The 72089-nt window shown below is 44.5% G+C and overlaps 1 protein-coding gene across 3 annotated transcripts; it reads right to left on the bottom strand.

Moving 5' to 3' along the window:
- Positions 1 to 37358: 37358 nt before the first annotated feature.
- Map3k8 (mitogen-activated protein kinase kinase kinase 8) lies at positions 37359 to 61715 on the bottom strand. 3 transcript variants are annotated; one of them, XM_052156832.1, is made up of 8 exons: positions 61615 to 61715; positions 54828 to 55185; positions 48769 to 48936; positions 46293 to 46554; positions 45818 to 45924; positions 40831 to 40983; positions 40044 to 40290; positions 37359 to 38470 (listed from the first exon to the last, which is right to left on the bottom strand). In XM_052156832.1, the coding sequence occupies exons 2-8, from the start codon at positions 55161 to 55163 to the stop codon at positions 38340 to 38342; spliced, it is 1404 nt and encodes a 467-aa protein (XP_052012792.1). In that variant the 5' UTR covers positions 55164 to 55185; positions 61615 to 61715; the 3' UTR covers positions 37359 to 38339. The 3 variants fall into 3 exon arrangements, with proteins under 3 accessions (XP_052012792.1, XP_052012791.1, XP_052012793.1); XM_052156831.1 differs by lacking the exon at positions 61615 to 61715 and adding an exon at positions 58793 to 59098; XM_052156833.1 differs by lacking the exon at positions 61615 to 61715 and adding an exon at positions 58467 to 58699.
- Between the last annotated feature and the right edge of the window lie 10374 nt (positions 61716 to 72089).

Genomic DNA, 72089 nt, shown 5'->3' with positions numbered 1-72089 from the left:
ATAATATTGAATGTGTTTCTGTATTTCTTTGAACCATAAGGTTCAAAAACTTTAAAAATGACTAGAGAGAAAAGGCATCTACAAGTAAATGCAAATAAAGCGAACAGTTGATTTTTTTTTCCAATGGTAGAAGTGGAAACTGGAAAATGGCAAATTAATCACTGTAACCTTGAGACGGTGAAATGGTGACTTTTAATCTGGACTTGCCTGTCCAGAGAAGCCAACTTTCAAGAAAAGAGTGCAAAGTAGAGGCATTTTCAGGGGAAGCTGAAATGATTACCACAAACTGAACCTCCAAAACTCTCAACTCTCAGAAAAAAGGAAATGAGCACTGGAAGCTGTGGGCTCCGGAAGTTGTGCGCTGGAGCACGGTGAAGGCCAGCAGGGTGCAGGAAGAAACACAAGCCTGGGGGGGAGAGGTAACAGTACCCCGTGAAGTTAGAGCTGCTAACCAAAGTTAGACAACAGCCTGTGGAACACGAGTGGACACTGAAGTGAAAACAACTCATGATTCTTTTAATCTGACAAGAGAATGAAATCGCCAACCCGATTTTGTAGAGTATGCGTGTAAGAGCCAGGGCACAGAATAAAGATTGGAAGCATGTTCACACAGTACAATGATGTTTAGTGATGTACAGAACTAAAGATACATAAAATGTTGGTAAAATTGGATTTTATTAAAGGCAGAACAAGTGGTTAATGAAATCAGGCCCATATGCTTGGACAGAAATGTGAGAAGTGGGGGCATTGAGTTATCATGGTTATTTTGAACTTTAAACTGTGTTTACACTTAAATTCGTCTGGAGGCTAGCAAGATGTGCAGAGGATGAAAGCTCTCACTTCCAAGGCTGCCAAGCTAAGTTCGATCCCAGGCCCCACTCAGTAGAAGGAGGGAAGAACTGACTTTTTTCATGCTCCCCCTGCCGCAACCTCCAAATATATTTGCTGCATGTGTGTGTTTCACACTCACACACTGTGAACAAATATACTTTAAATTGTTTTGTTTGCTATTTCTAAGAAAGACACTGCACAAATTCTCAGTGGTTTTAAACAAACACTACCCATACTCACTCCTACAGGGTGAGGCAAAAGTAACTGTGTTTGCAGGGCTGAGATTTGCTGTCTGCTATGTGGCTAAGTTCTTCATGGATGTGGTTGTATTATACACACACCACTTCAATGCACATTCCTCACTTTGTGTTTTTTCCAGAGACTTATAAGAAATAAGTTTATTTTAAGATAATTTACGTTATTTACATTATTTTATGTGTGTGTTGCCTGCAGATAGCATGTATACTGGGTATGTGCAGTGCCAAATAAGTCAGAAGAAGGCTCCCCAGGACATGAAGTTATAGAGTTTGCGATCCACCATGGGGTTGCTGGGAACTGAGCCCAGGTTCTCTGCAGGAGCAGCATGTGCTCCTAAACATGGAGCCATCTCCCTGCCTCTCCATTTATGTTACATTGGTTTCACTATGGAAATAATATCAGTTAACAAACTAATTTGAGCAAATTTCATACCCCAGTTCAAAATGGGTCCTAAAACAGTGGAGACAGTGCTCCTTGTCATCCACACACTTGCCCTAGGAACTGCTCATGGGTGTGCAGTTCAGCATGGCTCAAGACATTCTGCAAGGGTTAGCTCCATGGCGCAATAGTTTAAAGCACTTTATCTTGCAGAGGATCCAACCTCAATTTCAGACATACCATCTGTAACCCACTATCCTCTTCTGGTCTCCTCTGGTACTACACATGCACATGGCACACACACACACACACGTACACACACACACACACATACACACACACACACACACACACATACAGAACACTCAAACACACAAAATAAACAAAATAACTCTTTCAAAAAGAATTTTACCAAAGATGAGAGAACCTGGAGATGATCAGGAAGGTGACAGTGACAGACCGAGAGCAATCACCTTACACGCTGAAAAGTGAAGTTGCCAAGGATCTCAGCATGCATCAGTCATTCCACAGGAGTTCTGGCACGAAGCAAGATATCGAGGCGAAAATACTCAATAAGCGGGTGCTTCATGAGCCAGCCAAAATGTTCAAAGAATCATCATTCTGAACTGTTGTCCTCTCTCAATCTGACAGCAGAGGGTTTGGGCAACCAGAGATGCCAAGCTCGGTGGGTGGATGACGAAGAAACTGCAAAACACTCCCCAAAGTCAAACTTGCATCAAAAATGGTCATAGTAACTGCCAGGTGGCTGGCTAAGGCTCTGACCAGCCACAGCTTTGCAAAACCATTACGTCACATCTGGCAAGTGTGCTCAGCAAACCAATGAGATGCACAGAAAAAAATGCACACACACACACAGACACACACCACCACCACCACCACCACCACCACCACCACCAGACTACAGCAGCACTGGGCAACAGAAAAGGCTAAATGATTCTCCAGGACAACTGTGACTCAATATCCAGAACTCACACTCCTAAAGTTTTCCAGACTATTCACCTGACATTTCCCCAACTAACCAGTTTTAAAAGCAGCTTGACAACATTTTACTAGACGAATTTATAACCCAAGAGATGCAGAACAAAATCTTTCTTAGCAAAAAAAAAAAAAAAAAAAAAAAAAAAAAAAAAAAAACAAAAACATGTTGACTGAAATGGTTCCTGTTTTGGTTAATAAAGAATGTGTTTGATCCTAGTGACAATTATTTATGATCCAAAACCATATTTCCTTTTGGATGAGCCAAACACATTTGCCTATCAACTGGTATTCAGCTTTCCTGCGTGAAGCTTGAGAAAGAACTGAGCTCTGCCAGAGCCGTGGGGTGCTGTGGGCCTGTGCACTGAGGCTTTCCACACAGGTGGCCGGCAGAAGGAAGATGGTGAGAGCAGGGGGGTGGGGGTACGTCGTTTCGTTTCCACCACCACAGCTGATTCCCACCTCCGTCTTCATTCACTGTGTCACCATCTTGGTTATTCTCGGTGGAGCTGCAAGTGGTATTTCTGGAGAGTAGACCTCTTCCCAAGTGTTACAGCTCTGATGATAGAAGCTCTCAGACAATGGAGTGTAGTTCTGTCACACCTTTAATAATAATCTATAGGATTCGGGATAGGGTTTATGTATACAGTTTTGGGGTGATTCAGGGTTTGACAGCAGGTACTTCTCATTGGCTTGAACCAAGAGCTTGGGGAAACCTTATTTACATATGAGAAGGCTTGGTGCTGTTCCTAAGTGACTGATAGCCACACACCTCTCCTGTAGGGGCTATAACTGGGACAGGAGCCAGGGGGCGTGACCAAGAAGCCGCCTACCAGGCCACTGGAGTTCAAGGTTGGTGCTCGACCTGGGACCAGGCTACCTGTATACAGCTCACCTCCCAACAATTCCCCCTTTTTCTTTATATAAGGGAGAGGTGTCGTCAGGATAACTGTCTCCTATGTTGGAAACAGTTTAATACTGAACCTGACTGGTGGTGATTTTTCATCTGCTGCTTTAGAAACTGAATGAGACAGGGTACCAAGAGAAGCAAGAGAAGAATGGCTAGTATGGTGCCAAGCAGGGAAGAACCCAGGCTACCAAGGTGTTAGAATACCAAAGGGAAGGAGTGTTGGGAGTATAGCGTGCCTGGTGGTTTCCCTGGAGTTCTTTGAGCATGTGTATATCTTGTTCTACCTGCCCAGATTCACTGACATAAAAGCAACATTCCTCCCCCAACAAAACACAAGTCCCTCCCTGTTCAGCAATCAGTAAGTCCAGGGCTCTCTGGCTTTGGAGAGCAACTCCTGCTAAGGAGGTTGTCTGGCACTGAAGAGACTTGAGGCTGTCTGTAGTGGAAGCCATTGCCTGATAAAGCTTGTCTTGGAAGCCGCTGGCCAGATGCAGAGCATTAACAGATCAGCAGTGTGTCTGTGGCTAAGGGACAGCTCAGCTATTGCACACTTGCCTAGCATGCATAAAGTCCTATGTCCTATCCATTAAAATAACCATCGCAAGGTGACACGTCACTGTTCTAAAGGGATTATAATTCAATTGTTCAACGCAGTCATCTTCCTTTTTGTCTCATGTGGCAAAATAAGCAAGCAAATTTTCTGTATTGTGGATGTACCTGAGCGGTAGGGTCCGTCTGTACCTGGAGTGTGGAAGAAGGATATAGGAGGAAAAGAGGAAGAGGTAGAAGGGGAGGAGGAGCTGCCATCTGAATGGTTTTAGTTACGCAACTCATTCACATTTTGCAAACATGTTCACCACCCATCTCCTAAACTCATCTTACATCACAATGCTGACTCTCTGACCTTAATACTTAAACATCAATTTCCCCTTCTCCACAGATTTTACTACTCTTACTACTCCAGGTAACTGATTAAGCAGTGTTTATGTTTTTGAGCCAAGCACATTTCTCTTGTGCTATGTTGTCACGGTTCATCCATGGAATAGCATGTGCCACCATTGAAAAACAGTCTCAAATGTTAGCCTTCAGAGCAAGGCGTATGTATATTGGGGTAGCATAGCCTGTCCTCCAGCCAAGGCCACAGCCTCCACTGGGTTGGCTCTAATGAAGCCCTAGTGAAGATCCTACACCTGGTTCCACCCTGCAGTTGGCGTATAGACTGTTAAGTTTGCAGTGGGCCACTGTCATTTCTCTCTTCTCTAGTTTTGGTATTAGGTAGACTGACTACCAAATGTGGTAATGGAGATGATGGGGCAGTTATTCCTACATCCTGCAGTCTTTGAGGATGGCACAGAATACTATTCACCTCATGGTTCCAAAGGCTTTGATTTGTTTGGATTTTTCCTACTATAACTGCTCTTTCTTGAAAATTCAAGAACAATGTGAAGCTCAAGGTGTGTCCGTCTCCAACACACATTTAGGAATGATGGACATGTCTGTAGATGGGTGTGTGCTCTGAATGAATCCATGGACCCAGAAGGAGAGAGAAGACAGTAAAGAGAGGAGGAAGCTGCTCCTGGGCAGGTGAATCACGAACACCTAACCATGAGGGGTAGCCAATTGGAGTGAAGAGCGGCCCAGATGAAAGACGGCAAGTTATAACTCAGGATTATTGAGGAAAGTGATACAAATAAATACAAAAGTTGTGTGTCTTTTATCTGGGAACTGAATGATCAAAGGTGGAGTAGATATCCCCAAATTGAGATTAAATAATTAATACGACAATCTGGTCTTGGCTGAGAGCCAACGTGCAACGTTCGAGCCTCCAGCCTTGAGTCCCTGTGTGGAGAAGTGGGGTTCTGAGGACGGATGCCATCTGGCATCTGACAGCCGAGCTCTCCGCCCCTCCATTACTCTCTCTCAACCAACCAAAGCCTTTTCAGTGTTAAATACACCATTGTGGAGACTGTTCTGTTGATCAAAGTCAGCAGACATCAGGGGGAAGAGAAAGCATTAATACTGTCGATGCAAGCCATGAGACACAGGAGGCCAGGGTAGGGAGGTGATCGGACAGATCACAGCAAAATACCCTAAACCGGAAGCACCTGATACAATAGGCGGTAACTACCAATATAAACACAAAGTCACACGTAGCAGGCAAATGATCAAGACATCCTTTTGAAAACTGAGAAGGTGATGTCCACACAGATCCATCGTGTGTTATTGTCAGGCAGGCTGTCCTGAGCTGTAGATAAGCAAATGAAGGTGACAACTCCCGAGAGAGGCGCAGTCACTACTCACCCGTGTCCTTTCTCATGTGCAGGAGACCTAAGATGACCAGAAGATCAGTGAAACCGGCACATCCCTGAGCTCATTTTATACAAGCTTAACATTGGAATATGAAGCATGTGTCTAACATTAAGAACCAGAAAAATGAAACTAAAATAAATTTTACACAATAAAATGCTTTACGTTGACTAAGAATACAATTTTAAAACATGTGTAAACCCTGTTTGTACAACACAGATGTAGTTCAGAGAAAACCTCTTTTGGCAGAGAAGAAAGTATGCTCAAGGACTGGGACACTTGCTGTCGAGATAAAGATAATTTTTCCAAATTCATCTGTGTAGCAAATATCTTTGAATGGAAATGACAAGGGCTGTCATAAAACGTGGAGTTTAGTCTACAATGTATAGCAATAAGGTCCAAAATATCCAAGACTTAATAGGCTAATGTAAAAATGGAACTTTCATCAAAATTATTCTTTTTGCAGCCATAGTTATAACGTAAATGTGGCATTAGCAGGGTGATTCTCAACCTGTGGGCCGCGACCCCTCTGCAGGTTGAGAGACTCTTTCATGGTGGTTGCATATCAGATACTTACATTATGATTCATTAAAATAGACAAAATTATAGTCATGAAGAAACAATAAAAATAATTTTATAGTTGGGGGTCACATCAACATGAAAAAGTATATGTATTTGAAGGGTCACAGCATTAAGAATTTTGAGATTCACTGTGCTAGCGCATCTTGCCCAATAGAGAAAAGCCCAGACTAACCCAGTAGAAATTTGATAGAAACAAAGATACACTGAGGTGAGGAGGGATGAGTTGTCTGCAACAAGAAACCTGCTGGTTTACATTATGAAAATAAAGGAAATTATACCATCATAAAACTGGCTACAAGTGTATGATAAACTTGACTGTCAGAACCAAAACAGTATTTCTGAGTATTTTATATTAAGAATGCAAAGGGTTTCTTCAACTTCAAGTCACACACACTCATACAAACTGAGAACCTAGAATCCCCCACACTGCACCCATGCACAGATATGATATTCATAGCAGAATTGTTTAAAAAACAAGAAAATCAGAAACATTATAAACACTCACTTCTGAGAGGAGGGCAAGGGAATCACCGTTTTCTTGCACAGGATACTATACATGACCAGGTTAAGCCATGTTAGCAACGACCGTGTACCACATGCTAATACGAAATGAAGCGCTTAAGATTGCTTATGGCATGGCGTCATTTCTACATAGTTTTAAATCAAGCGGCAGGTCTTCCTTAGCCTTGCATCTGGATCTGGAATGTCCCACAACCCTGCATGTTACAGGCAAGCCCTAAAGAGGCCACGGAAGCTTGAGGAGGCAGGGCTTAGTGAGAAGGTTTCGGGTCTTTGGGAATATACACTTGTAGGTAGCTGGGACACCTGGTCAACCCTTGTACTGTTCTTCATACCCTGGTCATTGTGAGAGCTGCTTTTTGCCACAGTAGGTTTCTGCTTGTCAGTAGTAGTGCCTCACTACAGGCCTGGACTGAAACTACCACACCTGTGTGTGAAAACCCACCTTTGCCCTTTGTAAGATGAGTGCCTGGGGTATTTTTTATAGTAACAGAAAGCTGACTAACACACGTGGGGATTCATAAAGACTCAAAAATTCAAGGGAAAGCAGGAAACAATGATTTCATAGTTCAGTTATCTCAGGAGGAACCTCACAGAATGCTGAACAATACTAAACTCGTTAATAATATTCGAGTAGATTTTCCTGCATATCTCACCAGACTCAGTGACAAGAGAGTTATTCAGACAACCATTACGCTGGTTTGCTCTCCTCTCTACCACATTCCTTTCAAAAGCTGTTGATCTTTAAGACATTGGCTTTGATTTCCATGTAGAAGATAGGGGGACCTCAAAATCAGCCCAGCCCAGGCAGGTATGACTGTGAGAAATCTGTTCCATCTTCCTGAGCCTCAGTTTCCTCGACTTGCTAAGTGGGAGAAAGGCTGCAGGAATAAGCAATGGCCAATGACCTTGCAGCATGACTGAATGGAAAGGCTGCTTGCTGTACCATCTGAGAAGGCTGAATCTTCCTTCTTTCTGCCTCTGTAGAAAACAAGGCTCTTCAGTGAGGGTCTTATTGGCATTGAGAGCAAAGGTGATTGTGTAACTGCAGGGCCTTTTCTTTGCCTACCCTTGCTCTGAATAATGGCATGGAGATCTGTATATTTAATAAAAGCTTCAGGGATGGTAGCTAGACAGGTTCTCAGCTACTTCCTGACCACACAGCCCCTCTCCTACCCTCTTAGGTTCCTTCCAGCGTCCCTGTCATCATTTGAGTCCTCGTGGCAGCTCTCCTGGTCCCTGAGTCAGGAGATGGATACTTCCATAATAATGACAATATCAAAGTCCCAACTGCAACCAGATTTCTGAGTACAGAAACCAGCTTTTGAATACAAAGTCGACAAAAGCATCCCCCAGCAGTGGCACTCTGTACCCTGTTCCCCATTCCTAGGGCACAACGTCAAGCTGAGACAGCTTGCATTGGACTTCTGAACTTCTGGTGCTTTCTGTGCCAGTGTCTGTAAACACTGAAGCTTCGACTACTCACGACTGGAGCTTCTCCCATCCCTAGAATGACTGTCACACAGATTAGACTGCATCTTAGGAAGCGTCATCCTCTTTGAAGTTCATAGCTAAGGTGACATCATGCAGAGGCTCCCAGCCAGAGATGAGTATTTTCTGAAGGAAAGTTTTGACCTTTGGAGGAGGGGAGTCGTCTCTCATTACTTCAACCCAACCCTGGGTTCCAGTTTTGACAGTCAATACTCACTATAGTCAGATGTGAAATCTGACTTCAGGAATGATTCACTGAAGCCCAGGACAGCAAATGGAAATACCCTGTTCAAGAAAGACACATCTTGCACCTGCTTGCAGAGGGGATGCAGGACTGGGCTGGAGAGTGAGTCATCCTCTAGCACCCTGGAGAAAGCCTGTGCTGGTTTCTCCTCCCACTCACAGCTAGGGGCTTTCTTGTGTTTGTGATAAACAACCGCGGCTGGGCAGCCCAGGGCTTCAGATGAGGTTTCTTGGGCTCATTTCTAGTGCTGTATGCTGAACTGCTTTGAAGGAACCCCATTGTTTTTAAACAGAATTTCAAACATATAGAAAATTAAAGACTGAGGATACAGATCCGTGGTAGGGGACACACCCTGCATGCATGAGGCTCTGGGTTTGATCTCCAAAAACACAACTAACAACAAAGACAATGAGTAACATGAATACACACACACATATACACACATACGTGTATACATACATATATAGAAAACAAAGAAAATAAATTCATCTTTAGCATTTGTGATTTTCATGGACGGTCTCATGACTTCATACTCTACTGTGTTCTCCCCAGGTGATTTTGAAGTAAATCCCGTAAGGTACATGACTTCTTCAGGAAACCTGGTTGACTCTTAAAACTGGGTTCCCAGCTAACTAAATGGCTAATGCTAACCCAATAGGCTTAAAACCCTCTCATACTCAGAGTCCCAACTAGTCTTCCTTTTCTTGGGTTGTTCTTGTTAGGTACTAAGTCACATGACACAAAAATGACAACCGCAAAACAAAAGTTGTAAAACTGCATTTCCTGTAGTCAGGGAGAGCATCAGCCATGGTTTGGTTCCTCTGCCATTCAGTCTTGAACACAGTTTTGCTACCACAAAGAAGTAAGACGTGATTAGACCTCGTACCACCCTGTGCACCCCTACAAAAACTCACAAAATCCCCCTTTTACCTCAAAGTTGGGGCATCTTGATCTAAATTTGGTTGAAAGCTTACGACTTCTAGGTGTCCAGGGTTCTCGAACACTCTTTTGCACACTGAGAAGCGATGCATATATCAGCTCCCTTAGTTTATTCTCTGTAAACCTTGTATTAATTGCTTGTATTAATGGCAGTGAATCAGTACTATCATGGATTACTTTTACAGGAAGTACTTAGGGGTATTCAGCATCTTTTATATTTTAAAGTGGTAAACATTGTGATGGGTAATAAGCAGCTTATGAGGATTTGAAGTTTGAAGCCCATTTCTGAAATTCAGGCACAGTATGCCAATGAATTTGTTTTTTAAAATAAACTCTCATGTAGTAATGCAAGTTTTGGCTGATTTTTGAAGCAAAGCATTCTAAAGACAAAGTTAAAAAAAAAACAAAAGAAAACAATAACAAAACACATTCAAGGATGAACCAAAGGAGCCTGCATAAACCTCCAGCTCTGTCTAAAATCCCCAAAGAAGGCGAATGAGAACTTTGGTGGGCTGCACCTACTGAGGGCTGTCATATACTCCTCACAGGTCTTTGAGGCTTTGTTACAACCATTATATTAAAGTAGAACAAAAACGAAGAAAGGACAAGAAACTTGCAGACTGTGAGGCTGAAGATGCAACAGGCAGGCTCCCCTGCCACAGACTGAGTCCTCTATTTGCTTCTGTAATGTTAACTGTGTGAATTGCCTTCTCTGTAGCGGCTTGCTGAGCCCTGATGGACAGGATCTCGCTGTATCCTCCTTGCGCTCTGTCTGCCGCTGTCACCACCATTACCCTACCTTACATGTTCTGAGATTCTGAGGACACAAAATTAGGCAGTATGCTGAGTCGGATCTATTTCACTCAGAAAACAAACCAAAAACAATAACAAAAAACCAGTTCTTTTCTTTTTGTAAATTATTTATTTTTATTTTATGTGCAGTGGTGTTTGGCCTGAATAGTTACGGGTGTCAGATCCCCTGGGACTGGAGATACAAACAGTTGTGTGCTGCCATGTGGGTGTTGGGGACTGAACCTGAGTAGATCTGGAAGAGCAGATAGTGCTCTTCACCATTAGCCATATCTCCAACCCTAAAATACAGTTCTTTTTTTTTTTATTCGATATATTTTTTATTTACATTTCAAATGATTTCCCCTTTTCTAGCCCCCCACTCCCCGAAAGTCCCATAAGCCCCCTTCTCTCCCCCTGTCCTCCCACCCACCCCTTCCCACTTCCCCGTTCTGGTTTTGCCGAATACTGCTTCACTGAGTCTTTCCAGAACAAGGGGCCACTCCTCCTTTCTTCTTGTGTCTCATTTGATGTGTGGATTATATTTTGGGTATTCCAGTTTTCTAGGTTAATAACCACTTATTAGTGAGTGCATACCATGATTCACCTTTTGAGTCTGGGTTACCTCACTTAGTATGATGTTCTCTAGCTCCATCCATGAATTCATTTCATGAATTCATTGTTTCTAATGGCTGAATAGTACTCCATTGTGTAGATATACCACATTTTTTGCATCCACTCTTCTGTTGAGGGATACCTGGGTTCTTTCCAGCATCTGGCATAAAATACAGTTCTTAACTAACACATATCTAGTGTGCACACTAGCTTAAGATTCAGGTAATCCAGCATTACACAAGGAAAGGATCTCAGTGGCAGTTTTTTTTTTCTTTTTCATACCTGTTAAGTTCCTCCTTGTAGAAGCCAGAGCTTTCTCAGAATGAAGATAATTGTCCAGCCAAGAAATGGAAGCAGCCTGAGTGTCATCAACAAACAAGTAGATAAGGAAAATTCAGGATTTTGTGTATAAGAAAAGTGGAAGTATGACCTTCTTGGAAAAATGGAGACAGCTAGAAATCATGTGCACTGCGAGCCAGACACAGGAAGACATGTTTTCTCTCATGTGCAGAACCTAAACTTGAAATTGTGTATGTGTGTGTCTATGCGTATGCATATGACCATGTTGATGTGTGCCTCAAAACTAAAATGGGAATCCCAAGAAGTCAGGAAGAGGTCTAAAAGGGGATGGGCAATAGAGAGAATAACAGAATTCATGGGATGAGAAAGAGGGGCAACTCGGAGTAAGGATGGGAGACCCCTGGAGGGGCGAGGACACTGGGGAGGTAGAGAGGAGATGAAAGAAAGAAAGTCTATAATGTCCTCTATCCATGAAAATGCCATGATGGAACCCATTGGTTTTTAAAAAATAACCTTTAAAAATTATGTGTATGTGGGCAAGGTGTGCAATGTGTGTATGTGTGCAAGCACACACGTTTCCACATATTCTTTGTGGCATTCTCTCAAATGAACCCAGAGCTTGTCCACATATCTTGTCGAGCTAGCTACCCAGCTTAATGCAGGTTTCCTAGCCCCTGCCTTTGAGCTCTGGAATTACAGGCAAGCTGCCACTGTATTTGCATGGGTGTTAAGGACCCAAACCTCGGTTCTCACACTTGCATAAGAAGCACTTTATCTATAAGTCATCTAATCGTCCCCTAAATCTTTTGAAGGTAAAATTGCTATGAATATTGGTTGGCTGAGCCAATCATGTGCTGAGTGGTGCTCAGAATGAGGACACTGTGTCCTCGCGGAAGTGTGCACACTGATAGAGGTGAGTCCTGTGCAGTATGGCACAATGGCTTTCCAAGTATGCCACGTATATCCAAGTATATCCTTCCCTGCTGCTATCTCTTTGGTTGTTATGGGTCTACTTAAATTATTTACTTCAATTTGGTTTAAGTGATAGGTCATATATATCAAATTTTTCCATTTCTTTGAGATGTTCCAGTTTAGTAAGACGCACATTTTTGATGTATGCTCCTTTGAGTCTGAGTCTCCTCAGTGTTACTTGTCTGTCTCCATGTTAACCTCTAGTTGTACTAATTTGGGTTGTCTCTTACCTACTTTTGGTTAATATTCTACTAAATGGAGAACAATTTGAATCAGGAACAAGATGAAGATATTCATTCTCCCCATTCCTGTTCAATACGTATTTGAAACCTTGGCTACAGCAGTAAGACAAGAGAAGGATGATGTCAAAATATCATTATTTGTAGATAATGCAATATAAAAGACCCTAAGGCTCTTCCAGAAAACTACCACACCTGATAAATATATTCAGCAAAATAGGAGGATACAAAAATTAACACACAAAAACTAGTATCCTTCCTATGTAACAGCAACAGACATACCAAAAAAAAAAAAAAGAATTAGGGCGTAGAGTCATTCTTTATAAGCTCAAACAATATCTTAAAATAAATCTAACCAAGGTAAGATACTTATGCAATAAAAACGGAAAGATATTGAAGAAAGAAATTGAAGAAGATGCCAGAATATGGGAAGACTTTCCATGTTCATGGATTGGTAGGATTAATAGTGTAAAAATGGCCATCCTACCAAAAGCAATCTACAGGTTGAATGCAATCCCTACCAAAATACTAGTGCAAGTTTTCACAGAAACTGAAAAAAAATTCTCAAAATTTATATGGAAACACAAAAGACTCAGCATCACCAAAACCATCATAAACAATAAAAACACTGCTGGGCGGACCACCAGTCTTGATTTCAAGTCATACTGTAAAGCTACAGTAAATTAAGAATTGGGCATAGAATGAAATAGAGTTCTCAGAAGAAGACATACAAATAAGTGGCTGGGGAATGTTTTAATGATTCAAAATTTCTATCCATCAGGGAAATGGATAAAACTACTTTGAGGTTCCGTGTTACCCCAGTCAAAATGGGTTTAAAAAGGACATGTGATAACATGAGTGTAGAGAAAGGAAAACACTTATTCTCTGCTGGTGGGATGGCACACTGGTACAGCCATTATATATCAGTGTGTCAACCCAACAAAAAGCTATAAATAGATTTGTCGTATGATTGATCTACATCCTTTCTGGACACATTCCCAGAGTACTCTGTTACAGAGATCCCTGTTCATCTGTGCTAATTGCTGTTGTGTTCACAATAACCAGGGAATTGAAACAGCCTAAACCTCTGTATACGATGGGATAGTATTCCTTCAGCTGAATGAAAATTAAATTATAAAGTTCTCAGGGAAGTAGGTTGAGCTAGAAATAATTGTGCCGAGTGAGGAAAGCCAGAACAAGGAAGATAAACACTTGGTTTTTTTTTCTCATATGTAGATGCTAACTTTTTATCTTTAGATGCATGTATTTGAACTAGAGATCCAAGAGAAGGCAGGAACTAGTAAGAAGACATGGGATGAGGCATCTTGCAATCTTACTCTAGCTTTGAACCCCATGGATTTCAATAACAATGGCCTGGCAAGACAAGCACACTAATAAAATAATAGCATGGATAATATAGGAGAAACCAACCACCCTCCCCCCTTTTAAAATTTAATATCTATTCTACAAGATGGAACTCATTCCTAGTACAGTTAATGTTAACTGGGCCAAAAATCTGTAGCTAGCTAGGCCATACTCCCTAGGGGAGAACCTAGTACTATTATCCTATTAATGGATGTCTTAGGGTTTTACGGATGTGAACAGACACCATGACCAATGCAAGTATTATAAAGGACAGCATTTAAATGGGGCTGGCTTACAGGTTCAGAGGTTCAGTCCACTATCTTCAAGACAGGAGCATGGCAACATCCAGGCAGGTATAGTTCAGGCAGAGCTGAGAGTTCTACATCTTCATCTGAAGGCTGTTAGCAGAATATTCCCTTCTGGACAGTTAGGACTAAGATATTAAAGCCCATGCCCACAGTGACACACTTACTCCAACAAGGCCACACCTACTCCAACAAGGCCACATCTCCAAACAGTGCCACTCCTTGGGCCAAGCAAATACAAACCATCATAATGGACATAGTATCAAACATTTCCACAATTCTTATTTTTATGCCCACAGATTAGGATATTTCTCAATACTCATGAGAGAAGCTTATTTTGCAGTAAGTGGCAGACACTAGATCATGCCAGCCTATGTGATCTGGAGGCACATTACTCTGCTCTCTCCTCAGGAAAGACCTCCACAGAAGGAGAGGAATCAGCATTGCTTCTAGCTTCCTTGGCTCTTGGTCCACCACAGCCTTCAGAACATTCTCCAGTGGCAGATGACAGAGCCCCTGACAGGAGCTAGCCAGCCTATGGTGACACAAGTCACAAAGGCCAAGGAGTGAAGGGATATTAGGAACGTGCTCAAGTGACCCAGAAAAGTGCAAAGAGAAAATGAGAACTTTTCATGCCAAGCTGATAGGGAAGAAAAGAACTAAACTTTGACTGTAAAAGCCAGTCTCGCCCATGGGTTTAGAAGAAACTGATGTGAAGCTGGAAGGAACATGGGTCTGCATCCATGCGTCATGCATTTGGGCACAGTGGTACAATGTCCCCACAGATTCACCTGCGCCACTCTGACGTGTTGTTGTTGAGGGCCCATCCTGCCCGTAGGATGCCCTGCAAGCTCTAGAGCAGCCGGCTGTGCAGGGACCACCTGTCACTCTGTGAGTGAGGTCTTTCCAACAACAAAACCACTTCCTAAGTACGAGAAATGAGCTGGTTTTCTCCTCAGGCGAGTCACACTGAACACACAGGCCCTCCCCTCCCACCCCCCCACCCCCACCCCCGGAAAGAAGAGCTTACTGAAGAAGTTTCCAACAAATCGGACAAGAACTGCTTAACTAAAATGCTCTTCCCAACAGCTGGGCATCTTTATGCTCCATCTTAGTCAAACAATGCCCAAACTAGGGCAAGCGTTATGCTTTTACACAGAGGGCAATGGAACTAACTGTATGCAGGCTGTGAATCTTCGGAAGGTTCTGGAGGCATATTCTGCTTCTTGCTTTGATTGCTATTGAGGCTGAAAAACTTGAGATCACCTCAAAAGAAAAATGTCAGCCTTTAATGAATACTAGGCCAGAAAAGTAAAACTGGGACATCAAAATAAATAAATAAATAAATAAAACCACCGAACTGTGGTTTTGACTACACAGGGGATGGTTGACAAAGTTAATCTGCTACTTTCCTGTTTCCGGTCCCTGAGACAATTAGTTCAACAATGTGTTTGAAAACAATAATACAGACAATTTTCTTTTCATTTCATTGCATCTCTATTTTTATCATTCTATTTTTAATGGCCCGAGAATTTAGGAAAAGAAAAGGGATACATCACAAATACGTTCAGCTAAGTAATAAAATATATCTGTTCCAACCAAAGTCATGGGTGGCAAAAAATAAACAATAATTTCAGAAAATGTATGCAAATGTGCAAAGAATCAACTTGATAGAAATATACTTAATGGCTCAGAGCATCCCAAAGCACCGTCCAAAGGAGGCTGGGCGGCTGGGCAGAGTGCAGCCGCCCCAGGGAGGAAGCTGTCACTGGCTGGACTATGTTAGCAGCCAATGCTCAGCTCCCTACTTGGATTGTCTGGTGTCTGCTGAGTGACACTACCCTGCATCTCTGACGTTTCTCCTTCATCCTTCAAGAGTGACAATTTTTGATGAGAACATCCAGTTAATCTAGTTTGGCTCAATAGTTCACGCTCTTGGCTCCAGAAAGACAAGCGACTGAGTGTTTTGTCCATTTTGGCTTCCAGAGAATAAGACAGGGACCTGCTGTCAGGAAGACCCACACAGATGGGCAGTCCCCAAAACCAGAAGAAAAGTTCAAAAAAAAGTTAGGGCTGATGGATGCATAGACTAAATGTATCTGAAGTGTGCAGCGGCTACAACCGGGGCAACTGTGCCTTAGCAGGACTGTCTGCAAGGCACGTTATTTTATTTCTCCTATTTACTTGTCTGAAACATTGTCATTTGACTCTGAAAGCAATTGATAGTTGTCAAGTCTCCAAATAATGTGAGCAGGTTCCTGTGGGTTGAGGTTCCAGGTAGAACATGGACTGGGGGCAGGTCTTACCTTCCCTGTGGGCGGGTCTGCTTTCCTTGTCATCTCTCCTGGTACCTGTACTGGCTCACACAGGTAAGAATGAGTGTTTCTTTCCTCTCCTTTTAGCCTCTCCTTTGGTTTCTATACTTTAAAATATGAAGAGGTTAGAGAATTCTTCTACTATATGTCAATCACGTCTACCTAGAGTGCATGTGCATGTGTGTACTCATGCGTGTGTGTACATATGAGTGTGTATGAGCATGTATGTTTTTGTATGCATGAGTGTATGGCTGTGTTTGTGGGAGTAGGGGTGAAGAGGGCTAGGAGTGTGTGTGTGTGTGTGTGTGTGTGTGTGTGTGCATATATATGTGTGATCATGCATGAATGTGGATGCCAGAGGTTGACAGTTTTCTCCAGTTAAATCTCTAGTTTGATTTTTGCACAAGGCCTCTCACTCGACCTGGAACTCACTAATTTGAGTAGACTGGCTTGCCGGGGAGCCCCGCCCCCTTCTCCTGCCTCCACCTCCTCAGTTTGTGATGTATGTCACTGCATATGGATTTTCACAAGAATGTGGGGGACCCGAACTCAGGTCCTCATGATTGTGTGGCAGGACCCTCACCCTCTGGGCTATATCCCTGGCCTTTTGCATCCTGCTTTTACCCTCAAGCTCGCGATTGAGCTACTGGTTGCCTCCATTTGCTATTTGTTTGCAGTGGTGGGCATCAGATGCAACATTACACTTGATAGGCAGGCAGTCTGTCCTGGAGCCACGTCTCCAGCCACATGTGAGCACACTTTACCCCACTCCCTAGGTGAGGGCTTAGGCAGGTCAGGGTCACAGTGTTATAAGTTTTGGATCCATACCTGCCCCATGATGGAACCAATGGCTGTCTGATCTGTAGAATATCCCCTGCTACATTCCTGCCTCTCCCTGCTTACGCTCTCAACTGTATTATCTCTCATAAATCCTGAAATGGCTATCAGAGTATCCCAGACAGGAGCTCCTTAGTCCCAGAATTCTGTGGACACCTAATGGTTGGTGCTATGTCTAAGTTCTCTAGATAATTGTGTTTTTCTTACAGTCTCTGGCCAAGTGGCTTTCCATTAAAATATTGTTAAATTTTACCAAGAAGCCACCCAGGGTCAACTTTTTTATATCTCATGTAAAAAAAAAAAATCTGTCATTAACAGTCACCCCAACTCTAACTGTGACATCTCTTTCTCTTGAGCTGTTATAGTAGACTGAGACTAGGTTCTAAGAACCAGGAGCCCAGACTCTTGCTCTGGTCCTGACCCCTGATAGGCCTCAACCTTTAGGTCACCAAGTCCTTGCTATAGAAGATTGTCTCCATAGCACCTGCTTGATTCTTTCTCCTGTTTCCTTCGAATTTGAAACCTGTTGACTCTTTTACCTTCGAATTTATCCTCAATTCACTATTCAGATCATTATAGCAACAAGATCAAGAAAGAAAAATATCTGTTCTGTTGTAAGCAATCCTGCCTGGTTATTAATTCTAAAAGGCTGGTGGTCATGGGATGGTTTAGTGTCACTATGAGTTTTAGACCAGGATTTCATGCGAAGGCTGAGCGTAAACATTATATTTTGAGATTGGCATGGAAGGTGTGGGAGGAAGTGGTTAGAGCACTCGTCTGTCTGTCTGTCTGTCTGTAGTATAGCCAACCAGATGAACAGTGGTCTCTGCAGGACCAGGGAAAGTTCCCTCTCAAGCCTTGTTGACTGACTTGCACACCACAGTGATTCCCCTAACACCCATACCAAAGGTTCTTGCATTGCCCTGTGGTCTCTTATAACCAGATAATTTATAAAGAGGTGGCAGAAATCATGTTTGCTTTTTCTCCTCTCCACTTCAAATGGTATTTTAGCTTTTTCAAGCAAAAAAAGCATTGAACAGTATTTGGCACAATCTACAGACTTTCCTGTGAATGATCTTTCTGTTTTCAAAACTGCAACTAAAGGAGTCATCCAATTGGAGTAGTGCAGTCACAGGGTCACAGTTTTGATACCACATAGCCTGGGGCACCATTCTCTACTCAGAGGTTAGATATCAGTCTCACACATATATTAGTGTGCTCCTTAACGAGCAATAAAACCACCCCCTGAGACACCAACCTTTTCTCTGTCTGCCTGTGCAGCTACCACAAAATACCATAGGCTGGGCAACTTATTACTTAGAAAAAAGTGCACTTCTCATAGTTCTTGATGCTGAAATGTCCAAGATCAAGATACTGACACATTTGGCATCACATAGGCCCAATGCAATGGATTATTATCACAGAAGGCTGTGACAGAAATACAAGTGAATTCTTTGGAGTCTATTTTATATAAAAGTGAATTAATCCCATTTGCCTGGATTCTGTCCATCTGACGTAAACCCTTCCGGAAGACCTGCCTTACATTGTGCTGGGAACTTGGCTTCAGCAGATGGTCTTGATTGGGGATGTAAACATTTTGTTTTGAACAAGAAACGTCTCTATTTTACACTTAGATTAATCTGAGAGAATAGACTGGTAACAACCATGAAGAAAAGGAGATCAGCAGGTTCCTGGGCAACAGAACAGAGTAGCCAAAGGCAAGACCAAGTGGCAGTAACAGCAGTTCTCTGGGGGACTTGGCAGCTGCTTCTACCCATCCCATCATGGTGAATGTCTGAAATAGAAAAAACACAGCAACATCGTTCTCACTGTGGACCATGTTTACTGTAGACAATAGAACCCACTGCCTTGCTGCACAAAAGACTCACCTAGCAGATTAGTTCCTCCCATCAACATTGCCAACTTTTAATTCAACACTGAATATCCCATATCACACTTATCCCCTGGTACTTCACTCTGAGGGTTATCCAAGGATCCCAAGAGAAGGACACGTTGTGTGGAATGTTCCATCAGAGGGAACTCCAGCATCAGGTCTTCCAGCAGATCTCCTGACACCTATCAAACAAGTTTTGGTCACACCGGAATTGAAACCATGTGACTACAAATGGGTCTTCTTGTCTACATGACATCATCTTCCCAAAACGGCCTAGTGATGTATAAAAGGAAAAAAGAAAAAAGACAAAGAAATCACGAATAAAAGAGAAACCAGCAAGAAAATTATATAAATCACCCCAGGGGTGCCTGTCACTTCACAGAAGTTCAACAAATAAATATCCCTTCTTTCTGGGTAGCTTTCAATGCCTCTACTGTATTGATTTTTTTTTCCTGTTGTTTAACATATAAGTTAAAATGTAGGTTTCTAATATAGGTCTCCTAAAAATGTAGGTTTCATGTCTAAAATGGTCAGCATTTCCAAAAGGAGAAATAATCCCAGGAAGAAAACCATGGTAATAGGCAGGAGATACCTGTTCATCACAGCCTCTGCTGATGGCAGCTCAGTAGGTTAGGCACATGAGAGTTCACGAAAGCCTGCAGAACAGTGAGTCTCACAAACATTTGTGTGATAGAGAAAGTTCAGGAGCAGAGTTCACAGCCCCACAGGAAAGGTTTTATTATTTATCTCCTAGTAGTGCTGAGGATGGATCCCAGGACCACTGGGCCACACCCAGCCCTTTCTCAGCCTCTGTGTTACAGTCACAAATGTCTCTGCAGTGTGGCATGTGCAGACACTCTAACTGCACGATGTTGTCCCAATAGCACAGTAGAGGATCTCCTTGCCTATCCGTGGCAGCTGGCACCACAGTGGAAGTTGACTTTCCTTGCTTCTGTCCTGTACACACACACACACACACACACACACACACACACACACACACACGTAATTATATAATTTTTTAAGTATTTTTTCATCACTTGGAATAGGCCTGCTGTCTTCACTGATTCCAAAAAAGCAAAAACCCTCATCAGCATTCTTTTTCTACGTTTGAAGAAGCTTTCCAGGGCTATAGACTGTCGCCAGCCATCACACACCAATGTGGCCCCGTCTTTAAGCCCCTTCCATCTTCCCTACTTCTTGAGAGTGAAGGTCTCTGTTTCTCCAAAACCTTTTTTCTTTTTCTTACTGTCTATGTTTGAGAATGTGTGAACATTTTTGAGGCATGTTTATGTATATGGACGTCATGTATATACATGTATATCTACATGTATATATGGATGTCAAAGGTTGACATCAGGTACTCTGCACCTTATATATGTAAGCAGGGTCTCTCGCTTGATTTCACAGCTTCCCAATTCAGCTAATAGAGCTGCTCAGCATGTTCCCGAGGTTTCCTGCCTTTCTCTCCAGTGCTTAGATTAAGGGCAGATGGCCACACCCCCAGGCTTCCCTGCATCTGGACTGTCCTCAGACTCACATGACAGGCGTTTCACCCAGTGAGCCATCTCTGTTCCTCTTCCAGTCTGCTTCGCTCTCTTTGCCCTTTCTAATTCCTGTGCTTTAGTGTTGACCATCTCTCTACTTCTTACTGTTGGACTCTTCCTGCCCCGCCCCCAGCCTTGAGATAAGCTTTCTTTTCTGTCCACTCTTGCTCATTACTGAATTCCTGTCCCTGGCAGCAGGTGTTCACACTGCAGGCCCTCCATCAACACTTGCTGATGAGCGAATGAATTGTATTCAACAATGAAGTCTGGATCACAAGGTCCCAGAAGGACAAGTCCCGATTTGATAAGACTGTGATCAAAAGCCTGCTTACAAATGTGTGGATGAAGTGCGGAGAGCCACAGGCATTCATAGTGCAGAAATGGGGCTAAGGACACTAAGTGTCTAGTGTGTGTGTGTGGAGGGAGAGAGACAGAGACAGAAACAGAGAGATAGAGACAGGGAGAGACAGAGGGGTGGGGAGAACGCTAACCAGGAACAGTGTGCAACCTTAAGGCCCACTCTCAGTGACATATGTCTTCCAATAAGACCATACCTCCTAATCCTTCCCAAACAATTCTACCAGCTAGGGACCCAGCACTTAAATATATGAACCTATAGAGGCCATGCTCACTCCAACCACCACAGGTGATCTGAACAGATCTACCACACAGGCAGAAAATGCAACTCAAAAAGAGTCCAGCTTAAAAAACACATGGCTTTTGATGCTTATTCTTGGAACACTGGTAAAGAATTTGCAGGAGACTAGGTGCTACAAATATATATTATCTCTCTCTCTCTCTCTCTCTATATATATATATATATATATATATATATATATATATATATATACATTATATATATAAATATATAATTAAACATTTGCTTGATGTGCACAATGCCATAAACGTAATCCCTAGTACCATATATAGAGAGAAATAGATAGATAGATAGATAGATAGATAGATAGATAGATAGATAGATAGATAGATATAGAGGAAGAGGATGCAGGAGGGAGCGGGGGAAGGAGGAAGGGAGGGAAGAGGGAAGGAGTAGTACATAATTAAGCAAACTGATAAATGTTTCGTCCTGACCATCCCAGACATCCTTGTGGTGACTCCATTCTACCCTAGTGTGACAATATCAGAGCTGCCTTTCCATCCCATAGCCAGTAGGGGATTCCTGGGAAACTTGAAGTTCTCTGGAATCCATCGTTTCTGTAGACTGATGAAAGGGTCACAAGGAAGGGCTTCACTTTAGAAAATCTCTTTTCCTGCCAGGGAAGTGAGAAGGTCAGTAATTTGATCCAGATACATTAGCCTTCTGAGCACGGGTGTGGCAGGGCTGGAGAAGGGATGTAGAGAGGCACAGGTAGAATGCCCAGCCTGCAGACCATGTTGCCCAGTAAGATTCATAATAAATAAACATTCTTGCTTGGACTCTAAAGGTGAAGAATATTCAACTAGATGTCCAAACCCACAGTACTGGGTTTGGTTTCTGGGGTGAAACTGTGCCCATGATACAGGGAAACTGAGTCTAGGCAGCCAGTGACCTCCTGGTTTTCATATCCAGTGTATGTTCCCATGGTGGTGAAGGTCAGAAAAGCCTGACGTAAGCTGCATTTCTCTACCAGGCCTTGTTGGCTTCCAGCATTCCTGCTCCCCCAACTAGTTTCCTAAAGGAGCACCTCCTGAGGGGCTGTGGACATTTGTTCTTTACTCCAGGGAGCCCTGAGGGATAGCTGAGGGGAACCCAAATCCAGAGCCACTTCACTGCATGCACACACAGGCTGCTGCCTCCCGGTCTCCTTTCCTTGGCCCAAGTGAAGAGAGTTGATCTGAGATGTTTACACGTGCAGTAACCTGTGTCTGTCCCGGAGTCAGCGTTGACCAATGAGCTCAGATGTCTCTGTGGTAAAAGCATGAATCAGTCACAGAGCTTCAGAGCTTCAGCCTCCTCCAAACACTCGCTGGCAGCCTTCTCTACCCTGGCTCAGGCCACAGTGATCCAATTCCTTTGTCATTCTCATCAGGCCTTCAGAGTCAGACTATGACACACGCTGATCTGATTGCCTGAAGTGGGTTTACTCAGAGCTGGGTTACACCCAATCCAGTTCTACCTCCGTGACTCGCCTAGTCTCCATCTGTGACACTTCAGAGTTCTCCAAGGTCACCCTTCCCCACCCCCACCCCCACACGCTCCTACCCCCCTACCCCCCCAGCCCCGCTCTGCTAGGAACACGGGGCCCCATGGTTCTAAGCTCACCAGGCCTGACCACAGAAGCTTAGTTCTGTCACCAGCCACTTTTCTGATTGATTTCCCTTTGCTGTTTTTCAAACTCCCAATAACTTCCTTTCTTCCTGACCAGCATGGACAAAGCTTTATTTTTCTCTCGCCCCTAAGCTGCCACTTCCATCTCATTCTACTCTTTGGGCAGTTGCTTCCAATCTGCTTCCATGTTGGAATCTTGAACCCAAGGCTCCTTACAGTTACAATACCACATCCTCTTGCCAGTTCACTAGGGGACAATAGATTTTTACCTTTCAAATCAGGATATTTTGAGAGTGAAAGTACGTGCTGTTAGTACTTATGCCAAAATGGCAGGAGTAAGGCAAGATGGTCCCAAGTGAGACTGAAAATGAGCCCGCAGTTTGCAGACCTGTGGCCAACCGTTTGAAATGCTTCAGATCTCCTTTGTAAGCTCCATTTCCATTCAGACCTTGCCAGAATGAGGCAGTCATTTAGCCTGCATGCTACATTCATGTCTTGGGTCATGTGTGCTGCGGGTCTCTGCCTGTCCCCTAGACTAGCTAAAGTTCTGCTTTAAAGGACAAGCTCCCAGAATGAGTGTTTAAGTCTGTGGTGTCATTGCAGTCAAGGCCATGGGGGTACACTCACACACAGCTGTCCTCTCCACAGCTACAGTGCTGCCCTTCCCCCACCTGCCCCAACCTTCCACCTTTCACTCAGTGTCTTACCCCAGAGCTGCTGCAGCCAACTCCTAAAGGGCCCAGTCTCAAAGGAGGTAAAAGCTATAAATACCCATCTCCCTCAGTCTGCTCTTACAGGGACTCACCCCCAGAACTGTGTTCTATTTAGCAAGTGATTTGCCAGCCTATGTGTACAGCCAATTTGATGGTGAGAGACAGAATCCAGCTCAAACCAGGCTAGCTCAAAAGAGTTCAAACATTCAAGAAAGTTGAGACTTTGAGGGCCAGGAAGTAGCTGGACTTGGGAAGAGTACAGCTGGAAATTTAAGGGCTACTGGGCCTCCATGTCTGTCCCCAGCCTATGTGTACAGCCAATTTGATGGTGAGAGACAGAATCCAGCTCAAACCAGGCTAGCTCAAAAGAGTTCAAACATTCAAGAAAGTTCGTGAGACTTTGAGGGCCAGGAAGTAGCTGGACTTGGGAAGAGTACAGCTGGAAATTTAAGGGCTACTGGGCCTCCATGTCTGTCCCCTAGATAAGGAACCTTCCCATGGAGCAAAGGACATAGTTTCTGAGGTTCTGATACTAGCCTCATCTTAACCATGATCTCATCCAGACAGGAAACGAAACATGGCTATGGGAGACTCCTGGATCCCTCCTCTCTGTTATTAGAAGTAGCACCTTTCTGTTTCCACTTTATGTGTTTAAAGCTGATGCAGGAAACTGCTTGAAACAGACCCGGGAAGACAATATACTGGAAGCATCTGCCAGAACTTAAATTTGAAACAATAGTGGCAAAAAACAAACAAACAACAATAACAATAGAAGTGTTTCTGACACAGAACAGAACAGTGGCAGCAGCCTGGGCCTGAGTCACCTCCAGGAAAAGGGCCAGCTAAACTGCACCATCCCTGACATGTTTCATGATTTTCTATACATTTTAAGGTAGCCACAGGAAATGGAGAGAGGGAACTAGACATTACCTCCTTTGCTAAGTTCTGTTTCCTGATTTCTTCTGGAATATAGGAAAATTAAGGCTGCAAGTTTGCCCAAAGTGCTCTCTCTCTCTCTCTCTCTCTCTCTCTCTCTCTCTCTCTCTCTCTCTCTGTGTGTGTGTGTGTGTGTGTGTGTGTGTGTGTGTGTGTGATTCATAGCTCACCACTACTTATGTGTGTACTTGGAACATGAAACCCCAGTGGCCCTGAGGTCATCCTTGGCTGGGAGGACCTGCAGTGGGTCTTGGCAAACGCCTTAGTCTGGATGCCTGTGAGACACCCTGCTTGGACCAATGTCTTCCTAGTGCACTATAATCATTGCATCTGCCAGAACTTGCCTTTGGGTGAGATACAAGGCCCGTCCCTGCCAAGGTCTCTGCTGAAGTCTTGGGTCAGCAATGGTTAATGGCTGCATAAAGGAGGATGCTCGTTTCCTTCCATCAGGGTGCGTGATTATTGTCTGGCACAACTTAATGCATTTGATGGAGAGAACTGATTTTAGCATACTGGGTCTTAGAAAAGGGGAGGTTCAAAACTCTCCACTGAAACCTGCTTGAGTGTGTCTCCTAACACCAGCTGAAGCTGCTTGGTCAGAACTAACAGAAGGAGGAGGGAGGAGTTGATGAGAGAATGGAGCTACTGAGATATGAGCTCCTGGAACCTTGTGCTGCCCATCAAAGCTAGGGAAGCCAAGCTAAGCTCCCCTCCCTCTGCACGAGTCAGCCGCCCTCACGCTCCTGCAGCCCTCTAAGGGGCCAGCTGCCTTCTGCTCCTTGCTGCGTGTGTGGCCTCTGAGAAGGCCCTGACAAGTTGTTTGGTCCTATTGCCCCAGCCCAGTAGACAAGCCAGCTGCCTGTGACATGCACCTCCACCCAGTTTCTTCTAGTACGACAAACAGCTTCTCATTTCCACCCGCTCAGTGCCCGTTCCTCCAGTTCTTCCCGGGGTCAGGCTGTGCCCCTTGCTCACTAGATTAGTCACCAGCCTGTCAACTTTCAGCTGAGTTTTACCACGTGGGTCCATTTCCTCATCTTCCCTCTGCTCCCGCATGCCCTTCACCTCTGACACTGTTCCTCAGACACCTCCAGCTCGCTGTCAGATGAACTGGCATTCCCTCCGTGCGGGGTTGGGAATCTGCCCAGGATCTTGTTCCCTACAAGCCCTAAGAGCCAAACCTGGCTGTCCCCAAATAGTACAGTTAGTGCCGTCTCATTTACATAGAATCTCTGCCCTGCTGCCTTCCTCATCTAAGCCTAGGATAGCCCATAACCATTGCTCCCCCCTCCCACACTCACACTCTGGGCTATCCCTGGCTACTTTCTCATCATGCTTAGCGTTCTCTCTGGTTCTTTCTTATCCAAAGATCCTGTTATTCTCCCTCTATCTCCTCTTTACCCACAACCTTTCCTGCAGGCTCTGAGTGTTCCCAGGGTGGCCCTGCCTGGAGCTGTCAGCCAGCAGCAATGGGTTTCATTTCCCCTCTCAGAGAGCCTGTCATTGCTGTGGCCTGCAGCAGGGTTGTTTATAGAAACCTGAAGTCCCTTTCCCCCAGACTTCCTAGCCTTTTTACATTTTTTTTTCCTCAGAGCATACTTACAGGCACTGTGCTTGGAACAGTTCCTAATTGCAAAACCGATTTTATATCCTTCCACTTTTGGTAACACATTTAAACTACCAAAACAGTTCTTGATAATAGAAGAAAGAAAGAAGGAAAGAAAGAAAGAAAGAAAGAAAGAAAGAAAGAAAGAAAGAAAGAAAGAAAGAAAGAAAGAAAGAGAAAGGAAGGAAGGAAGGAAGGAAGGAAGGAAGGAAGGAAGGAAGGAAGGAAGGAAGGAAGGAAGGAAGGAAGGGAGAAAGAGGAGAGAGTGAGAGAGAGCACAGTTAACTGCAGGAGAAAGGCTGTGATGAGAACACTGACATCTTTGTATCATCTGCTCTTCAAATGTAATCTTTCAGTACAACAATATAACCATGTGACTGGACTACAGCTCCTGGCCACTCTTGTCAGCTGTTGTATCAGAGGCAATAGGGTAGTTGTTTCTCTGAAGAATCTAGAACCCTGGTCCCTCAGATGGGTCTTTTGAGGGTAGCAAGAGAGGGCCCAAGTAAATCTAAAAAATTGTCAGGGCTCCCTGTGCAGTAGGGAGCAGCTGCTGAAGGCTGAGGGAGAGCTGTGTGAAGCCTAGACGGGAGGGAGGCCGAGGATACGTCAAAGGCTGCAGAGGGGCTATGAAGGACCTGGAAACCAGGCACTGACCTTGAGGTCTGTCAGAACTGCCAGGGGGATGTCCTATTAATCACTGTCAGACTGGCTGGTTAGACAGCTGATCAGGAGTGAACCCCTCTTATGATTAATTTTTCATGACAGAATCCTTATGTTGATGACATAAAATCTGCACATGTGTGTGTATGTGTGTGTGGGGGTGGTATGTTGTAACTGACTCTGGGTTAAGTAAAAACAAGTCATAAACAGATGAGTCCTGCATGACCCACTCAGATGTGGAATCCACAAACACTGGTTTTCAGGGAGGAAAGCCTTGATCCTAGAATGATGCTTATCTGACGCTCAGTTGGTATTGACAGTGTTGAGGAGAGGCTGGGCGTGGGCTACAGAGTTAACGTTAGAGGGGAGGGGGAATGAGGCTTTACGTTTCATGAGACAAAATGGGGATGCTGATTCACAAGAACATCTTGTGTACTTGAAAATCGTGAGAAGAGAGGATTGTGACTCCTCTCATCGCAAAGATGAAGACTTGGAGGCAAGATTTGCTCATTGCGCAGTGTGTGCTGGGGTGGAGGCAGCAGCAGCAGCTCATAAATATGCACCAGGAGTTGAACAAAATATTTTTCAAAAGGAAAGCTAATATCCAAATACCAAACAGGTTCACTGGTGTTTGTCTATCTATATCCACTACAGGACTTCCAGTAGAGCCCTCCAGTAACTATGGGAAACATGCAAGCATTGCATTTCACACCAAAGAGAGAGAGGAAGAGGGAGAAGGGGAGGGGGAAAGAGAGGGGAGGGGGAGAGGAAAGGAGGGAGAGGGGAAGAGAGACCCACCCTCCCAGTGCCCTTATTGCCTTCTGCAGTTAGGAGTTGTGGTAGGAGAAGTTATGGGGAGACAACAGCAAACCCTTGGTGTGCTGAGAATGCAATTTAAGCACTTCCTCTTCCTCTGGGGCCTTTTTAAAGGTATTCCAGCTCAGTTCTTAATTACGAGCAGTGAGTGCACAAGAAGAGGAAGGAAGCAAGTAGCTCTCCTTCTTGAGTAGCTGGGCTATTTTTGGTCAGATGTGTGGCTGGAGCCTCAGTTGAAGCTTGGTGCTGAGATTCTTTCTAGCTGGTTGGGTTGTAATCACCAAGTCTCATCTCTTAGCTTTGGCTTCAAAAAGACACCATTCAGGATGCTCAGTGATGTGTGGGGACAGTGGTACCCTCCACTTCTCTGTCATCCTTTCCAATCATGCGCTTCCTTTTACACTGAAGGTGTGTTGTTCATTAAGGAAACAGTCTGTTTGCATGGTTTGTAATTTCTTAAGAATCAGGCTGTGTGCCACCAAAACATCAAAACCCCACATGCAAAATTTTACAACTCTTCCAGAAATATGACCCTAATACGCATGAGTTCTTTAGGGAACCCATGTTCCCTTACACACACAGAAGACGCCCACAGAAAGAGCTTTTGTATATTTTCTTATTTGAGACATGGGAACTGAAGCCCCCAACTCTTGTGGGCTTTGTGGTCACACTGCAATCTACATGACTCTGGGTAAAGTAGGAGGTAAGTCCCAGCCCAAGACTCAAACTCCCATCTACAGTCTAGAAGTTTTTAAATTACCTGAGTATCTTTCCAGAAAACAGCACCCTTATATAGGGGCATGCGTCACATAATTCATCCACAGGACAAGTCTTTGTAACACCTCTTTGCTGTCTATGACAAAATTATCATACTTGTGGAATGAAATAGATTACAATTACAGCCAGGAATGAAGAACAGACAACAAAACCTTCTTCCATTGAATTAAAATTAATACTAATGCCAGTTAAAAAAAACAAAATAGATAAAATAAATATTATAGTACAAACAAGCAAAGGCAAATGATTCATTTTAGTTGCATGAATACATTTTTGAGAGAGGAAAAATTATCTGTGAGGTAAAAAGTCATAAATTTATTTCTAGTCTCTTACTCTAATTCCTACAAATCTGTCAATGGTTTTGAGAAAATTGTTTTCTTCATATTCATGTATGATATCTTTATTAGCAGTTGGCTGAGGATATTCCATATTAATTTTAATTTTCAATATTTTTATTTTTTCCTCTTGCTTAGAAAGTTAATTTATTTTTATTTTATTATTTTATTTTTATGTATAATAAATATATAGTATATCATAAATCTTGTATTTATTATTTTGTGTTTTACTTGTTTGTTTGTTTGTTTGTTTACTTGCATGTCTATGATTGAACATGTGTAGGCCATTCCATATGTGTGGAAGTCAAAAGACACTTGTAGGAGTTGGTTCTCTCCTATCTTGGATCCTGGGGATAAAACTAGTGACCATCCACCTTATCTGCTGAGCCACCTTACTGGCCTACACATCACAGTCAGCAGTTGTAAACTCTGCAAAGATGAAGGCAGTCCTATGCAGAAGGCTCTGAGAATGCCTTCGATTTATTTGGTCTCTGTTAAATTATACTTTACACTGACAGGGTCTTACCATTGGCTGGGACACACACGGGTTCATGCTCAGCTGGCCAACATTCCATATCTCCAACGGACATTGGGTATATGAGATGGCTACCTCCTACCAAAAGGAAGGATGCCTCAAAATGAACTTGAACATCAGTGCAAACACAGCAGCAGAGCAGATATCATCACCCAGTTAAGGATTTAACAACCATCGAACTGTTTTCTGCCTATCTAAAGATTGCCAGTGTGCATTGTTTTTACTATTTATTTATAACTTGATAAAATTTCTCTGAAGATAAATTAATGAATTCTGACTTTAATAGGTAGGAAATAATACCATTTAAAGGAACAAGTCTTCAATGGTAGATTGAGATACAGGGGACCTTGTGTCCAATCCCCACAGAAGGAAAACAAAAAAAGCAAACAAGTAGACAAAAACCAATTGCAAATTGAGGCTACATCCTCCAGAGCCAAAGGAAAGTAGCAAGGTTCAGTTTGGCTAAAAACATTAGTGGGTAGCCAAGATGCCAAACACAGGTGGGTGCCAAAGATGCCAAACACAGGTGGGTGCCAAAGATACCATAAACATTCTCAGCATTGGTTGTGGTGTTCTCTTGATGGAACTGACCGGCTTTTAGGATGTTCTGTGCCGCTGCCAGAGGTTGCCATTTTCTTATTAGGGAAGATTTGACTTGGAAATCTCATATTTGGGAAACTGAAGACTTAGTTTATATCAGCTTCTCAAACTGATTATAAAGTTTCCCCTCCCCCTTCTCTCCCTCCCTCTTTCCCTTCCCAAATTTTTAATTTTTGATATGGGAAACTGAACCTAGGGCATGCTAAGCATGCTCATTTTAAATCTGCCCGTGTGCACTCCCTTAAGGCCTACTCCTCGGAAGCCCGCTCCCACGACTGCCCTTAGCACGAGACTGCTCTGTCTTTTCATGAATAACACAGTTGGTTACACATGGCAAGATTAGAGGATAAATTTGAATAATAGATCTCCTCCCTCTCAGCATAGTCCCACAAAACCTGTCATCACTCCTGCCCACAGCATTGCCGGAAGTGATGCCCAATTCTCTTTCTGCCACAGTCGTTGCCGTTTGCCTGAGCAATAAGACCAGTGCACCTCTCGTCATGTTTCCCTTTGGAAAAAACATGACTATTTGCTCTCTGCTGTCAGCACCCAGGCAACCGTCAGCAACCAGGTATACAGCTCATTTCTGGCTTCCTTAACAATTTCACAGATACACCCCTGGAACACAGCTTCCCTTTTCCTGAGGTTAGACAGGCTCAGCCCAAGACAAACATTATTTCATGATGCTTTCATCTCTAAGCTTAGTAGCAACTAAAGAGAATGTAGTCTACGTTATTTCCAAACCTTTCAAATATTTCAAAATACAGCCCCAACCAGACACCAGTATTTCTCATATTGCTTCCCTTCTTTTGGGTCATGGAAAACCTAGTAGTGTTCTGTAAGGTCTTCATTCTTTCCTGATGGTGACCATTTTTCTACCCTTCTTAGCTGGCCATCCAGCCACACTGTGGTCACACTACCTGTCAGTAAGATGTCTGTTGCTGTGATAGAATACCCCCAAGACAGCCAGCTTTGAAAGACTAAAGGTTTGTTTTGGCTGGTGGTTTCAGGGATTTTGGTCCACGGTCACCTGGCCCTGCTGTCCTGAGCCTGGAGTGGTACAGTGCTTCTTCAAGGGCAAGCCCCAGGGGTTTTCACTCCTCCTAAAAGGTCCCACCTCCTGAAGGGTCCCCCACTTTCCCAAGCACCACAAGCCAGCGAGTTTAACACGGAGTTTAGCACCATGTCATCAGGAGCCACAGACGCTCCATTGTCTAGAGATAACTAGACCAGGGCCCTCATACAGAAACTCAGATGAGGTGATAAACTATGGTCATGAAAGCTGGTTTTTTTTTTTATTCAAAAACTCCCCAAAAGTATCTTGAGACAAAATCCCAAAGGGCAAGAGAATTAATATTCCTTGGAAACAACACATGACAGAATGGACACAGCAAAGAAAAACTCCTTCCTGTTTCCCTTCACTGGAATGTTCAGGGCCACTGATATCTCCTTCTGCAGTAGTTCATCTCCCTGGCTTGTGCTCTGAGCTCCTCTTCCCTGGAACCAAAGCCCCTTAACACACGTGCACGTTAGCTTCTTCACTTCATTCTCTGGCTTCCAGGAAGGCCAGCCTAAGAATAAAGCTGAGTGTTTATCATTTTGTAAGGCAGTGATTGCAGAAAGGATGAGAACAGCCGGAACAGGTCATGTGATGGAGTTACTTACAGATGTGATGGCTGTGAGTGCAGCTCTATAGCATGTAAAATGCAAGTACTATGGGCTGTACTAGCTCACTGACTTAGGAACGAAGAACACTTTCTGCAGCTATTTACTATGTTAATAGCTTTGCTTCTAAAATTTGAATACTATGTTACAATACTTACATTCCTTTTTTATTATTATTTTGTTTATTTTTTCTTTCAGTCATTTGTTATTCATTCATTCATTCATTCATTCATTCATTCATTCATTCATTCATTCATTATTTGGCTGTTTTTTGAGACAGTCTCACTAGACAGTCCAGGCTGGGCTTAAATTCACGATCCTACTGCTTTAACCTCCCAAGTGCTGGGATTGTAGACCAAGTCATCTTTGGCCAGCTTGAGTTACTAAAGGGAAATCAGTTGGAATGTAAAAAGAGAATATGGAAAAAAAAACATCTGAATTGAAAACAAACAAACAAACAAATAAATAAAAATAAATAAATAAATAAATAAGTTTGGGTAAAGAATTTCTTTCTCTCTTTTCCTCCAGAAATTTCACAGAGCTGTACTATTTAATGGAAAGGCCCCCAATTTTGAAGTCAGGTAGACCTGAGCCTCAACCTCAGGTCTACCATGCATTAGCAAGTGTCTTACCTGCCTCTCTAGTTTCTCACACCTTCAGTCTTCCACTTGGCTAATAATGCACTTGATAAAGAACCCGTTTGTTTTCTCTGAAGGTGTTCGCCAGATTTACAAAAGAAAAGCTTCACAGAACATGTTTTGACTGTTTCTAATTGAACCAACTCTGTAATGCCCAAGCATGGCCTTTTGTAAGCCCCTGCCTGGCCTACGCTCTGCAATACCTTCCCACTCTGGCTTTCATAATCAAAGCAATTTAGGAAGGAACCCAATACTCCTAACACACCTACTAACTCTAGTGCAAACCAAAAAGCGCTTTCCTCTGAAAATATTAGGGCCTCAGATTGCCAAATTCCTAGAGGTCTGAGATTCTTTTTCTCTTAAATAGAATTAGAACACCCAATTATGGCTACTACAAAAAGGTACGTGCTGGCTAGTTTTACATCAACTTGACAAAAGCCAAAGTCATCTTAGAAGAGGAAACCTCAATAGAGAAAATGTCTTCTTAAGATCAGGCTGCAGGCAAGCCTTAATTTTTAATTAGTGATTAACTTTAATTAGTGATTAGGGCATATTTTTAATTAGTGATTGATGTGGGAGGGTTCAGCCCATGTGGGTGGTGCTATCCCTGGACTGGTGGTCCTGGGCTCTATAATGAAGAAGGCTGAGTAAGCCAGTAAGCAGTGCCCCTCCACAGCCTCAGTTCCTGTCTCCAGTTTCCTGCCCTGTTTGAGTTCCTGTTCTAACTTCTTTAAATGATGAACAGGGATAAGGAAGAGAAGCCAAATAAACCATTTCCTCCTCAAGTTGTTTTAGTTATGGTGTTTCATAATAGCAAGAGTAACCCTAAGACAAGATCCTTAAGTGCCACTGATTTCGTTCATGGAGTGTGACCATGGAATGTCACACACAGCATCTGAAACCCTTGGGCACATATGGTTTCTCATCTCTTTCCACTAACTTCAGTGGGGAGGCCATGACTTAGTTTTCTATCCCTAAACACTATCATTTCTAGAATATCACTTGGATTTGGCCTATCTTCCCTAGCTCCTTCCTCCAGCCAATTCTCAGTCACTCCTGGTGACACCGAGTGGTGACAGGTCTCGTCCTTCACTGTCCTTACAAGAGAACCTTGGTCAGTCTAGCCAGAGAGCTATCATCAACTCCCCAGACCCTGAAGTTTGCATTAGTATAATGTAATGCCTTACTTCTGCTTTGGGATTTCCCAGGCAAAAGACACTAGGAAAGAAGCAGTAAGCAGAAAACAACTCTTGATCCTGCTAGTAAAATCCTGCGGTTAGAATTAAGTGGCTCTGCTTCCCACCCTACTCTCTGAACAAGTATTGACCTGAGGCAGATTGATAAGTTGTTTGACATTTAATTTTGTTTCCTAAAAAAAAAATAAAATAAGAGTCAGGACCCAGATGCAACTCTACTCCCAATTTTCAGAAGAAATAAGAAATGCATGAGGAAAGTTAGAGCCTTCCACTGTGTTGAGGGAATGATTAGGATAGCTTCTCCTACAATGGAAGATATGCTAAGGGCTGAGCTTAGTGAAATGCTTCTCTCTGTAATATTTGGAAAATGTTTAATCAAAAGGACGCACAGGCATGTATAAATTATGTTTCAGGATGCATGTTTGCTGGTATAGAATCACCAACTAGTGTACGCTGGAATAACCTGCAGTAGTTACTTTTAGGGCTGTACTGGAGGGTGGTTAGGGTGTAATGGTGGCGGGGAGAAGCTGGAGAAGCTGGAGAAGCAAGTGCCAAATGTTCTGCTCGATCCTGCTTTCTGGCCAGACCTAACAAAGGCACTGTTTGGGTCTCACTAAGAAAATTGGAATGAAATTTCTTTTTATTCTCTCTCTTTCTGGCTAGTCCAGTTAAATTACAAGTACTTCAGACTCTGTCCTATGGAGATAAAAACTTAAGGAAGACTTGGATTTTAGGAGGGGACCTGAGTATGTGAGTGTGTGTGTGTGTGTGTGTGTGTGTGTGTGTGTGTGTGTCTGTGTGTGCAGGTGTATATGTGCACACATGTATATGTGTGTGCATATGTGTGTGTACCCTTTCCTTTTCATTCAAATTTCAAATATTCAGAAGACCATCTTGTTGCTATTCGAAGGCCACTTTTCTGTCCTCAGCCTTATGGGTTCAGAGAAGGTATCTTCAAGAAGGAGGATGAACCAGGAGTGAAATCCACTCCTAGCTCCAAGGCTTCAGTACTGTCCATTAATCTCCTTTGTGCTGAAAATATTCTTTCTTTTCAACTTCCTCGATCTCTCATATGTATATTAATTAAGCAAAAAATGTCAAAGAATATTTGTGTTTGTACATGGACCACGACAAAGACATATTTGAATAAAATACTTGGTGAAATTTTAGATTTGTGGGGTTAATTAGATGGCTCTGTGAATAAAGGGCTTTCTGTGTAAGCCTGAGGACCGAAGGCCAGATGCAACAGTGCGAGTCTAGACCACAGTGCTGAGGTTGTAGACACAAGCAGATTCCTAGATCTCACTGGCCAGCCAGTGTAGCCAAACGAATGAGTGGCAGATTCAGCGAGAGACTCTCTGTCAAAAAATAGTTTGGAGTGTGATGGGGAGTAGGGAACATGACCGTTGTCTATATACATCACACACACACACACACACACACACACACAACGCACACACACCCCCAAAAGAAGTTTTACATTCATATGGGAAGATGAAGTTTCATTGAATGGTTAAATTAATGAATCAAAATTATAATAGATGACAATTAAAGAAGCGTATCAATTCCTACTCTGAGAATCTTAGGATCCCACCCCTCGCATGATCCAATTAGAATCAACCCATGACATCTCCATGAAGAGTTGTAGTGAGAGATTGTTTTGCAAATAGTCAACTGAAGATCAATTTCTATGTTCAGACAGCCTTCTTCTGGAGTCCCTCACTGACTTCTGGGTAAGCAGGTCTCCTGCTGTGTACAATTCTGGTTCTCCAATATGTGGTGGAGCAGAAGTCTCTGATTTGGTCAAGTCATCAGAGCTGATCCTGCTATGGAGAAAAATCAATGAAAGACATGCTCTCTTCTTCTAGGAAATAGCAATGAGCTGCCCTCAGCTCAGCTTGTTTCCTACCTAGGAAGTAGAAATGTGTATATTGGGATCCGGCTGTTGAAGAGGCTGCTGTTGCTCCTGGACAGAGGATGTGTCCTATAGAGTAGGAGCACCATGACCCTTTCTCATTCTGATCTACCCCATCTCCCCTCCCCAGTTGCACGTGCAAACTCTGCTGTGTTCCTACACAAGTTCACAAATGCTTGTCAAATGGCTGTGGCTTGATGCTGTTCCTGTGTGGGAGGCTGGCATAGGCACCTGATCATGTTACTGCTAACGGTCATGTTCTGGGCATCACAGATGAAACTGTCTTTAAAGAGCAGCTTTCTATAGTTGAGACAATTGTTTAGCACATGTGAGGCCCTGGATTCCATTTCTTATTCTAAGAAAATAACAAAAGCTGGCTCTTCAGCAAAAGTTAAAATGGCAATTAAACGCTTGACTAGAAATGTCTTTTTTTAAAAAAACAGATGATATAAATTGAAACTGAGAACCCTCTAACAATTCCAAAATGGAAAGTGCTTCCTTTCTGCTGGGATTAGACCGCTCAGAGCACCAGGATCCTTTGTTCGTGTGTGCCCTACAGGACCTAGCACAGTTCTTGGCTCGTGCTGTATCCCTCTACCCTGGCACCCCACACCATGAGACTTCAATTCTACATTAACAGATCTGCCACCTAGCTGGGTGCATTCTACCTGGCTGCTAGTGAAACTCAGCCCAAAGCTGTCCTCAGACCCACAGAATGTCTCCTCAGGCCCTGCAGAGGAAACAGGCTTTCCCTTGAGCACAGAAGTGCACCATCAATGGGAAGATCAAGCTACTGTGTTTCTCAGGCAGAGGACAAGGCCAGGAGATCCCAGGAGACCTCCTTATTCGGATGCCTTTAACTGGAACCTTTAAATCAAGGGCAGATCGAAGCCTTTTTAGGCCTCACCTGGGGTCATGCAAGTGAAGAGAGTTCTGAGCCTGAAGCCCCATCAGTTTTGTGGTACCCTCACCTCTGTGCTTAGCTGGGACATTGCATTCCACAGCCTGTGCCGAGCTTCTCCTACAGGAAGGTGGTCCTTCACTTGCAGATGATCTCTCCCTGAGCAGCAGGCTGAACAAGGGCTGGAGTTACGAAGACAGAAAGGTCTAGTCTCAAACACGGCCCCACCCTTCACTTGCTTTTGGTTCTTGAGGAAAAAAAACAAAACAAACAAACAAACCTCAAAATGTTCCCTAAGATGAATGTAAGTCCTGTGTGTGTGTGTGTGTGTGTGTGTGTGTGTGTGTGTGTGTGTGTGTGTGTGATAGGAATTACAAGACACTGTGATATGGCTTTGCCATACTCCCAGCCATGGCACTATTTAGATGGAGCAGCCTAGGGGAATAAGGTCAGATGTTGGGGTGGTATTCTTGAAGAGAAAATTGGGTTCCAGTTTCTCTTTTCTCTCTCTCCATCTCTCTCCCAGGAGCCATAGAGTGGGCAGCTTCTCCACTGCATACTACCACTGTGATATACTGCCTCATTATAGGCCCAAAGGCAACAGAGTCAGGAAGCCGTGGAGAGAAGCTTCTAGAACCTTGACCCAAAGTTCCTGAAAGCCAGGAATCTCAGGCATTGTTCACAGTGCTGAGATGCTGACTACCATACAGAGGCCCGGTGCACTGTATCCAGCACATAGGGGAAGGCCGCATCCTATCTCTTAGTGGATGAAGTCTCGTGTGCCTTCCCATTAAACTGTCTCCCCAGGAATTTGGTAAATGTGATTTGCCTTACAAGCAAGTCAGTTACTAGTGTTAGCATTCATGAGTAAATAGCTTGCAAGTCTGCACTCAAAGTGGTATAACTGTATAAACACAAGATACAAGATGGGGTGGGGCACTGCTCGCGCCAAGTCACAGGTGATTTTCTGTGTCAGTGCAGCCAACCAAGGACAAAGCGTGTACCAATTCAGCCTGAAGGCATTCCATGGCGGCAGCAGAGGAGTCAGCTGGTGGCAAAGCTTCTGGTGCCTGAGATGTACTCTCTCCCTTCAGCATCTATCCCAACCCTGTGACCCAGTGGAGAAATATAATCTCAAAAATTAAGACAAAATACTCGGTTTATTTGGTTTATTTGACCAGTCCCATTGGTCTAAAATGGTGAAGTTCATTTGCATAATGTAAAAACATAGTTTAAATAAGAATACTCACAGTTTACAATGTTAAAATATATATATACATATATTTATATGAAAGATTCATGAAGGAATTTGGAATAAAACATACACAGTATGCTATTTTAATACAGGAACACTTTAAAGAAAATAGTTTCATTAATTACAAAGGAAGCATTACCAAGAATTTACAAATGTTTCCATTTTCTTGAAGGTCACACTTCTCATCCTTTGGGATGTACAGAAATTATGTGGTTTACACAGTTCTGTCCACATTTAAAACATCGTGTTTTAAAGCATTTAAATGCTTTAAATGTACAGTACAGTGTTTCCATAGGAACATAACAGAAACTGTCACTAGTAGTCTGCTGTCAGGTGGCTCTGAATAAATCAGCCATTTGTGAGACACTAGTCCAGTGTATTGCTATAATATTAAAGTTGTTCTATTCACCCAATATACAATTAATTAAACTTACACTAGAGTCTACCAGCCCAGGCTCAGAGTTACCATATAATACACACCAATATATACATAGATTAGGTCTTCTGAGTTGAATGAAGAGCCCTCCCTTAAATAAGAACCAAGAACAAGAATTTTAGGTTACTTTCTTGTGAGGGCTGTTTTTTTTTTTTTAATACCCATCAAAGTGCAAAGTGAATGGAATTGTCACCAGAAATGATCCTTCCCTGAGCTCGCCACTGCCTTCTGTCCAGTCCCAGCAGCTGAGAAGTGAGGACCTTGGGGCTCTGGGACATGTTGGAGTAGCTTCACAAAGAGGGCCACAGCTGCAACATTCCTATGTCACTAGAGGCCCCCCTGCCCCCTAAAAAACTGGGTAAAATTCACAATCCAGAGCTGCTGCTTAGGGTCTGCAAAAACAACAGCCAGGAGAGAAATGCCCTATGTTGTTGGCACCAAAGCCATCCATCAGCCATATTCCAGGGTCGGTGGCCCGCGAACAATGTTGAAATAGCCAGCCAGAGCTCCAAGGTCAATGTAGAGGGAACGCTGTCTCCTGAGCACTTCAGACTCCTCGGTGCTGCCTGTGCATGACGAGTCTGCAGAACCAACATGGAAACAACGGGGAGATGACATAAATGACCGGATGGCCCAGGAAGTAACAACCCCATGTCCATCTTGTGGGGCTCAAGAGACAATCCCCAGCTGTGGCTCAGACACAGATGGCCTTAAGAACACCCTGGGCTACTTATGAAATAGCACACAGATCACAGGGTTCACATGGGGGTCAATGAACACAAGGAATGGAGTAGCAACTCTGGCACATTTGTCAATACTTCATGTCCCACCCCCCCACCCCCACTAGATATAGTGAAATTAGACAGGTGTAAAGAAAGACAGGCACTTCAGCCTTGACCTCTGACCTCTATGTGAGTGAACAGAAGAAACCTTCCTGGGCTCAGGGGGTGGGGTGGGATACAGAAGACAGAAGAGCAAGGTGGCATCAGACCCAGTACTGTCTCACCACTCAGCCAAGGCTGAATTACTCAGAAGCCCACCTATCACTAACAGCAGGCCACCACTCTCCACTTGTTTCTAAAGTCAAAGGATTAGCCGGGGCAGTGGTGGTGCACGCCTTTAATCCCAGTACTTGGGAAGCAGAGACAGGTAGACTTCTAAGTTCTGAGTTCAAGGCCAGTCTGGTCTACAGAGTGAGTTCCAGGACAGCCAGGGCTACACAGAGAAATCCTGTCTCAAAAAGCCAAAAAGGAAAAAACAAAAAACAAAAAACAAAAACCCTAAAGTCAAAGGATAGTCTGTTTCAAATAACACAAATCAGAGGCAACATTCAATGACTGTGTTACCTCAGTTCACACTAAAACTAGCTAGAATTCTGGTGATGGATGAGCTAATGTGGCTTGAATATTTCCTTCTGTTTCTCAGATGATACTGCATGATACTCAGGAAGTCACCCCCTTTCTGTTTCACTTAGGTAAGGGGTCACTATGATGTGCTATCATCTGGGCAATCTTCCCGTCTTAAATTCTAGAGATGTCCCAGGTTTCACTGTATGCATGAGCACATGTGCGTGTGCGTGTGCGTGTGCACGTGAGAGAGAGTGTGTGCATGTGTGTGTGTGCACGTGCAAGAGTGAGTATGTGTGTGCGTGTGTGTGTGTCTGCGCGCATGTTTTGCAGGTGATGGAACTTGGACCTTGTATATGACAGGTAAGTATTCTGTCTCCAAGCTCCAGCTCCAGCATCTGCTTTAAGTTTATTTATTTTAAGTCATCTCATTAAGCTGCCCAAGATTAGCCTTGAACTCAAACTCTGTAATCCAGGCAGGCCTTTCTCTTTTGACCTTCCTGCCTGTGCCACCATGCCCAGCTTCTTCTCTTTTTGAGACAAAGTCTCAAAAAATGAATGCTGACCATGAACTTCTAACTGCCCTATCCAAAAGGTGGGATGACAGGCATGTGCCATCATGGGTCTTGCCTGACCTTCATCCCCACCCCACTGACTCTCATACACACACACACACACACACACTCACACACACAGAGGAAAGCACTTTGGTGACCCACATCAGAGCTTTGCGGAAGACAGCAGGAGGGAGACCAATGGCTCCACGCGCACAGGGACACACCCACATGCACACAGCGTGGAGTCCTACCAGCAATGTTCTCAGGAAGTTCCAGCTCCTTCCTGCTCAGCAGCCTCTTCCGTTCGAAGAGGGCGGAGTCCAGACTCTGACATCGAGGCTGGTCCTCCCTTGGGGGATGCAGGGCTTCGTGTTTCAGCAGGTCTGCTGCTCTGGGGCGGTGGTTGGGGTTCCTCTCCAGGGCGGCTTCGATCAGTTCCCTCATGCCTGGACTACAGTCGCCAGCGATGTCTTCCAGGGGAGGGGCCTGCTTGTGGATCTGCCAACAAACCAGCTCTGTAAGAAGCATGGATGGGGCAGAGACAGATCTCCTGCAGTACGGCTGGGGAGAGACCTGTGCCCCACTGCATGACTTAGCAAATACTCTCCAACTTCCTAAGGGTGGTTAAAGCAGCTTTGGCTTAAAGCTGGGTTTAAAGTAGCTGTGACAGCTTCTTATGGGGGTCCAGAGGTGGCTGTAGCAGCAGGGACTGCACCTGCCTCCTCCCATGCTCTGTTCTATGCCAGGCTGTTCAGCAAAGCAAACACAAACGGAGGTTGAAGGGAACAGAAAGCAACACGACTGCATTTTCTTCTCGTAAAAAGAACTGACAGTGGGCAGAATCAGTTGCTTTATCACACAGCGGGATAGCATGTAAATTCTGTCCCCTCATTTCAGTCAGTTTACATTGAAACAGCCTTTCAGGTCAATAATGGGATTGGCAGCCACCTCTCCTGGGTCACAGTTCTCCCATCACCCCATCTCTTTGGTATGAGGTGGTGGGGCACACTGCACGCAGCCCAGCTGACTCTCACTTACTATGTACAGGTAGGAGGGGTAGGCCGATCGAGGGTAGCGCTTCACCCAGGGTGGGGTGCCTGTCTGCATGTGGATGAGGGTGGCCCCAAGGCTGTAGATGTCTGCTTTTGTGGAATGGCCCCTGCACAGAATCACCTCCGGGCTCATGTATATCTGAAAAAGACAAGGAACGATTCATTTGCCTGCCTTTCTCCTCTCTGTCCAGTTCTAGACGCTGGCTCCTTGGCCTCCATGGTATATGCCGCATGCCCTGGCTTTCAGAGGGAATGCTACGGCAGTATCCCTCCAGCCAAGGAAAATCCCAACCCGTTCTCTAGTCAGGACGATTTGGAAGGAGCCATCACTGCAGGATGACAAAGAACACCTCTGTCCCTGGACTGAGTACACAGCAGATCTGACGGCACAGGTCTAGAGTTTTGAACCTACTGACTCCCACTGGTCTGAGCTCTGTAGATGTTCATCAGTTACACAGGGTTGTCTATGAAAACAATTCTTTTAGACGTAGCTGAGACTACACCTATATTTCTCCCATTCATTATTTAATCCTGCAGGGGTTTTGCATCAGTGGCTTAGAAGGGAAGAACCTAGGAAAATGAAGTGTAAAGCTGGGAAATCAGCCAATGAGTCATTTATACCTGCCAAGCACACCAGCAACTAAACAACACCTGCCTGAGACAGTAAAAGTGCGCACGTTCTGAGCCTAGAGGAGAGGATCGCCCAGGCTCAAGGATAGCTTAGGCTGCAGATTGAGACCTTGCCCCTCCCCAAAGAAAAGAGATGAAAATAAACAAAATACAGCATAATTTACATTTGATTTCCCAAGTTGATGCTGAGTCAGTAGGGATGGTTTCTCTACATTTTGCTTTTCTAAATTTAAGATGAAAAGGTAAAAGGAAGCCCTGGTCATCCACAATCTATAGTTGGGGCTATCACAGACAGAGTGTGGGCTATCACAGACACAGAGTGTGGGCTGTCACAGACACAGAGTGTGGGGCTGTTAGAGACAGAGTGTGGGCTATCACAGACACAGAGTGTGGGGCTGTCAGAGACAGAGTGTGGGCTATCACAGACACAGAGTGTGGGGCTGTCACAGACAGAGTGTGGGCTATCACAGACACAGAATGTGGGGCTGTCACAGACACAGAGTGTGGGGCTGTCACAGACAGAGTGTGGGCTATCACAGACACAGAGTGTGGGGCTGTCACAGACTCAGAGTATGGGGCTATCACAGACACAGCCTGTGGTGCTGTCACAGTCAGCCTATAGGACTATCACAGACACACTGTAGTGCTGTCACAGACACAGAGTGTAGTGTTGTCACAGACACAGTGTATAGTGCTGCCACAGACACAGCCTATAGGGTTATCATAGACACACTGTAGGGCTGTCACAGACACAGAGTGTTAGTGTTCTAATGAACAAAACAGGTTGCATAACTCTAATTTAAAGGTACAAAGCCCCCCCTCCCCCCGAATCGAAAGCACTGAGCTGGATGATGCCACGAGTGGAAACTTCCACACCTGCCCTCGTATGACCGGCCACAGCAAGAACACAGCCACACTGAGAATAGCCTGCTAAGTGTCCTTCGGGTTAATGAACCCTGTGTCTCTACGTGGGTCCCATCCTCAGAATACCTCACAATACCACCAAAACACAAACACTCCAAGGTCAAACAGCAGAGAGAGAGAGAGAGAGAGAGAGAGAGAGAGAGAGAGAGAGAAGGGATGGGGGAGGGGAAGGAACTGGAATAAAGAAGGAAGGGAAGCAAAGGAAGAGGAGACGGCATGGGGGAGAGAGGTCAGGAGAGGAGGGCTCAGAAGTATGAACCACTTGGAATCCCAAGCCCTTTAGGTCGGAAGTTTAAAAAGGTTTTATGCTGTTGTGTGAATATGGGGAAAGGGTTGATATTCTCAGAATTATTTCTGAGTAAATTCATAGAAAATCAGCTTACAAAAACGGGGAAATTGCCCAGTTTCCCCTTCTTAGTGGGCTCAACTCCTTCCTGAAGCACGCTTCCTTCTGCTCGCGGAAAGCTGGCTGTGGCCGAGCTCAGCTCCGTGGTCACTCACTTTCCCTGCAGACAACCCACAGCGTATGCCTCTTCACTTTCTAAATAAGCACAATTTCAATCTCAGAATTAAAAGTTAAACAGTCAGCTTTGTACCCCGTGGTCAGCATGGAGTTACACATGTGCAGCTTGCCAAGAAGAGTGTGCTTCCTGTTGAAACTCACCATAGTCAAATACAGTTGTTAAGAAAGAAATGATCTGTGCTCACTGTGAGTGGAGCATGCCTGCCTCCTCTCCCTCTGCCATACGGGGTAGGGACAAAGCACATGAATGCATGGACCATATCACAGCTCTCTATGCTCACACGCCCGGCCTGTGACTGGAGCTAGCAGTATCAGTCTGCCATGGGGAACTGAGCGCAGAGCTCTGGCACACAGCCAGGAGCTTCCAGCTCACTTGTTTCTTCCTCCTCGAGCTCCCGAAAGAACCAGCACAGTCAGGTCAGAGAGGTCTATGTGGGGCTGGCTGCCGGGAAGGCTTGGGTCAGAATTGACAGCACTGGTCCCCAAAGTTGTCTAGTCCCCCTACCCCCAGGAATGAGTAAAGTGCAGGGCAACTTGAAGTCAGAGCTGAGGCCTTTGCAGCAAGGAAAAGTTATATGTTAACTTACAGAAGTTAATGCTAGACTTAGAAGAAAGTAAGAACTATAAAATCAAAACAACAACAAAAAAAAACCACAGCAAAGTAACTCTAGTGTGTTATTTATATTTCCAATTTTCCCCCCTCTGAAGCATTTAACTAAAAATCAGTAAATATATGTCAGATCAACTTTGGGTATATATGACATGTTATAGTATAAGACTCAAGTTACTGTCTAAACACTCTGACTATGAATGGAGAAAGGGGAAGAGAGAGAGAGGAAGAGAGGGCAAGAGAGAGCAAGCTCTACCCGAGGTGCAGTCTGTAGTTGTGAACTATGCTGCAGAAATCTGAAACAGACATTGCCTTCCCAGCAGCGGAGAGATCGCATATTCTAATGGAAGAAAACCCGCCTGCTTGCCTGGCTAGTAATACCTAATCTAAAGTAAAATCAGACTTGCTGAAAGTTTGCATTGGGACTTCATTGTCCTTTGCACACTGATCACAATCAGACTTCCATTTGTGAGCACTGTGAAGACAGTACGAGGGAGACAATGGATGGGGGCGGGGTATCAGGAGACACCAGGATCAGTTTTGTACTGAATACCTGCAAATTAGCATTGACTGAAAATACTTTATCTAAATACTGCTCAGGAGCTGGATGGGTATGATACATGCCCCATCATTCTAATACGTACACAGAGGCAGGGGCAAGAGGATACTGAGTGCAAGGCCACCCTAGGCTGTATAGTATATTTGAGGCCAGTCTGAGCTATCCCAAACTCAAATGAGAAGGAACTCTATTGATGACTGAGATCTGTGACTCTACACCCAACCATCCTGGTGGAGAATCCCAGACACCCAAGATTTTCCCCAGCATTGCATAATTTTAAACTTGACTGCACTGCCAGGAAACAAGAGGTATTTTTTTTCTCTAATACCATAAATAGTTTTGTTTCCCAAACTGGTTCCAGGGAAAAGGGTGGGATGTCCCAGGACTGCACTCCTGACTAATGCCAAAGAGTGCTGAGATGCCTTCCAAAGACAACGTCCTGAGCATTAAGTCCAATCAGAATTTTTTACTGTGCCAAAGTTCTAAGAAACAGGAAACAAACATTCTTTAACTTAAAAGAGGCTTATGGAGCTAATATGACCTCAGCACCAGGGAGGCTGAGGCAGGAGGATTATGAGTTCCAGGTCAGCCAGGGATGTATAGTGAGTCCTGTGTCACAGAAATCAAAACCAAGGAATCACAGGAGCTTATTTAGACCCAGGAAGGGTTTTCTCGTGAGCTTCCACTGGCAGACTCGTTACATTTTATCATTACAGATTCAAACAGGGTGTGTCTGTGCTCAGAACTCCAAATTTATGCTATCCTGGGATGGAAGGCAGGCAGGCAATGGTGGCCAGTCCTCAGTAAATGCTTCCCAGGCAGGGCAGGGAAGACATACTGAACCAAGAGTTGCAGTAGTCATCATATGTAATAATGTGGAAGTTCTGTTTTAAAAGTTACCCAGAATTTAGAGCCTGAATCCTTAAAAAAATATGAAACCAAATCCTTATTCTCCAGGAATTCAAGATCAGGCTCTGCTGGTGACTGGGTAGCACCAGGCACCATGCTACAAACTCCACTGTCTTCTTATAAAACAAGGTAACAGCAGTCACTATCTGTTATACCAGCATTTAAACACAGTAATTTTAAGGAAGAAATAATTAATTCAAAGTACTAAATGAATTATAAGTTGACTATTGTTCTCTAATACCTTTAAAGACAATTCTGAGTATCCTTTACCTGAGAAGGGATTTCACCTTTTCACCTAGTCTGTCTGTCTGTCTGTCTGCCTGTCTGTCTGTCAGTGTATGTAATATATACAACACTGTACATGTGATACTTCCTTTCTTGAGCTGGGATCTCTTATTAATAGCCCTGTATTCCAGGCTACTCTCCTGTGAGCTTTAGGGGAGACTCCTGTCTACCCAGATGTGCCCAGTCACACTGGGACTACTACACATGACTTTATTTGGGTTCTCGGGATTTGAACCCAGGTCCTCGGGTTTACTCAGCACCCTCTCTCTAGCTCTTGTCTAGCTTTCTAGACTTTCCTGTTTTGGCACTGGATTGTCTGTAAGTGCTTTGTGTTCTATATACACACATAGTGATAAATAATGTCTACAAATATAACCATGCATATTTAAAGTCTTGTCATATAAACAGTGGAAAAGGTAAAAAGTAAAAATGAGTTCGTTCAGGTGATAACTGATCATTCAATGTTGCCATTTTGTCCCCTTCCTTGCTATTTGCCACAGCATTTCCAGAACATCACCAATACAATTAATTACCTCTGTTCCCCGGAGGTCCTTGGGAAGATAGACATCTTCAGTCATTTGAACACTCAGGCCAAAATCTACCAAAACAGCTTTTGTAGACATGAATACAATGTTGCTAGCTGCAATGAGAGAGGTTTTGAAATGTGAGTTAATGTGCCCTAACCCAACAGGAAAACTTCATCTAGAACAGCCAGTTCCAATCAGCGAAGAAAGAAATGCTTCTGATAATGACACAGGCGATTCAACCCAGAAGAGACAAGTAGGGGAGACGGGAGCGCAGCAGGTCTGTCGGGTACAACAACCCTGTGCCCATAAGCCTTGTATCGGTCTCGAGTCCTTAGCCTCCCTTCTGGCTGCTACCTTTCCTTCTAGGAGCCCCTTCAGGAGCACAGAAAAGGAAGCTGTGTCTGCAGGGAGCTGAGTGCCTTCGGGCGAAAGCATCTCACTTGCCCCATTAGACAGCAACAAGGCAGACCCCAGTACTCACGCTTAATATCATGGTGGATCACTCTCTTGGAGTGCAGAAAATCCAGTCCCTTGAGAACGTGCTTTGTCACCCAAATAATTTCAAATTCTCTCATGGGCCCACAGCTCTCTAGCTTCTCCAGGACAGAGCCTCCCTCGCCGGCTTCCATGAAGAGATGGACCGTATCGCCCCATAGGACGGCACCGTATAACTCAGCGATGTTCTCATGCCGGAAGCAAGCCTGGATTTCCACATCCGATGGCTTAAACTGATCTACGGGGATCTAGCAGCACAAAACAGGGGCAAGAGTCTAAACAACCTCAGGACGATAAAACAAACGCCAGACAATACAGATCAACCCGAAAACCAGAAGCCAAAATAACACAGGGACACTTTGAAGTGTATGACAGGGCTTAGTGGTGTCAAGAAATGTTTACCACAGACCCACTTCTATATCATGACATCTTTACATATGAACTTTTTTAGACATTAATGAGGTGGGGGGAAAACTCACTTCATTTAGAGTTTAGGAATCAAAAAAAAAGGTTTCAAAATACTGACTTAGCTAAGAATTTCCTGTGATCAATACCCTTCATCTCCATGGCTCCTAGAACACTGGGTTCCGATATTTCACCTCACTGTGTGATAAGATGAAGTCACTGGTCCCTTGCCCAGTTCAGACCCAAGCCTTTAAGAAAAGCACTAAGCCATTTTTACATCCTGGGGAAACTCAGGCCTCCATCGGTAAGAAATGTGATAATAAGTAGGATTTGCAGAGCAGAGATATTCTAAAATGTCTCCTAATATTGTGCTAGGGGCAAAAGGAAAATTGTAGAAGTTCCAATATTGTTTTGAAATGATACCATGCACATGTGGGAAAATAAGAAGTCCCAGAGAGTGATCATTTTATGGAAGGCACCCCTATCCACATGCCTCCATCCTTTGGAGCCTGTCTGGGATTTTTAGTTGTCTATTTGATTTTCTTAAGAAAAGCACTCCCCTTACATATTTGAATATAACAAATACTAAAAAGGACAAGAATCTCACAAACCATTTCCCCATGTAGTTGTAGTAAAAATTAAACCTTATGATACAGGACCACCAATTTTTATAAAAGGTCTCCAGATAATTTACCGTTTGTTAGGATCCCTCTAGATAGATACTTCATATAGCTTACTTTAAGTCTCGTTTTCCTTTTAGTAATAGATTATCTAGTTTTATTGTTTTTTTTTTTTTTTTTTTTGAGATGGGGGTTGCATTAGCCTTGGCTGGCCTGAAACTCACTATGAAGACCAGGTTGTCCTTGAATTCATAGTGATCCACCTGCCTCTGCCCACCAAGTGCTGGGATTAAAAGGCATATCTAGTGAATCAGAATGAAAGAACAGATTAAAGATAACACACTGTCGTCTTGTGGATAGTTTGGGAGACTGAGACATGGCATCCGGCAGCTATTCTTTTACTCTTTCACTAAGTCAAGAGGAGACACAGGAGCCAGGGATACAGCTTAGTGGTCAAGCACTTGCTGTGGGTGAGGTCCTGGGCTCGATTCCGAGCACCACAGAAAGAACAGAAAATAATATTTAACTTCATCACACTTTAAAATGATGTCAAACCCAGTGAACTGACCACTGTCACTACAGATGTGATTCCCAACTAAAAATAAAAATACCAGACTCCACCAGAAATCCCCTGACTCTTTCCAGTCCCTATGTTCCAAGTGTCCCCCACAGCATCTAGCAGATGAACTCGTGGTTCTGTTTTTGTTCTTAATACAAATAAAACCTCATACACTGGATCTTATTTTGGGTCTAGCTCTCTGAGCTTAAGGGTTCTGAGTTGCATCCACACTGCTTTAGCCGTAGGCCATTCATTCTCTTTGTGATCTGGTGGTCCAGAGCAGAAATATTCACCTGTCGGCACCTGCGCAGTTCTCAGAATGTTACTTCAGCAAACAGTGCTTAAATGAACATCCCAGAATAGTCCCACAAATGGACACACCTATGCTGGGTGTCCTTAACCAGTGAGCTACTGGGTCATCCTCAGCTGCCAGTCTGCCCAGCAGTCCTCTGAAGTGCTGATGTATTAATTTTCAACAGTCATTGCTTAATAAGAGATAGGGTCATATCAGCCATCGGTACAACTGAATTCAGCCCTATAATTCTGCAGTCGTGAGGAACACCCTGTCTTCCTAGTCTCTGTTGCCTGCCATGCACCCTTCCCCAGGGGACAGTAGCTGATATCTTCCATCTCAGGCAAGTTCCCACTACTCCCATCTAAAGAAGTTGATGTTATCCAAGCCATTGCCAAACACACCAAAACGTTCTTCTAAGTAGATTACAAACTACAAGACACCTAAGTAGAGATGTAGGAGCTGAATGGTACCAAGCCACAAGCCACTCCAGAAATGGCAGACACTTTGGGGGTAGGAACCTTAGGTAATACCCAGTGTGAGGTCAATAACCAGGGAGTCAGACACACAGTATGGCCGCACGCACCAATTTGCATGCCATTCTTTTCTTCGTCTTCATGTCTTGTGCTAAGTACACTTTTCCAAAGGCCCCGCGAGGAACGAAACCAGAGCCGATGTTCCTGTATGTCAGCTTCCAAGGGACGAGCAGAACATCCGAGTCAATTTGATAGCGGCCATTCTGGGGACTGATTACCTGTAAGGAAATGCAGATGCTGATGTGAGGCCCACCCAGTAGAGGCTATTTTGGAAACATTCTTATACACAGCCCTTCCGTGCAATGGTTCCATGTATGATTCTGACCTAACAGGCTATATTTAGAACTTGAGCAAGCTAGAGAAAGCTTGTCACAGACACAAGTTCCTGGTCCAACCCGCTCATATTTCCAAATGCTTATGAGTAGTAAGCTGCCAAATAGAAGTTGGAAAATTATTTACCTAAGGAGTCTAAGGACAGTGACCCAAAGACTGAAAATGAAGGCTGCACCCCAGCCTGGAGGTTGACTTGATTCTATTAAAATGTGCTAACCTGTTTGTCCGCCTAGCTGTTACTCACCCAAGATGCACACTGAGAGAGCATGGAAATTAACTGAGGCTCGGGGAGGACTGTGGAACCAGTGAGACCAGTCATGAGCTGACAATGCTACATAAATAAGGAAGGGCAGAGTTGTTTCTCTTTGACTTCCTTGCTTAATTTGATGCATGCCTACTATGTGCCCTTGGATGGGTGTGGTGCTGAGGAGGCAGCCAGGAGCAGAGATAGGTGGGCCCAGACCTTGAAAGGTTAAAATCAGGTCTTTTAGAACAAGTGGATCTGGGCTAGGGGTGTTGCTCAGTGATGAAGCACCTGCCTGGTTCCCATAAGGTCCTGAGACTGACATCCAGTGCTGCACACATAAACCACAAACAAAACACTCTTTGGGACAAAGAACAAGAATGAAATACGTCCTGTCAAAATGTCAAGAGCAATGTGGGATGAGGATTCCACCCAGGTCCACAATGGTGGGACACTCTGGAAATACCAACACTGAGAAGGCAGAGGCAAGAGAAAGGTGAGGGCCAGGCCAGTCAGGGATATATGGGAAGAACATTCAAATAAATAAATGAAAAGTGGGTGGATACCCTAACTCAAATAAAATGGCAGACCATGGGAAACATGGCCTGGGAAATGTTTTAAAAATGTCTAAAGCAGTGGCTCTCAGCCTTCCTAGTGCTTTGACCATTTAATACAGTTCCTCATGCTGTGGTGATTCCCCCACACCCAAGCACAAAATCACTTCATCGCTACTTCACGACTATTTTTGTGACTGTTGTGAATTGTAATGTAAATATCTAATCTGCAGGATATCTGATATGCAATCCCTGTGGGCTTGTGACCCACAGGTTGAGAGCCACTGATCTAAACCATTCTGCGAGAGACAGCCTCCTAAAAGGCTGGCTGTTTCCTCAGTGTGGTTCATGATATTATGGCCTGAGATATCACTCCAGGACTTAGGAATGAAAGAGTATTGAGCTGCCTTAGAGCTGAAGAGGAAGTGGAGCCCCTAAGCCTATCCCATGGGAAAAAAAAACAAGCACTTGATCCAACTAGTAGATGCAACTAGATGTCCAATCACCATTAGAGGCAGACCAAAGGGCTGCTCACTCAACCTCCACCATTGCTAATTTAGCTCCGTAGTCCACAAATGTGTGCTCTCTGTTAGCCAGGGAAGGAAGTGATGAATAGCTCAATACTTGGATATGCAATAATCACTAAATTTAAACCTAATGTTACAATAAACTTAATGGATTTTACTGAGATGTAACCCTGTACAGGTCTCTCCAGGAAATAAATAGAGACCATGGTATTTAGCTCATGGTCTCCACAGAAGTGTTGCCTCTTGTCACTATAGAGCTCATTGCTGACGAGATTGTGGTGGTAGTCTCTTCCACATTTAGACAGAGCTAGGGCCTGGCAAGACTTGCTTTGGGTCCCCTTGCTTCTTGTCATTCCCAGAATGCTCTAGTTAACCATCTCAGGCTTTAACCCATGTTCATGAAAGTTTGCTTTTGTGCCAATCTAAGTATGCTATGAACCAGTTCCACCACAACCCCCCTATTCTATGCAAGGGGACATAGGGAAGACTCAGCCACTGCACTCTGAGAAAGGACCTGTGCTTACCTAGCTGTTTTGCATTATCTCATTAAAGTCTAGAGACAGCCTGAGCTACGTTACATTTTTCTTTCCATTGCGTAGCTGAGGCTGGCTCCAAGGGATGAAGCAACTCTCTGGTTGGTGCCAGAATTAGGTTTTGCACTTGGTTCTACCTAACCCCACAGCCGGAGCACCCACTCTTTGTATAAGAGCCTTTGGGGTTCCAGAAGGCTGTAATTAAAGCCACGCTAGGGTGCAGACTGGGTTCTTCAAAGCTACCCAAACTCACCCAGTGAGGCCCAAGACCCAGCCAGTGAGCAATTCACAACATTCCTGGCTCTCTCTCTAACTCCAGGTCTTTCTTGCTTAAGTTTGACAAGGATTTTTATCTTTAATTTCCTCTTTCTAGGGCTCCAAGCAACCTTACAGAATCCTTGCAGAATCCCATGATTTTTTTTCTGCCAGTTCTCCAACTTACCAAAGCCACTTTTCAGGGCAGACACTCTACACATGCCATCTAGCCTCTCATCCAGGTTGCTGTTTTCTGTACTAAACCACACAGCGGGCAATACCTGAGAACATTCCTTAGGTATTTTATTGAATAATCTGGGTGACCCAAAGTTGGAGTGGTCTTTGGCTAAATCCATGGAAACAGATTGGCTAAAACAAAGGCTAAGCTACATCTCTCCCACCCTCTTGGGGACATAAGTGGATCCCCATGTTTAGGTTCTAGCTAGTTAAGACAGGTAACAAGAATTTCCATTTCAAAGGCAAACTGCATACCAGGTTCTCTATTCAGAACTCTCAGCCATCACCACAGCTCATCATATATATTTACAGGGGTGGGGGTGGGGCACAGAGTAGAATCTAAGGTAAGGGGGGGGGTCAGAGATGGATTTGGTTATATATAAGAATTTGACAAATGTGGTACTGAACATGGTATGTGATGGCTCTTCCCAATGGGTCTGGAAAAACAAACCAGAATATTCCATCAGTATTGTGAATTGTCTGGTTCAAACACCAAGAGGAGGGTTGGACTCTTCAACCCCAAGAGGATCATCATTCTGAATGCCACAGCAGTAACTGTGAGTGAATGAATCCAGGGAGAGGTGTGTTTTGGGGGAGAAGTGGGGCGGCGGATGCACATACAATCCCAAGGGTTGAATGCCTGGGGGGTCTCTTTTTATTTGACTCCAAATCACATATGAACTGGTTATAAATAACTTTGCACTCTGACACAGAGCAGTCCCTAGGCTGGTTTCCTGATGCTCCTTCCTCAGGTTCTGTTGGACACTAGTGCAATCTTTACCATATGTTATTTTAAGGGAAGTAGCACGCATATAAATACACACCCAGAGAGAAGCAGCCAACATGCCCTAGCTTTGGGATATTGTTGTAATCTTTAGCTCTCTGTCCTGTCTAATTAACTTTGCAGCGCTCTGTATGCTGGCAGCTGGAACACAGCAGGTCTCTATGCCTACGAGCCTTTGCACATGCTGTTCCTTCACAGAAAACCCTCTTCACATCATTTAGCCGGCTCCACTGTGATGTTTACACCTTGGCATGGGTACCAGTTCTTCTTGCAAGCCTGTGCCGACATCCTCCTTTTTACTTCCCCTGTGAGAAATCTTGTCTAAGCATTCCCACAGCTGTCAGAGTATAGGTACGCTGTGACGGAGTGTGTGCCATTATATTACCTGTTCACTCACCCCCTGCAGCACTAGGCAGTGAGCTTCCTGGGGCACAGGACTATCAGAACACTAGCTAGCATCTGGAATAGCCAGACACGCTGTGGCTGTCCGAGGTATGCGTAGCAAATGAACAAATAGGTAAGGAAAGGTTTCTATCCCTATGTAGAAAGCTTTTATGGACACATTTTACTATGGACCCAATCCAGGTGGCAGCTAATTCTCCAACACAGAGAGATAAGGCACAGCAAAGCTAACCCAAAGCTCATAGCTCTGCTAAGCCTGTAGATGAAAGATGAGAAAAGAAAGCTCTTGACTAGCTGATAGATGGACCCACAGAAGGCACCATGCTAGAGTCAATGGGGTTAAAAGCCATGCCTTATGCCAGACCAGCTCTGACCAGAGATCACTGCATAGGCAACGACTTATGGAGGCACACAGCTGTGGCAGATTGCCACCAGCTACAGGGAACAGTTTCATTTTTAATGCCAGTATCAGGAAAGTCAAACACAGTCCCGAGAGGCCCAGCTGCCAGGCCTAACGGAGATGGGTCCACTCAACCGTGAGCTATACTGCTTCCTATCTTCCCATTCTTTCCGGTCTTCTTGCTTTAAATTTTATATTCTTCAGCATTAAAAAAAATACGAGTGTTTTTTAAGATTATTAAGAGCCCTGCCTTTATTGTATCTTTGATTCTTCATAATTTTCTTTTTAGTTTGGATTTGCTTATGTGTTGAGCATGGGCTCTTTAGTGAGGAATGACAACTGTTCGGTTGCACCTTTGCTGGTCAGGTTGTATGCCCTTCTAATGACTGTGGCTTCTGGCCCTTCCTGCATTAGCTCTTCTGGTTCTACCTCTAAAGAGAAGCAAGAAACCACTTTTTGGGAGTCTCTAAAATATCCCAGTATTCCCTGTGTATGGGGACCATGGTCCATCTCTCCTCAGTGAGGGTAAACACACCCACGTCTCTATACATTTACAAGCAAGGATGATCTGTTTATCCTGTCTGTCTTCATTTATCAAATATGTGAAAAAACGAGAGAAATGCATGCACACTGCATTTGTCACATCCATGTGTGCTATTTTGAAGCATACTCCTCTAATTTTACCCTGGCTGAGAAAATCAGGTATGGCTACTGCTTCAAACAATGAATTCCCATTTATAGAATGACGTCACATCCTACAGACAAAGTGTTTAGTCCACTGGTAAATGCAGTGTGGCAGACCCACACCAAAGGAAGTCACACCCCTATGCAGAATGTGAGCTTGCTTCTTACTGAGCCAAACACAGTTGACAAACAACTCACTTCATAGCTGACCTAAATTACTATGCTACTTTTCATTAAATAAATGAGACTATTATTAATATTAATATTAATATTAATATTGCTATCGGGATTATTGTGATGTCCTTTGTCCCAGCTCAGGCTCCTTGGGAAGAGCTCCCCCAGCACAGGCCATGCCACCATTTGTACACACCAAGCAAAGAGAGCCATCTTTACCAACAGGCATGTTTGTAACTTACCGCCTACTCTTCTGCCAACTGTCCTTTTTACAAAATTAGATCACCTGTAACCATCGCCCACGTATTCACCTCTGACACAATAAAGACCTGACAGAATGCCAGCCACACCCAAACACTCCACCTGACCAACTACTGTGGCAACTAAGAAGACTTGTCACAATAATTTTGGATTATCTGCATTCTTGGGATGACTAAGGAACTTCATCACCGTGGGTCATCCCCTCTTAAAGAGAGTGAATCTGCGGGTATTTGCTACCTCTAAGCTGCAGTTCCACAAGAACCAAATTTTACCAAAGGTGATAAGAGGAGATAACAATTCTGTTTTCTAAATCGTTAGGAGAGCATTCATTTGTCTCTTGGCCGATGAACTCCGATTAAGACCCTCTCTTGCGTGTATATAATGAATGAGCCTTTAAGTGAACTGTCAAAAGAAAACTGTAAGGGTTGATTGAGGGTATAGGTCAGGGTCCGGTGCTTCCTTTACATGCCCTATAGTAACCAATGTATATTCCTAATTGCTTCTTCACAGGATCACTACTAAACTGCAGGCCCCTACGATGGAACTTGCATGACGCTCTCCTTCCCGTTTTTAAGGAAGAGGTGATTCTCACCAGTAACCACATCCTTTTAGACTTGTATCTGGCAGCCATTCTAAACCAAGTTCAATGCCCCTGTGTAGTCAGTGAAGCAACGGCATCAAAGTTGAGCATACCGCGCTCAGCCGACGGGAAGAAACATACCATATTTAACAAAATTCCAGACTCTTGGGGTCGGCGGCCATAAAAGTGCTTTGCCGTATTGGAGATATGGTTTGCAAACGCAAGCAGATCCTCCACGGTCCCATATCTGACAGATGACAGCCAGGGCACCTCCTGGCCGCTCCGAAGCAGCGACTCTGACCGTTCCTCATTCTGGTTGCTGTCTGGACACATGGTCATCAGACTGGGCTCATACACTGCCGGCTCTTCACTTGTGTACAGGTTCTCCATTATGTCTATGACTTCCGACACGTTTAAATGCTTAATTAATAAATCAATCTCTTCTTTCTCGTCACTTCCGGTGCTCATGTACTCCATCACTGTGGTGCCTGCTGGGAGTCTGTGGAAGGAGACACAAACACTTCCTTCACTATCATGTGTTTGCTTTGGAGACCAAAGGGCCTGGGGATCTGCTCCTCTGTGCCTCAGTTCACAACAAGGATTCTTCTTTACTCGCACAAGTGAATTCAAATGGACATTGCCAAGTTCAAAGGGACCTTAGATAATCTTTAGCCCAGCTCCTTTCCCATGGAGACCTGAGATGCTGGGACTTGGGAGACACTCACTCTGACATCTGCTTGAGCCACTGGGGACGAAAAACTTTCACTAAACACAAACACAGCAGAGAGCAGTCCGGGTCTCTCTGAAGACTGAGGTGGCCGCGATTGCTGCGGCTTTAGAGAAAAAGGGACTTGAAAGAAAACAAACCACTTGACTAAAATTCAGGAACTAACTTGGCAAAACAAGCTAAGTCCCAAGAGGCAAGAACGCATGAAAAACAGAGTTTAATTGGGAGCGTATGAAAGGGTAAGAAGCTAAGTTTGTGGGAAAGTCTGGTGGGAAGAAATTAAACAGCCCAGTAGAAGAGGGCAGGAGCTGGGATCCTAGATGTGCCAAAGATAAACAAGTATCAGAAAGGTGACTCATTGGCCTGTGAGTCACAGCTCCCTCCTGACACCTGAGTTTCTTTTTTTAAATAGCACAAAGCACACATCTTGAGGGTCCCAGAAAGCTAATTTAATGCCTAGATCTGGAGAGGCTCCAAACCTGCTATCAGCAAGCCACAGGTGAAGTTTAACTGACTTCACCAGCCAAAGTGACACTTCCGTCCCACACAATCAGGTGCTACACTTAGGAAATGTAGGTGACAAAAGAAGTCAAGCGAACTGATAAGAAGTGACAATTAAAAAGGGATGCTGTCCCTTTGGGTCCTGAGATAACTTTGCTCCCCTACAAATGAGAAAAAAATCAGAGCACCTACAAGATCTAAGCAAGTTTCAAAGCCTGACTGACTTAAGCCTCTCTGGGAGATATGTCTGATTCAGAAAAGCACAGGAATTTGGCAAGTATTATTATAGTGCTGGGGATGTGGAAGCAGGCGGCTCCCTAGAGTTCACCAGCTAGCAACTCTAACTGAACCCATGAGCTCCAGGTAAGCTGAGAAAGACAGCCAAGACAGCCAAGGTTGACTGCTAGCCGCCATGTGTACCAGCACACACACACACACACACACAGGCATGTACAAGTGCATTACACCAATATGCACACACGAAGTGACAAGGTGTTACTCTGCCAAAGCCGCGCACCTGTATCAACTTGGAGCTTCAGTTCAAAGTTCCTGGAAATTTCCACCAGGGGCATCTGCACACATGATCAAGTCATGTGCTTCTGATGTACGGATGAAGAAGGCATCTAGCATCCATCCCACATGAAAATACCCCTGTTCTTATGCCCGAATCTCACCACCAACCTCTCTGCCTATGAGACAGTTGAACAAGTATCTCCCTCTCTCTGTAGCTTGATTTCCCTCGGCTGCAAGGTGGACATAATAACAGCACCTACCTCCCAGTTAAAGACGCTCCCATGGCCAAGCTACCAATGTCTGGCGCGTAATAAGTTTAGCTGTGCCAAGCACTAGGCTGTGGACCTGGGTCAGCGACACCATGCCAGCCTCCTTTCTCATCTGTGAGTCCGAACTGACTCCCTATTCCCCAGGCTGGTACGTTTTTAAAGATTGTGTCTATGCTGAAGCGAGGAGGGAAGGCGAGCCCAGACAGAGAAGTCCGCTGATGCGTGTTATCACCACACTTAAATCTAGACCACCGTCCACACAGTGCCTTCCCAGACATCTGACACAGGAAGCCTTGTAAGCTGATAGGAGAGAGAACCTTTAACCTCAGTTTCGCGCAGCCATTAGTTGCAGTTTCTGCAACTGTAGAATTGACTAGGAAAACAAAAGTTAAAAATCCTTTGGCTTGAAGCTCCCCCTGGGTAAAGACTCCAAACTGAATTAGCAAATAAAGTGACAAAAGAATAAAGTTCATGACTCAAGAAAGATGGGGGAGGGGAGGGAGTCCAAACAGTTCCAAGTTATGGCACCGTTCTAGAAAGGAAAGACCAGTTTGGGTTTTCAAACCTGCAGAAAGGCTTGAACAAAATGTATGTGTGCTCTTATAGGCTTTACTTAAAGCCTAAGAAATCACACACACACACACACACACACACACCAAATGGACACACACACACACACACACACACACACACACTGGGCTATATGGGGAGAAGACAGAGAGGAGGACAGGGAGATGGAGGGGTGTTTAACTTTAAAACTTTCTACAGGGCTTGCTCAATTCCTGACAGGCTCTTGTGACAGAGATCTGCTGCCCGGCAACCAAGATGCCCAACAGCTTCTGGAACATGAAAAGGTCCTGCACCCTCCTGGCTCAACTAAGTAGACGGCACATCAGCTTATGGTGTTTGAGCTAAACAAGACCAGTGCCCCTTTCTGTGCATGGTGACAGCACTCCAGTTTAATGACAACCATGCGCGGTATAAGATGCCTGATTCCAGACTCAGCTCAAAATCCTCTCCAAAAACCCATATGTCCCAGCAGAATGGAGAATTAGCCAGTTTTAGAGACAGTTATCCCAAATGCGGTCAAAGACGGGTGGGTTTCTTTAATATATATTATTTCAAAACATTAACTATAAATTAACTTAGAATTATTTTTTAAAGTAGCTATAAAAATCCAAAAGAAGAATATAAGGCTCCTGGCTGTCACCATCCACACAACGAACCTTGAGATGCCCATCAAGTAAATGCAGCTACACACAGTCTCGATATTCTGCCTTGCAATGGGAGATGATGCCTCTGTTAGTTCCCATTTTAAAAAGGGATTTTCCCCCATTGAAACAACCCACTGCTCCTTAGGACATTTCTCTTACTATATTTTTCTTTTGAAAAAGTCCCAGGAACATGCTTTCTAGCCCTGCAGAATCAAATTTGAACAATCAATTGTTCAAAACTTCAAGATGTCTCAAGTCTCCTGTTCCTGGTCTACAGGATAAAGTCTTTAAGGGCCAGAACATAGGACCCTCAATCCATCCAAGTTGGGTGCCTCAGCAGAAGTTTTATAATGCTAAGCAAGTTTGTTGGCTTTACCTGCCCCCCCCCGCCCCTATTTTATCAAAAACCTGATTTTTGTTTTCCTTCTGGACCCAAATGTGTTTCCCACAACTCCCTCTCAACCCACTTGGCCTCTTAAGACAAGTGAGCTTTGCTTGTGGTAAAAGAATCCCAGTGACTGAGCGACCATAGTAGGGTCCTCCAAGTTGCACTCACCCAGGCTCAGCAACCAGAGTGCAGCCGTCCAGGCAGCGTCCCCCGCAGGAGACGCGGTGAGCGAGCGCGGGTGCTTGCGTCCCCCACCACAACCCAGGCCGGCACTGACTGGTCACCCGGGATCCGGGAAGAAGGAGGAAGGGGGAGGAGCCGCGAGTCCACACCTCCCCGCGGCCTTGCGCAAGGTGCTTTCCAGCTATACCTGCGTGCAGCGGGCCACCCGAGTGTCCCCTGGCGGGAGGCACGCTCCGTTTCAGAGTGGGAACCCCCGGGCATCCAAGTGGAACGCCCCCGAAACACACTCAGGGCACTCCAAACCCGGTTACCTGAGTGTTCCGTGTGCCTGCCCAGAGTTCCGGCTCGGTAGGCAGCGGGTGGCCAGCCTGCGGGACACAGGCGTGCGGGCGTCCCAAGGGCGGGCAGTGGACCGGAGGCCAGGCGATCGGCAGCGGGAGGACCCGTGCGCCGCGGGCCCCTAACTCTCCGCGTCTGAACCGGCCCTGGGGCGGCGCAGCAAACGCCAGCCTCCTCCCCGCCTTTTCCATTTCCCCTTTCTCTCCGTAAACAGAAAGGGCCTGCTGGCTGGCCCGGGACACGAGAGCCCCCACTCTGGGAAATTCCGTCCTCCCACCCTCGGGCCCCGGGGCGCGGGGTGGAGATGGAGGCGGAACCGGGCGGAGCGGCGTTGAGGATCCACCCCACCCCGGTCTTGGGCTCCCAATCTGTGAACAGAGAGCATCTTCCTGGCGGGAGTTTGCGGTTCCAGATCCTCCCCAGGACCTGCCAAGAGGAGGAGCTCCTCCGCGGGAGGCTTGCAAGCAGCCAGGATCGGTCTCGCCCTGCAGTTCAGATACTGTTCTTAAAATTTTTGGCAGAAGTTGCCTGCGGTATTCTCTGCTAGTTTTGATCTTTGGTCTACTGAACCAGTTATTGGATGGTACAACTCCACTATTAGGGCTGACTGCTAGAATCCCTCTGGCTTTTAGCTCCAGGCAATAATCTAGGAGTTTGCTTCACTGTTAGAAAGTTTACTGAAGGTAGGAGAAAAGCTCCTCCAAGAACTACAGTCACCGCTTATTCTGCTCCTCCCGCCAAAAGCTCCCCCTCCCTCCAAACGCTCCGCATCAACGACCTACTAGCAGTCAGGTACTTGGCAAGATCCCAGAGAACAGGAGAGGTCTAATGTCCATCCCAAGATGAGACCTAGGGGTCCTAGGCTGATTCTGCTCTATAGGGTCTCCAGCCTCATCAGTCCTCACCAGGTTCAACACACCCCTTAAGACGATCTTTCCACGATCTCTCTGGAAAACGAATTGCCCTTCAAGGATATCCTAAGAAAACTTATGGCAGAGGTAGAACAGAAAGCTGGGGTGACGTTCGGAGGAACCGCGCCGGCCGGCGTTATAGAACCTTAAGGTGCATACAAGCAAAACTAGATTTCCTTGGTGAGGAAAATCGCCTGACTGTCTGCAATTACTTTAAATATGAGAGCTTTGTGTGACTTGACGCACTTTAGTGGTTACAGGAATCTCTGTGGCTCCCCTTCTGGACGACTTGACCTTTCGGTTCTCACAGAGATAGAGCTAGCATAGCCCGCACCAACCAAGCAGCCTGGGAACTGACAAAAGCAGCCTGCACCGGGCTGTTGCGGGTGCTCCTTGGATTTTACTGGGGGTTGGAATGGGGTGGGGGTGGGGGGTTCGGAGGGGAAATGAGGAAAGGGAATAACATTTGAAATGTAAATAAAGAAAATATGTTTTTTAAAAAAAAACTGCCCAGAGAGCTGATCATTCCAGTCTCTGCTGAAACTTAAGTACTACTACCCTTTAGATTTTCTGCGGAAACCCAAATGAATGCGGAGTTTGCCTCTACCTGCTACGTGAGATTCATCTCTCCCTTTTCTGCTGGCTTAGGCAATAAAAGATGGGCTTATAAACACTTTAAAAATAGAATCATGAAACCACGCCTCGCCCTGCCCCGCCCCCCTTGGATGAGCTCATTACACTGCCTGTATTTTGGGAAGTGAGCCTCTGAGTTCCCTGCAGAAGGCTCCCCAGTACAGCTGTACTTTAATGAACTAGATGCTTTTGCTTTAAGCAGCCGCTGATTTTATGTTGTGGGATGAATTTAAAAACTTACTTTCAGACATTTTATATTTTGTGAGGTTTTTTGTTTGTTTGTTTGTTTGTTTGAGACAAGGTTTATCTGTGCCATCCTTTCTGGTCTCAAAACTCTGTAGCCTAGGCTAGCCTAGAACTAAGAAACTTGCCTCCCAAGTGTTAGGGTTAAAAGTATACATCACTCCACCTGGCGACTTCCGGATATTTTTTTAAGTGTAACGAAACGATGACTTTATCAATCTCTAACAGACTGAAAAGTGAATAAAACTGCAAAGAAGGAAGCTTGCTCTCTCTTCTGGGATTTCTTTTCAGACCCATGCTAGCAAAGATTGTGTGTGCCTGTGATTGTGGCAGTGTAGCTGGGTCTACAAGTATCTAGGACTATAGGTGTGTACAACCACACAGGGCTAAATGACTTTTAAACTTTCCAGGTAAGAAGCCAGAGTGTGGAGAGCCACTGGCTGAGGTTCAGAGGCTCTGTTTTACTTTATGTATGCATCTGCATGTGTATGTGCATGTGCATGTATGTGTTGAGACTGAGGCTCAAGCTGTAGCCCAAGCTAGCCTGTAACTCACTGTTGCAGCCCAGGCTGGCATTGCATTGCTATGGGATACTTCTGTTTCCACTACCCAAATGCTGGGATTGCAGCTCGTGTGAAGGTCTCTACAGTGAGCAAACCCACAGACCTGGCTGCAGTCGATCGCTGCAGTTACCTGGAGGAGAAGCTTTTTCCCTCAGGTTGGGGCAACAGTGAGTTTAGACTTTGTAGTTAGAAAATCTGAATTTGTTTCCTCATTTACTCATTCAAGAAAGAAAATGATTAACAACTAACCTGACAGTCCACTAATCTATGTAATAAAAAATATATCTTTAGTTTAGTATATTCATTATAAGGCACTGCTTTCCAGTCTTCTCCGTATGTAGGAACTATAGCCAGGCATAAGACACAGGGGTGGTGTCTTAGGGTTTTATTGCTGTGAAGAGACACCATTATAAAAACATAAACATTTAAATGAGTCTGGCTTACAGTTTCAGAGGTTCAGTCCATTATCATCACGGCAAGAAGCACGACAACCTGCAGGCAGACATGGTGCCGGAAGAGCTGAGAGTTCTATGTCTTGATCCAAAGGCAGCCAAAAGGAAACTGTCTTCTGCACTGGACAGAGCTCGAGAGTATGACTGAAAGCCCACCCCCAGTGACACACTTCCTCCAACAAGGCCACTTCTATATTACAAGGACACACCTACTAATAGTCTCATTCCCTGTGGGCCAAGCATTCAAACACATGAGTCTACGGGGCCACCCCTATTTGAACCACTACAGGTGGCAAGGATCTGTAATCCTAGCATGGGGAGGTTGAGGCAGGAAGATCAAAAGTCCAATGTTAAGGGCTAGAGGCACGGCTTACCGGTTAAGAATGGTCACTGCTCTTGCAGAGGACTTAGTTTGATCCATATCAGGTGGCTCACAATCATTTGCAGGATGAATAGTGCCCTCTCTGGCATTGCACCTGTATGTACACAACACACACACACACACACACACACACACACACACAGAGAGAGAGAGAGAGAGAGAGAGGCCAACACACACATAATAAAAGTTAAAAAAAGAATCTTTAAAATGTTCAGTAGCATCCTAGGTTATATAGCAAGATCCTGTCTCAAAAGGGCAAAAACAAAATATAGACATTCGTGAACAAAATAAATTAGAATAAATTGGAAGAGGATTATATGCATTCTGATAGGAAGCAATGGCTCAAAATTCTGTTTGGGACTATAACAAAGCCACCAGGTATTGAGGAAAAACTAAATGCCCGGTTTCAAGAAAGCTTTAAATAAGATGCTTTAGATTAAGAGGGAGTTGAGCTTAATTTATGAATATATCTTTTTTTAAAGATTCTAATCTTTTTCGGGGTAATGAGTTGGTTTTTTGAGACAGGGCTTTTCTGTATAGCCCTGGCTATCCTGGAACTCACTCTGTAGACCAGGCTGGCCTTGAACTCAGGAATCCGCCTCCTTCTGCCTCCCCTAGTGCTGGGATTAAAGGCATGCACTACCACTGCCTGTCTAGGATTCTAATCTTTATTCCTAAGTAAAAGTAAAGGGGAAACCTATCAGACTATGTGTTCTCTTAATTTCTAAGTCACTCTGTCTTTTTTTTTAATTGGATCTTTTATTTGTTTACATTTCAAAAGTTATCCTCTTTCCAAGCTTCCTCTCTGCAAACCTCCTATCACATCCCCCCTCCCCCTGCTTCTATGAGGGTGCTCCTCCACCAACCCACTCCCACCTCACTGCCCTAGCATTCCTCTACACTGCCCAAGCCTTCACAGGACCAAGGGCCTCTCCTCCATTGATGCCAGATAAGGCCCCTTCAGCTCCTTCAGTCCTTCCCCTAACTCTTCCATTGGGGTCCCTGTGTTCAGTCTAATGGTTGGCTACAAGCATCCACGTCTGTGTTTGTCAGGATCTGACAAAGCCTCTCAGGAGACAGCAATATCAGGCTCCTGTCAGCAAGCACTTCTTGGCATCAGCGATAGTATCTAGGTTTTGGTGACTATATGTGGGATGGACCCACAGGTGGGACAGTCTCTGAATGGACTTTCTTTCCTTCAGTCTCTGCTTCATACTTTGTCCCTGTATTTCGTTAGACAGAAGCAATTCTGGGTTAAAATTTTGGAGATGGGTGGCCACATCCCTCAAACAGGGGGCCATGTCTGACCTCTGGATATGGTCTCAACAGGTTCTCCCTTCCCTTCGGGGTATTTCAGCAAACGTCATCCCAGTGGGATCCTGGGAAACTCTTGCTTTCTGGCATCTGTGACTTTCTGGTTGCTACCCCTAGTTCCCATCCCCCATTGCTATACACCTCTGTTCAATTACCTGACCCTGTATACATCTCCTCCCACACTTGCTTCTTCCCCTCTTTTCCCCCTCCCCCATCCCCTCTTCCTCCCAAGTCCCTCCCACCCTCTACTTCCCTTGATTATTTTGTTCCCCCTTCTAAGTAGGGCTGAAGCAGCCACTCTTTGGTCTTCCTTCCTCTTGAGCTTCATGTGGTCCACATGAATGTACCACATTTTCTGTATCCATTCCTCTGTTGAGGAGCATCTGGATTGTTTTCACCTTCTGGCTATTATAAATAAGGCTGCTATAAACATAGTGGAGCATGTGTCCTTATTACATATTGGAGCATTTTGGGGTATATAGCCAGGAGTGTTATAGCTGGGTCCTCAGGTTGTACTATGTCCAGTTTTCTGAGGAACTGCCAGACTGATTTCCAGAGTGGTTGTATCAGCTCGCAATCCCACAAACAATGGAGGTGTGTTCTACTTTCTCCACATCCTCACTAGCATCTGCTGTCACCTGAGTTTTTGATCTTAGCCATCGTGACGGGTGTGAGGTGGAATGTCAGAATCATTTTGATTTGCATTTCCCTGATGACTAAGGTTGTTGAACATTTCTTTAGGTGCTTCTCGAACATTCGAGTTTACTCAGTTGAGAATTCTCTGTTGATAGGGTGATTTGGTTCTCTGGAGTCTAACTTATTATGTGAGGTACAATGTGTGCTTTGAGCTTTAGTAAAGTTTCTTTTATGAATCTGGGTGCCCTTGCATTTAGAGCATAGATGCTCAGAATTGAGAGTTCATCTTGGTAGATTTTTTTCTTTGATGAATAGGAAGTGTCCTTCCTTATCTTTTTTGATAACTTTTGGTTGAAAGTCAATTTTCTTCGATATTAGAATGGCTACTCCAGCTTGTTTCTTGGGAATTTTTGCTTGGAAAATTGTTTTCCATCCTTTTTCTCTGAGGTAGTGTTTGTCTTTGTCACTGAGGTGCATTTCCTGTATGCAGCAGAATGCTGGGTCCTGTTTACATATCAAGTCTGTTAGTCTATGTCTTTTTATTGTGTAATTGAGTCCATTGATGTTAAGAGATATTAAGTAATTATTGCTCCCTTTTATTTTTGTTGTTAGAGGTGAAATTATTTTTGTGTGGCTATCTTCTTTGGGGTTTGTTGAAAGATTACTTTCTTTTTCTAGGGTGTAGTTTCCCTCCTTGTGTTGGAGTTTTCCATCTTATCCTTTGTAGTGCTGAATTTGTGGAGACATATTGTATACATTTGCTTTTGTCATGGGATATCTTGGTTTCTCCATCTATGGTAATTGAGAGTTTGGTATAGTATACCAACTGGGTATAGTAACCTGGGCTGGCATTTGTGCTCTCTTTGGGTCTGTATGACATCTTTCTAGGATCTTCTGGCTTTTATAGTCTCTGGTGAGAAGTCTGGAATAATTCTGATAGGTCTGTCTTTATGTTACTTGACCTTTTCCCCCTTACTACTTTTAATATTCTTTCTTTGTTTTATGCATTTTGTGTTTTGACTATTATGTGATAGGAGGAATTTATTTTCTGGTCTAATCTATTTGGAGTTTTTTAGCGTTTCATCATAACAGAGCTTTTGCATGCAGAACACTGGCACATTCTTAAAAGGCACACAGTCCCGCGGATGGGATATCCTGTGAGCACCAGATAAGAGTCAAGGCTTTCTGCTCTATAACTCACCCCTTGGTTTTGGCCGTATTCCTCTGGCACAAAATATATTATCTTCATCCCCTAGCACGCACTGTGCCCCTGTCCATCACCGTAAGAAGTGTGTTCTGCAACTGCTGGTTGGTTAATCATTTATTTAGTCACACACTGCATCTTAGGGTAGATCAAGGATGTCCATCAGACTCATGGGACTCTGCCCTGTCCCTGCAGCTCACTAAGACTTCAGAAGTCCCTGAAAAATGAAAGACCCTAGAGTTTGGGCTCTCACCTGCCCACCTGTGGGGATGAAACAACCAGTCCATTCTGGAACATTCGACATAGCTATGAGCCTGTGAGCCTTTGTCCTCATGCTCTGCAGCCCTTCCCTGGGGCTGACTGTAGCAGAGATCAGACAAGGACCAAAGGGACAGTCCCCTTTGCCATCCTACTTACTTGTGCCCTTTTCTCCATGCTTCTGTCAGCTTTTGCCATCAGTGTGCAGAGCAGGAAGAAGCACTGGAAAGGGCCTCAGGGCCTCAGCAGAGACTGAGGAGGAGTCTGGAGGTTAGAAGAGAAGTCCTGAGGCTGAGAGAGAGATGCACAGGAAGTAGAAGGGAGGGACATTTTGTTTGAAGGAGGTTTGAAGGGCATTCTTTCTGGGATGTCCACTCTGGAAGAGGAAGTGCTTTCTCTGCCTCTCTCAGCTAACAGACTTTCACCCCAGCATCTGGCTCTGGAGTCTTCACTGCTAAAAATCTAACTATCGAGATTTTGTTTAAAAACAAACAAGAACAAAAGCCCGGGGCTCACAGTTTCAGAGTGTCAGAGTCTATCTGGTGGAACATGGCAGCAGGCGGGCAAGTAGGTGTGGCCCTGGAGCAGTAGCTAAGCACTCACAACCTAGGACACAACCAAGAGGCAAAGACACACACACAGACTAGGAATGGCGCTAATGTTTTGAAATTTCAAAGCCCTCCTCTAGTGAAGCACCTCCTACAGCAAGCCAACACCTCTTGATCCTTCTCAAACAGTTCTACCAGTTGGGGACCAAATATTCAGGCAAGTGAGCTCATGGAGGCCATTCTTATTCAAACCACATTGTACAAAACCTAAAGACCCATGTTCAAACAACCAATACCAGTGTAAAAACCCAAGAATGGCCACACCTGCTTATAACTTCAAAGCTGTTGGGTGGAGATAGGAAGGCTTCTGGGGCTTGCTGTCAGTCTAGCTCCAGATTCAGTGAAAGACCATGTCTCAAGGGAATAATGTGTGTGTGTGTGTGTGTGTGTGTGTGTGTGTGTGTGTGTACAAAGTTGATCGGACAAGATACCTGACATCCTCTTATGGCCTCCAAGGAAATATGCATCTCTCTCTCTCTCTCTCTCTCTCTCTCTCTCTCTCTCTCTCTCTCTCTCTCTCTGTGTGTGTGTGTGTGTGTATACATGCACATGTTTCTATCACTCTCACACATACCAATCTCAATGCTTTGCACAATGTTTGCTATGGCTTCTAAGTCTTTCTCAGCTTTGGCACACATCCTTTCTTGATAAACTGTTTTTATTCTGCTCCTTTCTACATGTCTAGTGTCTAATTTTTTGTTCAGAGTCACAAGAATCTGGAAACCCTGGTAAGCACCATCCACGTTCTGGTATCTGAAGCTAGTAGGAAGGAGATACTTATATCTGTTCCCTCCATTTCCTATACTCTCTGCTTATGTGTGTGTATGCACATGTGAGTATGCTCATGCGTGCATGTGTTCATGTGTGTTACATGTTGGTATACACATTTTTACATACATGTACAAGCAGTGAGTGCATGTGTGTGAGCTTGCATAGTTGTGGAGGCACAAGACTGATGGTGAAAATCTTCCTTTGACGCTGCTTGCCCTTCTTCATCGAGGCAGGGTCTCTCAATCAAACGCAGAGCCTGCTGGTCTTTTTAGTCAGTTTGTTCTAGGGATCTTGGAGACTGAAATTAGAGGTGGACCATCATCCCCTTATAGCATTTACAGAGATTTGGAAAGATCCAAAATTGGGTCCTTATACTCAAGTGGCACGTGCTTTAACCAACTCTCTTTTTTAGATTTAACTATGTTGTTTAATGTCCAGCAGAACATTTTTCCCACTTAGAACAGAAATGCTTCCGTTTATCTGCTTCATAGCCATGAGGTGTCTTTACAGATACCAACCAGATGAAAATAGCATTCAGAAGTGTGGTGGCTCATGCCTATAGTCCCAGCATAGGACCATGAGTGAGAGGCCATCTGAGCCACACAGCAAATGATAAATCTCCTAGGTTGAAAAGTCAAGACCCTTTCTCAACAAGCAATAAAGTAACATTAACTTTGAACTGTGTTATATTTTGAATACTTGACCACCTCCTGAGTAGTTTGGATAGAGTATCTTGCCTCCTCTGACCTTTCAAGAATCCTGAGGTGTGAACTGCCATCTCTACTTTCCTGTGGGATTTAAAAGAGTTTAATGAAGAATTCAAGGAAACCACTATGTACATCGAGCCTTAAAGTCAAGCAAACAACTTCCTACATGCACAGGCATGACGGACAAAGTGCTACTGCACAGCTGGTGTTTATCACAGCACCTGAGAGGGAAACAGCTGTCCTGCATGGCTTGGGGAGCTCTCCGAGGTCAGAAGTATCCAGCTCTAGGTGCTGCTCAGAGCCTCTTCTACGCTAAGGCTCCTCTGATCTTCTCGCCTCTCCTCTCAAGCGCTTGGCTTTCAGGCATGTGCCCCAGTTCTTCAGAGAAGAGATATTCTGAAGGAATGTTGGTTTCTGTGTGTCTTTGCTGAGGACAAGACCTGCCTTTTGTTCTCTGGGCCTGTATGACCAGAAAGGACAATCCGAGGTAGGAGGCACAACTGGAGGCCTAGCCCCTCCCCCCACCCCGCACGCTCTCTGTGTCTGATCCACCAAGATGTGAACAAGTTGTACCAAAAGACGCCCGCCATCCCCAACCAAGCGGCTTCAGTCTCCAGGGTCTTCCTGCTGTGATAGACTCTACCCAGTGAGCTGCAGTAGACCTGGTCTCTCTTCAGCTGCTCTTCAGATATTCTGTTACAGCAAGAAGGTGATAAAGCAAGTCAAATTGCTTTGTCTTGCCACCTAACCAGTTTGGGTTTGGGACTCAAGAAAGATACACTGAGACATGCTGTTCTCTTTGGGGTAAGATGTTTATTAGAAGATTTAGTAAGAGCATAGACAGACAGACAGACAGACAGACAGCAGCACAGCAGGGGCTCTGATGAGATTTGAGGCCCAAGAGGCAGAGTCTGGAATTCCTTTCTTATAGGTCTCAGAGGAAAGGTGTGGGCTTCAACTGGATTAACCAGGCCATGCTGTCTCCAATTCCCAGGTTTCTAGGAAAGCAAAGGGAATTCTGGGGAAGGAACATGTAACACACATCTAATTGAAGAGTACGCATAAAGGGTTGAGAAGAGATGTGGGGTAAGAGGGTGTGTAACAGCCAGTGGCTTTTGAGGCTTGGGGAGACTTGAGCCTCTGTAGGCTCCCGGAAGGAAGCTGTCTGTCTCTCCTGAGCAACAAGGATTCCAGAATCAAGGACTGAGAATGGAGTCGGAGACCTTGCAGGTTGACAGGACTTGAGCAGTGTCTGCTCTGGAATTTTGACAGTAATTATCAAATTTCCTTTAGCAAGATGTAGGGTTGTGACCATGAAACATGAGTTCTACATGAGGGGCCTACAACTAGGAATTTCTCACCAAGAGAACAAACTTGTTCGAGTTACATTGCTGCCCCTATTTTCCTGGCCCCCATAATCTGGGCAAATTTCTTAATCTCACCAGACCTTGCTTTCTTTGTTTACATTAAAGGGAAAAAGAAAAGTGATTCTGTTTTCTTTTTTCTGTTTCTAATATCAGTTCTAACAGCAGGAGGAAAGTGAAATCAATTCTACACACATTCATATGGAACTTTTGAAAAGGAAAACTCTTTCACTTACTGGTTAGTTATTAATAAGCATATAATTAGCATATTAATAATATAATAATGTGCTAACCTGTTTTATCTTTGGGTAGTATAAATTTAGCAGGATTAAGTGTCTGAGAGTACTCAGATAACACCCAAAGCCACAGTTCTAACCCCTGTTTACTGACCTCAAAATGATGTAGTTACTGAAAAAACGAACCATCCTGGACTCCAGCAGGTGCGAGGCCCCTGGGCTTTGATTCCGTGTGAAGGAGTCATGCATGACTGCTACAGAGCAGGAAGACACCCTTGCTCTCCCTCTAACATCTGTGCACATGCTTGCTGTCAATCACAGCAGGTCATCCTCCCTTTCCAACTGCTTGAACCCTCACTGAAAGTCGGTTGTTGATATGTTCCTCCCAGGACCAACCTCATAGCCAAGAATCAATGCGCACAGTTACAGGGCATAGATGTTGGGCAGGGCTGAATTAGATGCACCTTGCTGGCCCCAGTTAATTAAAGGTGAGGAAATTTCTGAGGTTCCCTCCCCCCCCATCACTCCCAGATGCGATTCACCATTTCCCTTCAAAGTTCAGTTTTCTTATGAATTGATGTGGACAGGTCCTCAACGTAAGCAAAGGTCTTTGAAGTGACTTAACATTCTATAAATGCTGAAAATGGGAGGAGCGCCTCATTAAGTTGGGGAGCTCACCATAAGTTTGTGCTCATTTTCTTGGAAATATAAATCTGATTACAACAGTTCGTGGTTTTGAGACAGTCTGGAAAATCAAAACGATGATGCTGACTAACTCCCGGCCCTTATGCTGTGGCCAGCAAAACCCACCATTACTGTCTTCATCAGCTTCATTTCATTCTGATTTTCTTTACTATGCACAAACATTAGCATTTCATTATCTATAATCATAGCTATAACTTCTAAAATTAACCTTGCTGGGCTGGCAAGATAGCTTAGCAGGTAGTGGCACTTGCCACTGTGCCTGAAGACATGAATTCAATTCTGAGACTCACATAATAGAAGGAGAGAACAGACAACTGTACATTTTTCTTTGGCCACCAGAAGAGTGCTATAGTACCGTGCATGCACACACATACATACATACAAACACATACACATACACACAGACAAACATGTACTCATACACACACAAAAGTACACACGCAAACACACACACACATATATCACACACAAAGAAATATAATAAAAGTATTAAAATGAATAAAATCAACTTTGCAAGTAAGAATTACAAGTATGCGATTTTATTTTTGTTTTATTTTGAGACAGGGTCTAGAGCTAGAGAGATGGCTCGGGGTAAGAACACTGGGTGCTTTTGCAGAGGACTGGAGTTCAGTTCCCAGAAACTACACGGTAACTCATAACTGGCTGTGACTCCAGTCCCAGGGAAATAAACACCTTCTTCTAGCACCAGGCTAATGTAGCTCACAGCTATACGTGAAGGAAAACTATCCACACACATGTGAAAGATATCCACGAAGACCAAGACAGAGGTGGGTTCTGGACTGGTAGCTCTGTCTCACCTAGAGTCCAATACAGAGACCAGACTGGTTTCAAACTCCTTATCCTGTCTCTCTCTGCCTCACAAATATCGAAATTGTGCCTGAGCCCAGCTCCCACCGTGCCATTTTAAAAGCAACTTGCTCATCCATTCCTGCACACAATGACGAGTCGAGTGTGAGCTGTAAGCTTGTCACTGTGTCCATTGCTGGGGACAACAGTACACAAAACTCAATGGCCTACAGCTGGCCTGGGGATAGAGAGAGAATGTGCAAGGCTACAGCGTGAGACTCATGTCCTGTGAGACTTGTGTGCTTGAGCTTCCTGAGGTCACAGGATCTTCTGAGACAGTGTTTGGAGATGACAAAGACCTGGTCAAAGCCACTTCATGGAGAGGCCTGTGTCAGTTCCATTACTAGTTGATGTGGCATGGCGAGAACCCCACAGGAGGCAAAGGCCCAGAGGTGACTTAATTCAGTAACTTCATTTTATATATGATTAAACTGAGGCCAGGGTCGGGAGGGGGTCAGTATGGGGGCACTGCAAACAGCTAGACTCCCTGTTAGGGTTCTAAGCTCCACCCCACAAATGCTCCTCCTCACCAATTACCTGGCAACAGCCAGGTAGGCCTGGCCTACTATAAAAAGGGCTGCTCAGCCCCTCCTCTCTCTCTTATTCCCTCTTACTCTCACCTTGCTCACTCTCAGCCTCTCTCTCTCTCTCTCTCTCTCTCTCTCTCTCTCTCTCTCTCCCTCTCTCGCCCCTCTTGGGCTCTCCTCCCCTCCCCCTCTCTACATGTAGTCATGGCTGGCCTCTGCTTCTCTACTCTCTCCCTCTCTCTGCCTTTCTCTGCCTCTACTACCCCCTTAACTCCCCTCCCAATGCCCCGAATAAACTATTCTATACTATAGTATAGTATACTATTCTATACTATAGAATATACTATAGTATAGAATAGTTTATTCATGTCTTTTACTCATGTCGTGTGTCTGGTCCCTCAGGGGAAGGGATGTCTCGCCTTGGCATGGGCCCACTGAGGCATCCCCTTCCCCCACACCGCCTTAAACCTCTTTCTCTTTTTAGGATCACAACACTCCCAGTACTAACAAACAACAGAATTGGGGTCTGGAGTGATGGCTCAATGGGTCATGTGTGTGGTGTGTGTGTGAGAACCGGAGTTTGGAGTCCCAGAACTCATACAAAATCTGCATGAGGTAGTAGGTGCCTGTAAACCCTAGGGCTACGAAGAACATGGGTAGATCCTGGGGGCTTGCTGACCAGCCAGTAGTTTAGACAAAAGGGTGAACTCCAGGTTCGCTGAGAGTCCCTGTGTCCTAGAGCACAGAGGAGAGAGCTATAAAGAAAGACACGTGGTGTCAGGTGGTGGCCAGTGTGTGTGCCAAATGTACACAGGCTGCACACATGCACAGAGAAAGAGAGAAAGGGGGGAGGAGGGAAAGGAGAAAGGAAGAGAGAGGGAGGAGAGA

This window comes from Apodemus sylvaticus, chromosome 14 (genome assembly GCF_947179515.1).
Source record: "Apodemus sylvaticus chromosome 14, mApoSyl1.1, whole genome shotgun sequence".
Classification (NCBI taxonomy): domain Eukaryota; kingdom Metazoa; phylum Chordata; class Mammalia; order Rodentia; family Muridae; genus Apodemus; species Apodemus sylvaticus.
The sequence above is the reverse complement of the archived record's forward strand: the minus strand, read 5'-3'. Positions and strand labels throughout refer to the sequence as shown.

Coding starts and splice junctions, on each gene's coding strand:
- Map3k8 (XM_052156832.1), bottom strand. CDS start 55,163: ATGGAGTACATGAGCACCGGAAGTGACGAGAAAGAAGAGATTGATTTA. Junction 46,555..48,768: donor AAAGAATGGCATGCAAATTG/GTGCGTGCGGCC, acceptor TTGTGCTGCTAG/ATCCCCGTAGATCAGTTTAA. Junction 40,984..45,817: donor AGGACCTCCGGGGAACAGAG/GTAATTAATTGT, acceptor TGTCTTTTTCAG/ATATACATGAGCCCGGAGGT.